This window comes from Euphorbia lathyris, chromosome 9 (assembly GCF_963576675.1).
Source record: "Euphorbia lathyris chromosome 9, ddEupLath1.1, whole genome shotgun sequence".
Lineage (NCBI taxonomy): Eukaryota > Viridiplantae > Streptophyta > Magnoliopsida > Malpighiales > Euphorbiaceae > Euphorbia > Euphorbia lathyris.
The window spans coordinates 80,226,375-80,298,463 of record NC_088918.1 but is presented as its reverse complement, the minus strand read 5'-3'; positions in this window follow the sequence as shown (position 1 = coordinate 80,298,463).

Sequence of the window (72,089 nt, the reverse complement as noted above, 5' to 3'; positions counted from 1 at the left end):
TGCATGGGGTGCGTTACGTCTCATGGAGTATGACAAAGTAAAGATGCAAGGAATACATCATCCCATGACAGGTGGGACTCACGACGGGTGGACACGTGATGATATGACGCAGCAAGGATATAGGGGATACGTCACGAGAGAACAGTACGCCTCTTGACAGGGTAAGGACATATTGGAGGTGCCGTGACATACGAGGTATGCCAAAACAAAAGCGTATGGGACATGCCATGACATAAGGGTTGTACCTTCCGACTAGTGCCTACGACACTGAAGAAACATACGAGGTACGCTACCATGCATAAGGTATGCTAAGGCAAAGACGCATAGGATACGTCACGACATAATGGACATGCCTCCTAGCTAGCATACAAACGACACGGTGAAGACGCGCGAGACGTGCCAAGGACGCATAGGATGCGTCCCAACACATAGGTATGATAAGGCAAAGACGTATGGGATACGTCACGACATGACTAGTATGCCTCCTGAATGACACGCGACGCTGGGGTCGACTCTTTCTCACTTTCCTAATAAACACGTCCTAAATCTATGAAACCTAGAATGGCTGCACGCAATGCGGTTAGCATGCAATGCTCTATATGGTATGATTGCAATGATTCGTTAAGCAGAGAACACATTATAACTTAAATCTGACTCGACTGATGTACAACAAGACATAAATCTATACAAACAAACTAGTTAGCGAAAATCGTACATAATGCGTAAGTAGATCGCAATAAGAGAAAGAAAACATTAGATAACAATCACATTCATCACATCATCTCTCTTCCATCCTTATTCCTCCACACACTCGTTGGTCCAAGTCTCTTTCCTAGGATTTTGGTATGGGCTCACATCGTGGTCCAGGGGACGCGTGATGCCGTCGATTATTGTAGAAAAGTCAATCATCCATCAGACAATACAGTTCGTTTTGACGTATCCACGTTTAGTGACTAAGAAATCGACCAAGTTGGATTGTTCTTTCAGAATAACTTGTCTTTTGTCCTTTTGTGAGACGCATTAATTCGGGTTTTGACTCCCTTTGAGCGCATCTCAGTTTTTAGACACGGTTCGAGTTACTCTTCTAGTTCAATCGTTCGTTATTGTCAATGACTCGTTCCCTTTTATTCGCGTGGGTTCATGTCTCGATTTTTGGATTACAACGGGATCTTTTGGATCTATCGAGAGACGTAACCACGTGTTTATTTAGTGATGGAATCACTTTTGGATTTTATTTTAGGGAACGGACTCATCGCGTAACGCGTTTGTTCTTAGCGTCGAGGATTCGTTTGCTCATTTTGCTACGTGAAAGACGGTGAGTCTTATTTTGAGCGCACGGTAACCTTTCGGCTAGCAACAATTCGTTGTTTTTCCCAATCCATGGGATATATCATCTTAGTGTGGTTATAGAAAATCAACATTTCATTGAATCGCATGCTTATTCAAAGCGAGGACATCACCGTTCTCTTTCCTTTAGGCACGATTTAAGCAAACACGTACATCGGGCCATATTTCTTGTAGTTTTGGTAACGGTCGAAATGATCGAGTCGTTAGTCAAAACCCGCAGTCTCGTCCATATGGCGCAATTATATGGTTTGGCTTAATTCGGCTTCGAGATTTTAAACGGTGTATACACTCGTCCGAGGCACGTATTCAACGACATTGGTTTATTTTCTTTAACTACTCTCGGTATTGATATATATCGTAGATTCGGAATGATTTTGGTCGTTTAGTTCATTTTTTTCTTCTTTATTTCCTTAGTCATCTGTACGGACACATCCATTTCTCTTAAGGACGACACGAGGCATAACGTAAAAGCTCGTCTTTCATTCGGAAGGGACGGGCTACTTGTGCGAAACTTTTCACGTTACAACAAGGTCGTTCGAAACATAAATGTTCTTCATTTTCGTTTCGTCTTGATCTCGTTTTATCCTTCTTTATTTAAAGAATGTGAATAACGGCTATGGTTAATATAGTCTTTTGTATCGAAATGTAATTATCCTTAACACCGAACCGATTCATACTAATACGTGCTTACGTCATAACGCATTTCCTGAACACGTGCCTTCGTCGGGACACCGAAAGGGACAAAGCGGGCCGCACATGTTCATTCATATGAGATGACTAAGTCGTCTTTAGTTCAAATCGTTTCGATGTTTTAGGGTAATTAGTATGTCGATTCATGAGTATATATTAACGAATCGTCTCATTTTCTTTACATAATTTAGGATTAGACACATATCATGGCGGTTTGAAAACACGAACTGATTCATTTATCACATCAAAAATAGTAACGGGTAATCCTATGGGAACTTCTAAGGCTACTATATGCTGACACGGCTGACCGCGGGACCTCACAGGACCGCACAGATTCGCCCCTAACGAATGGATGGGGACCCTCTGGCGCCTTACTATAAGGGGGAACTTACGCTAGCCTCTTTCGAGCGACGAATGGACTCTCGCTAGAGGTTTCGCGGAAATTACCCAAAGGGTTTGCAATAATGCACATGTATGCATACGAGAAGAAGTAAAACGATTCGTCCCCGTTAAGGGCTTAGTGCATGCCTTCCGGAATCAAATTTCTCGCTTCCCCAACAGAGTCGCCACTTGTTAGACGAGGTGCCGCGACCTAATCTCCCAGGCGGACCGGGGGGTGGACAACCTCATGGCGACGTAAGCGGTGATTGGCGCCGAAAGCAACCAATCGTGGAATCAAGCTGCTCAGCAGGACCGGAGCTCGGAGATATGGAAGAGTCGCCACCCACGAATGGGAAAATGAACACCGATCCCTTGGGGGAGACCGGTGTGGGTTCGGGAAACTTAGGTACGAGCCGAGAAGGCTAGCTCCTTTCTGGAGAAAGGCTACTAGGCACCCCGACATCGCCCGGTTATGAACCACCGGCCTCCTACTCAGCATGTTAGGCGATAACGGACTAATCGTATACTTCTTTAAGTTTAAAATTCATTTGAAACCCTTTTCTTTCTCTTTTTGGAAACCATTTTGAGCATATGATATTGAAAAGCCACATCAGTAAAGAATCACCCATTTATGTTTATACATACACAGAGAGGGGGAAGAAAGAAGTGATTTATTTACAACCGTATTTAAATGTTTATGTTGTGTGTCTATTCTACATTAACTTATTTCCCCAAAACGATGTTTACATGGTTCGCACCTTAATCGTCGTTGGAACGATTTAGGTGCGTTTTAAAACCCCGTTTGATGAAGCTTACCCGAATCGCCGTTGGAACGACTCGAGTAATTGAAAACGTTAAAGTAAAAGCCTTTTAATAAGAAAACGTGGTTAAACATACAAGTCAATTTTATTTTGTACAAATTCATTAAGAAAGCGATTCAAAATCTCCATTATTAACAAAGAAAACGATTTTGATTACAACGTTCGCTTAATCCGTCGTTGGAACGGACTAAGGTTTTAAAACGTGGTGTTTTGAAGACGATTTGAAATATCAACCAAAATGACTCTATTTATCTACATTAGAGATCTAAGAAAGCTCATTAGCTTAAATAATTTAATTGAAAACTCTCTTTTTGTGACTTATTTTCCCCACTTATTTAATGGACTCTCTAACTATTATAATTACATCAATAAACACATTTAGGCCCAAAAATTAATTTTTCCAAGTGAAGCCCATTTGAAACATGGACTTATAAATGACCAAAAGAAATAAAGAAAATAATATAGATATATATTTACACATTTTAGCCCAAAAGACATAAAATAAGAGTAAAAGAAAATATACTATCTAATACATATATAAGAAAGAATAATGAAAATAATATATTTATACTTTAAACACAAGAAAATAGTGAATGAAATTCATAAATAAGAAAATAGCATTTATCACTCAAAATAATTTTATTTAACAATAATTAAGATAACCCAAATATACCCCAAAACTATATATATACATAACTAATATAATCCTAATGTCAAAAAGACTATATGTTCATCCCCCAATATCTACTAATTATCTCCCAAAATGCCCAAGTAAATAACATTTAAAGTAGAATTTAATGTAATTTAAATGAATAATAATAAAAAAGTAAGTAATATGTACATATATAAAAAATTAGAATAAAAATGGAATACCAATCTCCTAAAATAATATATATGTTAAAGTTTTAAAACAATTTGAAAAGAATATATTACATAATTATATATATATATACTAAGGATTAAAAGTCTAAAAGTTAAGAAAAGGGGACCAAAATGGCATTTTTTACATTTTGGCAGATTTACCGATGGAAATCCGTCGGTAAACAGCCTTTAGTGACAGAATTGGCAAACTACAGCAGCACTCCAATATTTTCCAGATTTGTTCAAAAGCATTAAATTAAATCTAATTCAATCGTTTTGGACTTCCGAACTACCAAAGATGGATCATAGTCGAAAACGGAAGTTCCTAAAACGATGTTTTTATTTTAAAACGTTATTTGGAAACCTCTTTTAAATAAAAAAACTTATAATTACAACATTTTCGATACCCGAACTACCTTTTTATCGGATCACGGTTCGCATTGGGATATCCAAAACGAGGTTTTTATTTTAAAACAAAACCGAATTTTATTTAACACGAAACGAAAATTAAATAAATACGCTAACTAAATAAAACGTGACAAAATAAATAAATGACTAAAGGAATAAAAAACTATAACATAAAAAAAATAAATAGAAGGAGAGAAATAAATTAAATAAAGAGTCTAGTCCTCGGATAATACCTTTAATTCGGTATCTGACAGTCGAAGCCGATTGATTCCACGAACCGCGAGCTCCCGATTTTAATAAAAATTTAGTAAAAATTGAACTTAGGAAATTTGGGAATTTTTGAGAAAAAAAATATTTTTCTCAAAAAAATCCACTCTCTCTCTCTAAAAATGTTTAGAGTGAGAAAGTTTTCCCCTAAAAAGGCCTCCTTTTCACCTTGGGATCCGTGCCCTTATATAGGGAAACGGATCCCGGAACAATGGGCAACGCCCAAAAAAAATTGGGCGTCGCCCATTGTGGTTGGGCGGCCGCCCAACCTAGTGTTGGGCGGCCGCCCAACAATGTTGGGCGATCGCCCAACTTTCGTTGGGCGATCGCCCAACGCGAGGTTGGGCGCCCGTGCCCAACCCTCGTCGGGCGTCCGCCCGACGCGTTGGGCGTTCGCCCGACGTGGTTGGGTGCCCGCCCGGCGACCCTCGGAGCGTGCCCCGCGCCGTCGGACGCGTGCACTCCGTGGCCGCCGAGCGCGCGTTCCGCGCAGCTGGACGCTCGCACGTCGCGGCCACCGAACGTGCGCCTCGCGCTGCCAGGCACGTGTGCTCAACGGCCCACGAGGGCGCGCACCGCCAGCGGTCCCAGGCATTGCTCGGGCGTCGAGAGCGTGCCACTCGCGGTGCGTCCGACGGACGCCGCGCGCACGTCTCGAGCCGTCAAGCGGGCGTTCGACCATCGTCGTCCGTGTGCGGGATTCCGTTGTGTGCCCGCGCCGTGCCGTTAATTTTCCTCAGCTTATTATTCTTTATATATTTTTCAAAACTTCCGGAATCAATCGCTTCGACCGCCTTGTTTCAGGTTTTCGTCACAGGTCCTCCGACTCGGTGTCTACAGTTGCCCCTACTTTTCTATTTTGACAGTGATGTGTGTGATTCGAAAATGTTTTTGCTAACGTAACACATGCAATGTAAAACATATAAAAGTAAAAGACACGTAACGAGTAGGAGGAAACATACCTGACCTTTGCGCTGCAGGCTCTGGCGTTGCTCTCTGACTGCATCAGACTCTGCTTCGGGCTGCACCCTAGTTCACGATCGTGGGGATAATGGCTAAATAGCTACCCTAGTTTATGACCGCGGGGATAATGGCTAAACAGCTACCCTATTTCAAGATTACGGGGATAATGGCTAAACAGCTACCCTGATTTACGACTGTGGGGATAATGGCTAAACCGCTACCCTATTTCAAGATCGCGGGGATAATGGCTAAACAGCTACCCTATTTCAAGATCACGGGGATAATGGCTAAAAAGCTACCCTATTTCAAGATTACGGGGATAATGGCTAAACTGCTACCCTATTTCAAGATTACGGGGATAATGGCTAAACAGCTACCCTGATTTACGACTGTGGGGATAATGGCTAAACCGCTACCCTAGTCTACGATCTTAGGTAAATATGGCTCAAAAGCAACTCCGGTCTGCGACCATGAGTCAGATGGCTCAAAAGCAACTCCGATCTGCGACCGTGAGTCAGATGGCTCAAAAGCAACTCCGGTCTGCGACCGTGAGTCAGATGGCTCAAAAGCAACTCCGATCTGCGACCGTGAGTCAGATGGCTCAAAAGCAACTCCGGTCTGCGACCGTGATTCAGATGGCTCAAAAGCAACTCCGGTCTGCGACCGTGAGTCAAATGGCTCAAAAGCAACTCCGGTCTGCGACCGTGAGTCAGATGGCTCAAAAACAACTCCGATCTGCGACCGTGAGTCAGATGGCTCAAAAGCAACTCCGGTCTGCGACCGTGAGTCAGATGGCTCAACAGCAACTCCGGTCTGCGACCGTGAGTCAGATGGCTCAAAAGCAACTCCGGTCTGCGACCGTGAGTCAAATGGCTCAAAAGCAACTCCGGTCTGCGACCGTGAGTCACATGGCTCAAAAGCAACTCCGATTTGCGACCGCGAGTCAGATGGCTCAAAAGCAACTCCGGTCTGCGACCGTGAGTCAAAATGGCTCAAAAGCAACTCCGATCTGCGACCGTGAGTCAGATGGCTCAAAAGCAACTCCGGTCTGCGACCGTGAGTCAAAATGGCTCAAAAGCAACCCTGGTCTCTAAATCGACCTCTGGTGTGTAGTGATGCATATAGATGGATGAATGTAGCCTAGTCTATGGATGCATGTAAACACCTATGTGTGTGTGTAGGTGACTGTGCGTGTGTTTGAATGTGCATAAGTGTGGCTTATGCGTTTTGCTTTATGCGGATGTATGGACATGTGTGTATGCAAACTATGTACATGTGGATGAAATGCTCGGATGGATTCCCTTTTCATAGGCTTGGAGGATTTTTGTAACTTAAGATCGAGAAATGATGTTTCGGGCCGTCCCCCAGGAGTGCGAGGATGAGGGCGAGGTTAAGTTTGAAACTAAGGGTTGTAAGGATGAGGATTTGGTCTTGATGAGCTCGTGTCAAAAGGGCTCCCGCATTTAACCAGAGTTTGACGTATTCATTTTCTCCCTAATTTTTGCCTGAGCTGCCCTTTTCGGGTTTTCAACTCAACGGGATCTCTCCGATGTTCTCTATCTCTCCTTTTGCATGAACTGCCCCTAGGGGTTTTCAATTCATCTTTTCTATATCTCACTGATTTTCTCTATCTCTCCTTTTGCTTGGATCGCCTCTTTGGAGGTTTTCAATCCAACCTTTTTGTTCAATTTTTCTTCTCTTTTTCTTTCTTTCTTGATTGTGAATGATACCGGATAGCACAGGGGGTTTATATTCACGGGCCATTTCTATGCTAATCATTTGATGATGAGTTCATGTCCGATGCCTTCGTTAATAGAGAAGCTTCCGGAGTGAGATGGATGTTGATCTGATTGTAGGGTCGTGCCCCCGATTAAAGTTACCGTCTTGGTGTAGGTTAGAAGTTGATACGGGCGTATGCCCCTGCCAACTCGAGGTGAGATTTCGTGTGCGCCAAACTAGGGATACTGCCGTTGGGAGTAGCTATGGAGGAGAGACGCTTCGGTCGAAGTTTGACCCTTGAGAGGACCACATAGGAGCAGAGGAACCAGACTTCATGGAGCATGAGAGAGAGGAATAGTCTTTTTTTTTTTTAGTTTTTCTTTTTTATAGATTTTGGATCGGTTTATGGGTGTTGGGGTGATTTCAGTTGAGATGGGGTGCCTATTGATGCGGGTGTTTTTATGGCAAATGCAACCGTCTAGCTTAAGTAAAGCACTTGGCAAACATACATTGAGTTGATTACTGCTCAGTTTATTAACCACTGTCACCGAAGTATGCCCTTTCGGGTTTTCACACTTCAGTTATTTTAACTCTCTCCTTCTATCCCCGGAATTTTCAAATAAGCGCCCCACGAGGTTTTCACTTATTGGGGTGTCCCTTATTGTTGCATAGGCCGTCCTTTGCGGATTTTCAACCTATCGGGATTTTCTTTCTTTCTTTTTTTTTATTTTTATGAGAAGGATTCCTCGGTTCCCTCGAGATTGATTAAAGTTCTGAACTTTGTTGCCGCCTTCAGCTTCCCTTGACTACGCATTTGATCTTTCTTCGTTACAGTGAGCTTTTCTCGTACATTTGATTACACATTTGTTGGACAATGTCAACCGTTCTTGCCACCTTGACGCCTCTTGGCTGATCACGTCAGCTTTTGATTTATTTTCTTTTACTTCCGATTGACTTGACTTTGCCCCAGGGCCTTTTTAGCATCATTTTTTTTCTTCTTCCTTTGTTTAACTTTGAGTCATCATAGGTCTAACCCTTTCGTTGATCCTGGAACAAAATACTTTATCGCTGATAGGTTAGTTGCCCCCGCCTCGTTCTAAATGGCGTACTCCTGTACTTGTGTCCCCCCTTGGGGGGAGAAATCTTTGTCGGTGCCTCAATGTAAGTATGGCTCTGAGGGCTTGTTGCTTGCTCCATATTTTCTTTTGTTTTTCTCTCTTTTGGACTTTGTTGATTGTCGCTCAATCTTCTTCTTGGCAAAAGCCGGTGAGAACCCTTCGTTTTATGGATCTACGTCCGACTTATCATTGTAGAGTCAGGGAATCGCTTCTCATGATTTATTTTGCTTTTTTTTTATTCTCTTAATTTTCTCTCTTCAGTGGTTAAGTACTGAGCAATAAGTATATTCTAGAGCTTATGTCCGTGCCATGATAGAAGCGGGAATATCTCAATTAAGTGGATATCAAATGTAAGTACGTATGTTTAGGATAAACTTGCGGAAACGAAATTTCATTGAATTCAAAAGGAGGTTAATAACATCTTGTGGAATAGAAGATAAAATAAAAGACAAGGATAAAGACTACAAGTGCAATCCTCTCTCTCATACTACTTCAGGAAGCTTCAAGTTCTCCTGCTTCATAAGCGTCCTCAATCTAGAGAACCTCTTCTTTCGTTTATCCTGATCCGTGGTAGACCTCACCGTTCAAGGAACAAGTCGAAGACTTCATCCGCTGAGAAGGATCTGGGTCACTTATCTTCCTAGCTTCGATGAGATCTTGGATTTCATGCTTCAACTTCATGCAGGTGTTTGTTTCGTGACCATATTTCTGGTGGAAGTGGCAGTAGCCCCTGCGTTTGACTAATTCAGTGGTTGGACCTCCCGTGGCTGGTAGAGGATGAAGTATATCATGCATTTGTAGACCCTCCAACACTTCTAATAAGGGTTGAGTGAAAGTGGAGAATTCCCTTCCCTCCCTTCTATACTGAGTGGGCGACGGAGGGCGAACAACCCTGGTAATCTCATGTCCCCGATGGTGTGGATCTTGTTGTGTTCGTGAAATATGGTGTGAGACTACCCTTGGTGGAGTGAACGTTTGTGGATTAACTTGTGACGTGAGCTGGAACATAGGTTTCTCCATAGCAGCTTTCGGGATCTCCGCGACTAGTGACTCGCTCAGGACCTCCCTGACCAACCTTTTCAGCTCTATCTTGAATTCATCTGAAGCAAGGATATCAGGAAGAACTCGCTCGATTTCTACTCTGAGATTGAAATCTCCTATCATCTCCTGGGAATTTTCAACCCCCTTATGCTTAACATTCTCCGGATCATTAAGAGCACGTTTGAACTCATTAGAAAAGATGTATTTGGCTAAAGCCCCTTGCACACGGCTCTCAAGATTGTGGTTTGAATTGCTGGACTGGGCCATGAGTTGGATTTCTAAAAAGGAAAGAGAAAGGATCGGTGAGTGGAGCTTTTTAGGCATTATGAATTTTGATGATGCACGTGCGATGCGAATGCTAAAGCTATCTACTTGTGCCTCCTATAGATGGATGTATGATTTATGCATGATTCGTGGTCTGCGCTTTATTTCTTACAACATAAACACGATTTGACTGGAGCTAAACCCCTTCTTCTTTTTTCTTTTCTTTTTTTTTTTTTTTTTTTTTACCAGAGCCGTCGGCAGTACTTTGGTCGTTTGTGCTAACTTACCTGTTTGGAAGTGCCGATGCCTAAAACCATTTCAACTGTTATACACACATTAGTACGAACCCTACAAGTTCACCTTGCAATGCTTTACAAGATGTACAATGTTGAATGACGCTCGACACGACTGACACTTGTGAGATTGAGATGACCCTCATGATACGTAAAATCCCCTATGACACTAGGTAAATGAGAGTGTACCCCGATGATATCCGTGACGTGTAGATACATTGGAGGGGTAGCGATATGAGTGGTGGGAATGGCATATTTGGTACATCGATACGACTCACGATCTAAAAAGAACAACCTAAGTGATCATGCCTGAGGTGTATGTGAGGGATTGCCATCCTTGGTAGTAATGACGTACTTCGAAGATACGCGGTGTTACATGGACTGATATGATGCTCATGGTATGTCCGAGACTCAAACAGACCGTGACGGAGACATGCGGGGCACTTGTCCATAGTTTACTTGGTATTGATACTGATAATAGGGAACCGTCTTTCTGGGAAACACAAGTTTCCTGAAACAGGTCGACATAGAGGATGTGTCCTAAATTAGAAGCAAGCGGGACGAGACCACCGCATATGGGGTGTGGGTCAATGGTTAGTTTAAACCCAAGACACGAATACGTAGGCATACCAACGGAACCTTGGCGTGTTATGCAGAAAGTGGTGATGCACGGGACATGCCCTACATAGGTTAAGGCATAGGGGAGACTCGAGTGACATATGTCATGTGCGCCAATCGTCAGCTTCTCCTGGAAAGCAACTATTACGATGATGGGTATTATCTGATGGGATAACGAACACGGAATTCCCGACACTCGAGGTACGAATAGGATGCATATGTCAACATACGAGGTACGTGCCAATTATTAACTCCTACTTGGCTCACTAGCATCTTGATATAGTGGTTTGAAACGTGGTGCGTTCAGGAAATACGATGACGTACGTGGTATGCCTTAGAGGTAGCCAAAAGGCATGATGGGAGTCCCACTTGATGTGCCCCCACGATTGACTTATACGTAACTCACGAACGATGTGATGGCTTGATTTTGGGATTTCGACCATTGTGGGGGAAATCCAACATGCTAGGTACGAGACACGAATAGGGTACGCATATGACACACGTATTATCTGACCAACTTTTGGTATAGATGAAGCACAAAGATGACTCGAGAGGTACCTTCTAACAACATTGGAGGTGTAAGCTCGACACGATACCGACACGCAGGGTGTGGTTCAAGGATTAACTTAAGCTAGGGACCCAAATCCCTCGATGGATTTGCGGACATCAGTGCGTCCGGTAGAATGAGAGGTGTCCTAATCCGATCGAGGTATCAACGAGACGGAAATGAAGACTTACCTGGTGCGTGTCGAAGGTCAATTTGTTTCATAGCGCAAACCCGACGAAGATATGTTTTTATGAGAATCACTAAAGATCTTACGCGGATATGTCTGACGTATTCGGTCCATCATTGATATTTGAGATACCAACGATGACACACAGGGTGGACATCCATAGTTCGACGGGAGCCTATTACTATGAGCAACTCGAGGAACAACGAGGACGCGAACCAAGACCTTCGAGGTAAGTGCCAAATGTTGGACTTAGCCGCGGTATGAACAACTCGATACTACTGATACGAGTGAGACTCAAATAGCGACACATAAGGCATGTGTCTCAGACTCGTGGATAAGGCAATTCGGAGTTTGGGGGCACATGGACAGCGGTACCAATGATGTAGGGAGAGCGTGTCGAGGATTTGACGATAGAAACAAACCGATGTTTGAGACGTACTCCAGATATGAGTGACAATTTACAGGGCGTACGTCAAGAGTTTGATAGGAACCTCATGACATGAACGACTCAGTGTGTCAAGGTATGGGCGGGATGCCCGAGATGTCCCATAGGGTACGTGCCTAAGGGTGTGACTTGGACTCGATGACATGAATCACTCTATATGACAGGTACGGGCCAAAAGTTCAATTTGAACTTGTCGATACAAATGACTCGACATTGGGGGTGTAAGCAAGATGCACGTGATGACATATATGAACTTGCCCTAGATTCGACTGGAACTCAATGACATGAGTGACTCGACATTTGACATGCGAACAAGACGTACCGAACCGCGTATGTGGGTGTGTGCCACAAGCTTAACCCTGACTGGATGGTATAAACGACTCAGTCTTTGATATGTGAGTAAGGTGCGAGGGATGACATATGGAACACGCGTCAAAGGTCGGTCCAGAATTGGATAGCCTAAGGACATATTCGTTGGCTACAAATATTGTCAATGACAAGGCGACATGTGGGGCACATTTTGACAAGGCCCAACGTATGACTAAGGCACAAGCGGTGACATACGGGATATGCACCGAAAGCTGATACACTTGGCATGTCTTAGCGTGGGATATGCACCTGAGGTTTCGATCTTACAACCACGTAACTTTGGAGTATAGGTGCACGGCGCGCCGACACATGTGGCATGTCTTAGCGTGCGAAGGTCATGATGGCAACCTACGAGGTGAGGGGCATGGATAATACCACAACATAATTTGGAATCACCTAGGAATGGTGTATAGCGTGGCGACATCCGTGGGTATGTCTTGAGATACGAAAGGGCGGTGACGACGACCTGTGAGATTATGGTTCTATTTGAGATCAAGGTACCAGTCATAATCTTGAGATGTGTTGGCTAAGGCGTAGCGACATACATGGTATGTCTTGAGGCGTAAGTAGGACGTGTGTGAGACATGTGATGAATGGTTAATTCGAGTCTCGAGGGAACCGACGTCGTGATAATTTTTTTCTCTTTTTTTTTTTGAACAACCGATATGTTGTCGGTGACATGGCGACACACCTAGTACGTCTTGAGTTGACCATGCAGACAGTGTACCGGATTTGCCCCAAGATGCGAATGTCAGGATAAGCGGGGTATGACCACCAAACAAGCCTAACCACGATAGAGGGATACAGGATACATTACGACATATGGGATATGTCTCCGGATGATGTAAACACCACGGTGAAGGCGCATGTGACATGTCACGATGCACCAGGTACACTCTCTAATGGTATGAACAGGATGATAAAGACATGTGCGGTGTATCCCCCACAAAGTATAACATGGCGAAGACGTAGGGAATACCTAAAGGTCTAAAGGTGCTCCTCCGGACTAATATATGAGACACATCACAACATGCGGGGTATGTCTTCTGTTACACGGGATATGGCTCTGGACTAGTGTATCTGATATGGAAGCTGCATATGCGACCTATCGTGATGTACGACCTTGACAATACCCGAACGTACATGATGCACAGTTGTGCATCGAGCACACGTCTTGATTGGTCTATAACTGACGTGATGGAGACGCATGGGACCTTTCACGATATGGAAGATGGGACGAGGTAAGGACGTATGGGATATGTCACGGCCCAAATGGTATGCCTTTCATCTAACGTACATAGTATGGTGAACAAGCACCTGACATGCCCTGACATATGGGGCATGCAACTCATGCCCATCGCTTGGCACAAGGAATGAGGTGAAGATGTACAGGATGCGTTATGACACATATAGTACACCTTCTGACCGGTGTGTAATGACATGGTAGAGACACAAGGAATGGGTCATAATATACGAGGCACAACATGGAAAAGACATATGGGATATGTCACGACATAACGGGTACGCCTCTTGATCGGTGTCTGAATGATTAATGGAAGATGCATGGGGTGCGTTACGTCTCATGGAGTATGACAAAGTAAAGATGCAAGGAATACATCATCCCATGACAGGTGGGACTCACGACGGGTGGACACGTGATGATATGACGCAGCAAGGATATAGGGGATACGTCACGAGAGAACAGTACGCCTCTTGACAGGGTAAGGACATATTGGAGGTGCCGTGACATACGAGGTATGCCAAAACAAAAGCGTATGGGACATGCCATGACATAAGGGTTGTACCTTCCGACTAGTGCCTACGACACTGAAGAAACATACGAGGTACGCTACCACGCATAAGGTATGCTAAGGCAAAGACGCATAGGATACGTCACGACATAATGGACATGCCTCCTAGCTAGCATACAAACGACACGGTGAAGACGCGCGAGACGTGCCAAGGACGCATAGGATGCGTCCCAACATATAGGTATGATAAGGCAAAGACGTATGGGATACGTCACGACATAACTAGTATGCCTCCTGAATGACACGCGACGCTGGGGTCGACTCTTTCTCACTTTCCTAATAAACATGTCCTAAATCTATGAAACCTAGAATGGCTGCACGCAATGCGGTTAGCATGCAATGCTCTATATGGTATGATTGCAATGATTCGTTAAGCAGAGAACACATTATAACTTAAATCTGACTCGACTGATGTACAACAAGACATAAATCTATACAAACAAACTAGTTAGCGAAAATCGTACATAATGCGTAAGTAGATCGCAATAAGAGAAAGAAAACGTTAGATAACAATCACATTCATCACATCATCTCTCTTCCATCCTTATTCCTCCACACACTCGTTGGTCCAAGTCTCTTTCCTAGGATTTTGGTATGGGCTCACATCGTGGTCCAGGGGACGCGTGATGCCGTCGATTATTGTAGAAAAGTCAATCATCCATCAGACAATACAGTTCGTTTTGACGTATCCACGTTTAGTGACTAAGAAATCGACCAAGTTGGATTGTTCTTTCAGAATAACTTGTCTTTTGTCCTTTTGTGAGACGCATTAATTCGGGTTTTGACTCCCTTTGAGCGCATCTCAGTTTTTAGACACGGTTCGAGTTACTCTTCTAGTTCAATCGTTCGTTATTGTCAATGACTCGTTCCCTTTTATTCGCGTGGGTTCATGTCTCGATTTTTGGATTACAACGGGATCTTTTGGATCTATCGAGAGACGTAACCACGTGTTTATTTAGTGATGGAATCACTTTTGGATTTTATTTTAGGGACCGGACTCATCGCGTAACGCGTTTGTTCTTAGCGTCGAGGATTCGTTTGCTCATTTTGCTACGTGAAAGACGGTGAGTCTTATTTTGAGCGCACGGTAACCTTTCGGCTAGCAACAATTCGTTGTTTTTCCCAATCCATGGGATATATCATCTTAGTGTGGTTATAGAAAATCAACATTTCGTTGAATCGCATGCTTATTCAAAGCGAGGACATCACCGTTCTCTTTCCTTTAGGCACGATTTAAGCAAACACGTACATCAGGCCATATTTCTTGTAGTTTTGGTAACGGTCGAAATGATCGAGTCGTTAGTCAAAACCCGCAGTCTCGTCCATATGGCGCAATTATATGGTTTGGCTTAATTCGGCTTCGAGATTTTAAACGGTGTATACACTCGTCCGAGGCACGTATTCAACGACATTGGTTTATTTTCTTTAACTACTCTCGGTATTGATATATATCGTAGATTCGGAATGATTTTGGTCGTTTAGTTCATTTTTTTCTTCTTTATTTCCTTAGTCATCTGTACGGACACATCCATTTCTCTTAAGGACGACACGAGGCATAACGTAAAAGCTCGTCTTTCATTCGGAAGGGACGGGCTACTTGTGCGAAACTTTTCACGTTACAACAAGGTCGTTCGAAACAGAAATGTTCTTCATTTTCGTTTCGTCTTGATCTCGTTTTATCCTAATTTATTTAAAGAATGTGAATAACGGCTATGGTTAATATAGTCTTTTGTATCGAAATGTAATTATCCTTAACACCGAACCGATTCATACTAATACGTGCTTACGTCATAACGCATTTCCTGAACACGTGCCTTCGTCGGGACACCGAAAGGGACAAGGCGGGCCGCACATGTTCATTCATATGAGATGACTAAGTCGTCTTTAGTTCAAATCGTTTCGATGTTTTAGGGTAATTAGTATGTCGATTCATGAGTATATATTAACGAATCGTCTCATTTTCTTTACATAATTTAGGATTAGACACGTATCATGGCGGTTTGAAAACACGAACTGATTCATTTATCACATCAAAAATAGTAACGGGTAATCCTATGGGAACTTTTAAGGCTACTATATGCTGACACGGCTGACCGCGGGACCTCACAGGACCGCACAGATTCGCCCCTAACGAATGGATGGGGACCCTCTGGCGCCTTACTATAAGGGGGAACTTACGCTAGCCTCTTTCGAGCGACGAATGGACTCTCGCTAGAGGTTTCGCGGAAATTACCCAAAGGGTTTGCAATAATGCACATGTATGCATACGAGAAGAAGTAAAACGATCCGTCCCCGTTAAGGGCTTAGTGCATGCCTTCCGGAATCAAATTTCTCGCTTCCCCAACAGAGTCGCCACTTGTTAGACGAGGTGCCGCGGCCTAATCTCCCAGGCGGACCGGGGGGTGGAAAACCTCATGGCGACGTAAGCGGTGATTGGCGCCGAAAGCAACCAATCGTGGAATCAAGCTGCTCGGCAGGACCGGAGCTCGGAGATATGGAAGAGTCGCCACCCACGAATGGGAAAATGAACACCGATCCCTTGGGGGAGACCGGTGTGGGTTCGGGAAACTTAGGTACGAGCCGAGAAGGCTAGCTCCTTTCCGGAGAAAGGCTACTAGGCACCCCGACATCGCCCGGTTATGAACCACCGGCCTCCTACTCAGCATGTTAGGCGATAACGGACTAATCGTATACTTCTTTAAGTTTAAAATTCATTTGAAACCCTTTTCTTTCTCTTTTTGGAAACCATTTTGAGCATATGATATTGAAAAGCCACATCAGTAAAGAATCACCCATTTATGTTTATACATACACAGAGAGGGGGAAGAAAGAAGTGATTTATTTACAACCGTATTTAAATGTTTATGTTGTGTGTCTATTCTACATTAACTTATTTCCCCAAAATGATGTTTACATGGTTCGCACCTTAATCGCCGTTGGAACGATTTAGGTGCGTTTTAAAACCCCGTTTGATGAAGCTTACCCGAATCGCCGTTGGAACGACTCGAGTAATTGAAAACGTTAAAGTAAAAGCCTTTTAATAAGAAAACATGGTTAAACATACAAGTCAATTTTATTTTGTACAAATTCATTAAGAAAGCGATTCAAAATCTCCATTATTAACAAAGAAAACGATTTTGATTACAACGTTCGCTTAATCCGTCGTTGGAACGGACTAAGGTTTTAAAACGTGGTGTTTTGAAGACGATTTGAAATATCAACCAAAATGACTCTATTTATCTACATTAGAGATCTAAGAAAGCTCATTAGCTTAAATAATTTAATTGAAAACTCTCTTTTTGTGACTTATTTTCCCCACTTATTTAATGGACTCTCTAACTATTATAATTACATCAATAAACACATTTAGGCCCAAAAATTAATTTTTCCAAGTGAAGCCCATTTGAAACATGGACTTATAAATGACCAAAAGAAATAAAGAAAATAATATAGATATATATTTACACATTTTAGCCCAAAAGACATAAAATAAGAGTAAAAGAAAATATACTATCTAATACATATATAAGAAAGAATAATGAAAATAATATATTTATACTTTAAACACAAGAAAATAGTGAATGAAATTCATAAATAAGAAAATAGCATTTATCACTCAAAATAATTTTATTTAACAATAATTAAGATAACCCAAATATACCCCAAAACTATATATATACATAACTAATATAATCCTAATGTCAAAAAGACTATATGTTCATCCCCCAATATCTACTAATTATCTCCCAAAATGCCCAAGTAAATAACATTTAAAGTAGAATTTAATGTAATTTAAATGAATAATAATAAAAAAGAAAGTAATATGTACATATATAAAAAATTAGAATAAAAATGGAATACCAATCTCCTAAAATAATTATATATGTTAAAGTTTTAAAACAATTTGAAAAGAATATATTACATAATTATATATATATATACTAAGGATTAAAAGTCTAAAAGTTAAGAAAAGGGGACCAAAATGGCATTTTTTACATTTTGGCAGATTTACCGACGGAAAATCCGTCCGTAAACAGCCTTTAGTGACAGAATTGGCAAATTACAGCAGCACTCCAACATTTTCCAGATTTGTTCAAAAGCATTAAATTAAATCTAATTCAATCGTTTTGGACTTCCGAACTACCAAAGATGGATCATAGTCGAAAACGGAAGTTCCTAAAACGATGTTTTTATTTTAAAACGTTATTTGGAAACCTCTTTTAAATAAAAAAAACTTATAATTACAACATTTTCGATACCCGAACTACCCTTTTATCGGATCACGGTTCGTATTGGGATATCCAAAACGAGGTTTTTATTTTAAAACAAAATCGAATTTTATTTAACACGAAACGAAAATTAAATAAATACGCTAACTAAATAAAACGTGACCAAATAAATAAATGACTAAAGGAATAAAAAACTATAACATAAAAAAAAATAGAAGGAGAGAAATAAATTAAATAAAGAGTCTAGTCCTCGGATAATACTTTTAATTCGGTATCTGACAGTCGAAGCCGATTGATTCCACGAACCGCGAGCTCCCGATTTTAATAAAAATTTAGTAAAAATTGAACTTAGGAAATTTGGGAATTTTTGAGAAAAAAAATATTTTTCTCAAAAAAATCCACTCTCTCTCTCTAAAAATGTTTAGAGTGAGAAAGTTTTCCCCTAAAAAGGCCTCCTTTTCACCTTGGGATCCGTGCCCTTATATAGGGAAACGGATCCCGGAACAATGGGCGACGCCCAAAAAAAATTGGGCGTCGCCCATTGTGGTTAGGCGGCCGCCCAACCTAGTGTTGGGCTACCGCCAAACATGAGTTGGGCTGCCGCCCAACATGAGTTGGGCGATCGCCCAACGGCGTTGGGCGAGCGCCCAACGCGAGGTTGGGCGCCCGCGCCCAACCCTCGTCGGGCGTTCGCCCGACGCGTTGGGCGTTCGCCCGACGTGGTTGGGTGCCCGCTAGGCGACCCTCGGGGCGTGCCCCGCGCCGTCGGACGCATGCACTCCGTGGTCGCCGAGCGCGCGTTCCGCGTAGCTAGACGCTCGCACGTCGCGGCCGCCGAACGAGCGCCTCGCGCTGCCAGGCACGTGTGCTCAACGGCCCACGAGGGCGCGCACCGCCAGCGGTCCCAGGCATTGCTCGGGCGTCGAGAGCGTGCCACTCACGGTGCGTCCGACGGACGCCGCGCGCACGTCTCGAGCCGTCAAGCCGGCGTTCGACCATCGTCGTCCGCGTGCGGGATTCCGTTGTGTGCCCGCGCCGTGCCGTTAATTTTCCTCAGCTTATTATTCTTTATATATTTTTCAAAACTTCCGGAATCAATCGCTTCGACCGCCTTGTTTCAGGTTTTCGTCACAGGTCCTCCGACTCGGTGTCTACAGACGCGGTACGAACAACTCGATACTACTGATACGAGCGAGACCCAAATAGCGACACATAAGGCATGTGTCTCTGACTCGTAAATAAGGCAATTCGGAGTTTGAGGCGCATGGACGAAGGTAGAAATGATGTAGGGGGAGCGTGTCGAGGATTTGACAATATAAACAAACCGCTGTTTGAGGCGTACTCAAGACATGAGTGACGACCTACGGGGCGTACATCAAAAGTTTGACAGGAGCCTCACGACATGAACGACTCAGTGTGTCAAGGAGTGAGCGGGACGCCCGAGACGGCCCATAGGGTACATGCCTAATGGTATTACTTGGACTCGGCGACATGAATCACTCTATATAACAGGTACGTGACAAAAGTTCGACTCGAACTTGACGGTACCAATGACTCGACATTGGAGATGTAAGCGAGATGTACGTGATGAGATATATAGACTTGCCCCAGATTCGACTTGAACTCAATGACATGAATGACTCGACATTTGACATGCGAACAGGATGTACCAAATCGCGTATGGGGGTGTGTGCCATAAGCTTAACCCTGACTGGATGGTATAAACGACTCAGTCTTTGATATGTGATTAAGGTGCGAGGGATGACATACGGAATGCGTGCCAAAGGTCGGTCTAGAATTGGATAGCCTAATGATATATTCGTGGACTACAAATATTGTCGATGACAAGGCGACATGTGGGGCACGTTTTGACAAGGCCCAACGTATGACTAAAGCGCAAGCGGTGACATACGGGATATGCACCGAAAGCTGATACGTGTTCGAAGCACTAGTGTCACATGTTTGGAATACTGACATGTTACGATATATGATGACACACCTGGTATGTCTCATATTGATTTTCCCATTTTGAAGATGCGACGGGGTGTCTCAAAAAGGCCAAGGATGCACAGGTTACCAATTGATGACAAGTAGAGAAATTCTGATTAGCTTCCGTCCCTGTGGGGGCGTCGTTGGGTTCGACGGGGGGAAGCTCCGATGCCAAAGTCAGTAAGATGAATCGGGAAAGCAAACTGAATTGACAAGGGATGTGTGAATGTGTACATTGATAGCTTAGAGATGTAGGCTGTATATAGCTTGGAAGTTGTAACCTTCGGCAACTAGAGAGTCTCCATTAATGCTTCATTAATTGGCGGTTACAAGTTATCTTTAATCTGGCGGTTAGCTAATTGATAGCTCATTTAATGATCTTTATGGCCGAGTCGGTGTCCAGCCGTTACAGTGGCGAATCAGGCGAAAGAGGAGATTCGCCCTCACAGGTTCGCCAGCAGATCTCCCTGGGTTGGACCGTGGAGATCCGCCTTCTAGCTCTCCTTTGGAGATTAATACGCGACGGCCTCAAGGATAATATCCCTTTCAGTCCTCGGGATAATATCACTATGTTATCAGAAGCCCCCCCCCCCCCAAAATGCCCTTAAAGTCCTTTAGGGCTTTTGAGCTTCTTCGCGCCGTCATAAACATTGGCATTAATGAGCACTCTGTTCGATGCCAATCGATGAGTGACACGTGTAACGGACACACTGTCCTAGATGAGGAAAGACTTCTTTCTTCCTTCCTCTTCTTCTCTCTTCATCATTTCGTCTTCCTTTTCATTCTCCTGCGCGAAGCTTTCTTCCGAATTTTTCAGAGTTTTGAAGCTTTCGATTTCACATGTAAGTGTACCTTCTTCTCTTTAATTTTCTCTGAATGTTTAGGAGTTCGTTCTCGTCCTCTAGATCAACTTCGAAACTTTTTAATTTGGCTTCTCCCCCGGAAATTGTAGTCGATTTTAGTTGGACCACATCTTCATCGGAGAATTCATCTTCCTTCGAGGAGACAGTTAGCGCTGATTTAACCGGGTTGAGTAACTCGGCACGTAATCCCTATCAAACTCGTTCCACTAGGAACCCGTTTCTTTCTACTTCTGTCTCTGGCGCCGCTCCGGCCGGTGCGTCTAGGTGGTTTCTGGGGACAATGGCCTCTTCCTCAATCCTTCCTAGGAAAAAGAATCCCCGAGCGGAGTCTACTCCGTCTCGTATGAGCGCCGCGGATCTAGTGGATCTGGCGAATCTCTTTCCATGGATCAAGAACTATGAGACTCTGCTTGTCGCAACTCATTAACGTCCTTCCTGTCCGCCTAGTGGTTTTCTTACTGTATACTGTAGTCATGTGGAGAGGGGGTTCCGACTTCCTCTTCCAAAAATGATGGCGGACATCCTCTCCTACTTTGACATCACAGTCACCAATTACACCGTAACTGTTGGTTAGATATCGCTTTAGACTGCTACCTCGCCTCAAATTTAGGAGTGGTATATACGGGTCGTATCTTTAGAGCTTTTCACAAACCATCGAAACGAAAGTCTGAATCCTATCTTACGTTCGCCAAATTCGGAGTATACTCGCCCTTTTGTGACAAAATGTCCAACGTCCATTGCTGGGATGACAGATTCTTCTACGTGAAGATAAAAGATGACGAGCCACTAGGTTTCCCTTCGTTTTGGAATCCTAGGCCGTTACATATGGCGGGCGATATGAGAATTTTGACTGATAGTGATGAGAAGGTGGCGGAGCTCATGAAGCAGATTAAGGCGGATGCATGGACATATGCAGATGCTTTAGCTTTCATGATGAGCGATATCCCGCTGATTCACCGAGAAGGGGATCAATTCATTTACTCAAAGATTACACAATTTGACCAAGGTACCTTTCATTTCTTCGTAATCGTTGATTACTTTAATATTTTCTTTGGCAGGGGTTTATCTAAGGCCAATCACGCTATTGCAGAGAAGCGTAGGAAGTTTTTAGAGGCGGAGGCACGTAAGAAAGATCAAACGGCGAATCCTCCAATGGATTCCGGAAAACGCCCTGCGGGAATAGCAGCTGATCTGCCACTAAAGAGAAGGAAGCCTACAACTACTGGAGGTCCTAAGCTTATGGCGGATGCCATGAGGTCCGCCAGGCCTGTTGGGGAGATAGCACAGGTAGATTACCTTTTACTTTTATCCGTTTATCGAGTTTTGAACTTGAGTTTTGACCATTGAACGTTTGTGTAGACGGCGAAGTCCGATATTGGTGGATACCGGTCCACCAAATTTGGAGCCCAAGGATCTTTCGAAAATGAATCCATCCTAAACGATTTGGATGAGGCCCTAGGTCAGGTGGGCGAAGTGCAGAGAAGCCAGAACCAAATTCCTGGTTCCATTCACGCGCAAAAGGGGAAAACGGAGCTCCTCATGGTAAGTTCCTTTAGTAAGGATTTCATTTCGCAAAAAATATTGGTCTTTTGCTCCTTTTGACTGAACTATTTGTTTTTTACAGTTGTACACTCGCATACGTGCTATGGAGGCCGAGCTCCTTCAAAATGTGGCTGACAAGGCAACCATTGAAAAGCTAGAAAAAGATGTGGCGGATGCCAATGCGCACATTGCCTCCGCTAATGCGAACCTTGCCTCTGCCACTGCCGCCTTAGTCCTCAGAGATGCGGAGATTGGGAAGCTGAAGGAAAAGATTGCGACAGATGCCAAGAATCATGAGGACGCTTTAAGCAAAGCTGAATATATGGCCGGTGAGCAAGCCTTCTATTATGGCGAACTGCTCATGGCGTACTTTTCCTTGGCGCATCCTGAGATTGATTTCACAGACCCTCAGTTCGCCATTCCCGAACCAGAAGACGTGGCCAAATATAACAAGATGGCGGACGCCAAGGAATACATCCGCGGATATGTTTGGAGATGGATGAAGGGACCTATGGAAGAAACCAAGCCGTCCACCACTGTCACGATTGAGGAGCTCAAGGAGGTGCCCCCGAAGGCGGATGAAGAGCCGGTTCCTAACCATACCCTTCCCTTTGATCCCACATCTTCTGTGGAGAAGGAAGTATCTCTGGCTGGCGTATCTGGGGATGTGGAGAAGGAGGCTTCCCAGGCAAGCGTCGTAAGCAAGGATGGTGCAAAGGAGGATGCTCCTATTGTTGTTTAGTTTGTTTTACTTATGATTTTTGTAAAAAATCTTTTAAGTACAATTTGGTTGATCCTTTTATGGCAGCTATTTTACTTTACCATTACGTTTGCGTAAGGAAACATATAGGCATATTTAGGATTTATGTTGGAGTAGGTGGCCAGCCATACTCCATTGTGTGAACCTTTGTGAAGGTTTTGAGGCTGTTCCATTCCTTCTTAGAGGAAGTAAAGCTGCCCAGGGGATCCATTTGCTACCTATCTTTGAGGTGAAATGATCCGCCCGTAGGACTTGTGAATCCTTCTTTGGGAAGGACGTATAAGAGAGTGTAAAGACCTTGCGTCCAAGGATCGTTTTAACTCTATTGGAGATTGGGATCTGCTCAAAGACGGATCTGCCCATAAGATTGATTCTCTTATGTCTGACGGCGAAAAAAGTAGCTATGAGATAGCGATATGTGGAGCGTTGGATGCCCCCCTTCTTTTTGAGATGGTAATATTGATATTACTGCAATAAACTTTAAAAAGAAATAGATAATAAAACAAATGATGTTTATTAATGGGAGAAATGTTTTATTACAGCAAGCAGGTCTTATAAGTGAGCCTCATTAAAACCTTTAATAAGAAAAACCACATGGGAAAAAAGCTTATTAAAGGAAAAAGAGTACTCAAGACCGTGTGTATACTTCATTTTCTGACAAAATATTTGCGGAGATTTTGGAGGTTCCATGTGCGCGGCAATGTATTACCCTCCATGTCCTGAATTTTAAACGTGGCGAATCCAATTTTCTCCACTATCTGATATGGACCCGTCCAATTGAGCCCTAACTTGCCCTTGCCTTCTCGAGACTGGATTTTGTCGGCCTTTCGGAGCACAAGGTCACCCACGTTCAGATGCACAAGCTTAGCATTTTTATCATGGTAAGCGGCGATCCGCTGTTTATACGCCGCCATGCGTGCATAGGCTTGGTCTCTTCGATCGCCTACTTGATCCAGACTTTCCTTTAGTCTTTTGCCATTATCCTCTTCACAATAAAAGGCCACTCTATCACTTGGGGCCTGTATTTCTACCGGGATCACAGCCTCAACCCCATGTGATAGGGCGAACGGTGTTTCTCCTGTGGCCGTCCTAAGAGTGGTGCGATAAGCCCATAGAATGCTTGTCAGCTGGTCTGCCCACTTCTTATCATGTTCTCCCAGTCTCTTTTTTATCCCCTTCACGATCGTCTGATTCGTAACTTCGGTCATTCCGTTGGATTGGGGATAATAAACGGAGGCAAATCTGTTTAGGATGCCCAACCCTTCACAGAAAGCTTTGAATTCGCCACAGTTGAACTGTGTTCCATTATCAGTGATGATGGTATGTGGAACACTGTATCTCCCCACAATATTGTCTTTGACGAACTCCACCATTCGTTCGGCAGTGATGGAGGAAACAGCTTCAGCTTCTACCCACTTGGTGAAATGGTCCACTGCCACTACCACGTACCTCCTTTGTCGGCGAGTCGGAGGAAATGGGCCAACAATGTCAATTCCCCATAGGGCGAATGGCCGTCCTTCTATGATGGGCCTCTGGATATGTTTGGCAGTATGCGATTCATTCACATGAATCTGGCAACTATGACAAGATTCTACCAATTTTTGGGCATCCAATTCGGCTGTGGGCCAGTAGAAACCCGCTAACCTTGTTTTCTTCAAGATTGTGGCGGATGCTTCATGTGCCCCACATGATCCCTCATATAGCTCCTTGAGGATTTGTTGTCCCTCTTCCAGCAGAATGCACTTCAGCCAGGGGTGGCTAAAAGATTTTCTGTAAAGGCCGTCATTGATCACGGAGAAATAAGCTGCTCTCCTCACTATCTGCCGTGCCTCTTCTTTGTCCTCAGGTAAAGTTCCATTTAACAGATATTGGCGGATGACCGATCTCCAATCCTCTTCTACCGTTGTGAGTAGGGATATTTCCTCTAAAGTGAAGGCTGGAGCTATTTTAACTTCGAAGGGACAATCTGGATCTGTCCAGTTCTCTTCACTAGAGGCCATTTTGGCCAAATGATCCGCTTCGGTGTTTGACCCACGGGGTACATGAACCAGCTCCCATTTGGTTTCTTTTGCTTCGAGGTGATCTAACAACTTTTTGACTTCTGCTACATATTTGGCCAAAACATCATCTTTCACCTCGTAATTCTTGATCACCTGATTGACCATTAATTTGGAGTCACTGTAGATCACGATCCGCTCAGGAGTGATCTCCTTGAGTAGGCGCAGTCCCAATACTAAAGCTTCATATTCCGCGGCATTGTTAGTTGCATGAAAATTCAATTTTGCGGCATACCGTAACTTTATGTATTGAGGACCTTTAATCACAACGCCTATGCCTGCTCCATCCGCCGAAGAAGCACCATCGGTATACATCATCCACTCTTCCATTGGAGGCTTGGGATGATCTATCCCCTCTTCAGTGAATTCATTCACGAAGTTTGCCAAGACCTGACTCTTCAAAGCCGACCTGCTTTCATACCTTACATCGAATTCACCAAGACGGATTGCCCATTCCATCAACCGTCCAGAAGTGTCTGGCTTCTGCAACACTTTTCTCATGGGTATATTCGTTCGAACCACCACAGTATGAGCCTGAAAATATGGCCTAAGGCGAATAGCTGTGGTGACTACGGCCAACGCCATTTTATCCAACTTGGAATATCTGGTTTCAGCATCTTTCAGAACCTTGCTCACATAATAAATCAGAAACTGCTGGCCATCCTACTCTCGTATCATGACCGTGCACACAGCTTTATCCGTGACCGATATATACATATAGAGATCCTCTCCCTTTTCCGACCGACTCATCATAGGCGGCTCCGTGAGAAACCGTTTGATCCCTTCAAAAGCTTTTTCACAATCCTCGTTCCATTCGAACGCCTTTTGCTTCTTGATAACCTCGTAAAAGGGTTGACATTGGCGAGCTGAACAGGAGATAAACCTGCCCAAGGCAACGATCCACCCGTTAAGGCGCTGAACCTCTCTGATGTTTCGCGGCGCTTGCATTTCTAGGACGGCCTTAACCTTATCAGGATTCGGGCTAACTCCTTTTTCGCTAATCATGAACCCCAAGAATTTTCCATAAGTTGCACCAAAAGTACACTTCTCCGGGTTCAGCTTGATATTGTGGCGTCGGAGTACGTCCAGTACCTCCTTTACATCATCTGCATGCTTTTCCACAGTTGTACTTTTAATGATCATATCATCCACATAGACTGAGTAGTTATCACCTCTGCTTTCGGCGAATATTTTGTTCATCATTCGCTGATAGGTGGCTCCTGCGTTCTTAAGCCCAAAGGGCATGACTTTGAAGCAGTAAGTAGCTTGGTGAGTCACGAACGAGGTTTTGATTCTATCTGAGGGCTCCATGGGGATCTGATGATAACTTGACTTCACATCCATAAAGGAGTACATGGCATGTCCAGCGGTTCCGTCCACAAGTATGTCAATACATGGCAGAGGATAGTTGTCTTTGGGACAAGCCTTATTGAGGTCTGTGAAGTCAATACACATGCGGTAGGATCCGCCCGCCTTCTTTACCAGAACGACGTTCGCCAACCATTGAGTATAGAGCACTTCCTCAATGGCGTCCGCCCTTTGGAGTTTAGCGATCTCTTCCTCTATCACCTTCTGCCGCTCAAGGCCATGGTTTCTTCGTTTTTGAGCTATAGGAATTGCATCTTTATCAGTGTTAAGTTTGTGAGTGATCACGTCTGGACTGATCCCAGAGAGGATCTCGTCCTTCCAAGCAAAGACGTCCTCCGCTTTATGGAGAACTTTGGTGATTGCTTCTTTAACTTCGCCTTTGAGCCCTTTAGCCATTCGCACCTGCTTCTCATCTGCCATAAGGTACATTTCTGTCTCGCCCAAAGCCATTGTGACGAGATCTTCCTCATCCTCTTCCTTAGATTGGGGGCGAATCATTAGAGATGCCGAATACGTCTCCTGAGCCACCTTTTGGTTCCCTCTGATCATTACACCTCCTTTGGTCGTGGGGATGTAAAGCGTCAAGTGGCGTATGGAGATAAGGGCTGCTGCCTCAGAGATAAATGGCCGTCCGAGGATGATATTGTAGGCTAACTGATTGTCCAGGATAGAAAATTCCAGATCACCCTTCCAAACTTGATCATCATCCATTAGCTCGCAATCCAAAGTGATTTGGCCTTTTGTTTGGATGGTGTGCCCTGTTACCCCTAGGATATCCACCACAGTAGGCTCTACTTGGACTGGATCAATCATTAGCTTGGCGAAGGCCCCTCGTGTGATGACATTGCACGAGCTCCCCGTATCGATCATTACTCTCTTCATCTCCCAGCCTTCCACCATCATAGTAACAACTAATGCATTCGCATGAGGAGAGATTACCGGACCCACATCGGCGAAGGGGCGATTCAACGATGCCCTGTCAAGAGCAGAGGTTTTTGCTCTTTTCAGTACGGGTTGATATCCAGGTCCGCCTGCTATGACATTAATGGTACCCTTTCCTTTCTTCTTTGGGTCCTCCTTGGATCTATCACCATCTCCCCTCTTGTCTTCAGTTTGGATGAACCGATCCAATTTGCCCCTCTCAATGAGACGCTCGATTTCCCGAGCTAACTCCCAGCATACATCAGTGTCATGGCCATTTTTCCTGTGATATTTACAATAGTTTTTAGGATTTTTACCATTATTGGTGTACTCCCGCCCTTTGGTTCGGGGTATGAAATGCTCTGTTTGTGTTGGCTGTTCTCGATCCACATAAGGACTTCACTTTTAGAAGCATTGAGAGGTGTGAAGGAGGTGACAAACGTTGATTTGTTCTTAGAATCTCTCCGCCTGTTTCTAGAGGAAGAATCCTGACGCTTGTCTCTATCTCGATCTCGAGGATGAGATTCGCCCTTGTCCCTTTTTGGCGATGATGGTGAACCTCGGCGAATGTCATCTACCTCTATAAAGTCTTTACAACGCTCCATCAACTCTGCCATGCTGGTGGGTTTCTTTCGGATGAGATCTTCCTGCAAACTCTTACAGGTGGTGTTTCTTACGAAACATTCCACAGCTACGGAGATATCCACATCAACGATTTGTATGCATAACTGGTTGAAAGTGTCCACATACTCCCGAAGGGATTCATTCGCCTTCTGTTTTAACTCAAAAAGCTTCCCAGATTTCACTACTGCAGGAATACAACCGGCGAATTTAGCGCAAAATTCCCTACTCAATTGATCAAAGCTGTTTATCGAGCCTGGAGGTAGAGATTGAAACCACAAGTAGGCTGGGCCCCCCAGCATGGTGACAAACATTTTGCAGAGCACGGGCTCGGTGGCACGGTTGAGCCTGGCCAGTATTCGATATTTTCGGACGTGAGCTTCTGGATTGTCCCTGCCTGTGTATATTGCGAGATTGGGAATCTTAAAAGCTCTTTCTGTTTCCTCCGCCTCAATCCAAGCTGCGAAAGGCGAATCCCTATTGGCGAACGGGTTATGCCTGGCATTTTCTTCATTCATACGGAGCACCAGGGCCCTAACTCTATCATCAAAATTTTCCGACTACGCCCTGGGACGACCTCTTCGTGGCGATCTGCTTGGAGAAGAAGAAGAAGAACTTAAGTCAGACGATGGATCTGATGGCGAACGCCCTCCTCCATTATCGCGTCCGCCTCCTCCTCCGCTTCCTCCTCCCCCGCCACCTCCTCCTCCGTTCCCTCCGCCTGGGGGAGTTGGCCCATTACCTCCTCCCTGGCTTCCTGATGGAATGTGTACAACAGTTCCTGGAGGTGGCGGTGGCGGCGGTCCACTTGAATGGGGTGTCTTGTTTGGCCTTTTACTCCGTCTACGACCAGTAGATGGGGGTGATATGCCACGATGGGAGGATCTCGCTCATCGAGGCGAAGGTGACCTTGACCGCCTACCTTTCTCCTTTCTATGCTTTTTGTGCGTTCGCCCTTTGGATCCGCCAAGGGATAAATTCGTCCATGGACGCCTTGGGACATCGGATCCACCACCAAGATTTAACCCAAGACCCGTAGATCCGCTAGGAAGGGTTGAATCATTTCTTTGACTTCCCTCTGTGCCACCAGGAAATAACTCCTGATTGATTGGTCGTTCGCCAATCGGTGCCGTGGTGGTTACCATAGAATCCGTGTTGTGAGCTTGGAGAAACGAGGAACTTTGGGCACCCGGTCCGAAATTTAACAACGGCCAAGATGAAACGACCGATGTGGACCTCATGCTCCAATGTGGAGGGAGGGTCATAAATGAGCGGAGGCGATTCCCCATCTCAGGTCCATATCGCTCTCCAATATCTTGAGCACACATGTTGATGAAAGCATCTGGGGGCATGCTACTGTCGACGTGCATTATAGGGGCAGTTGAATCGGTGCGGCCAGCACTAGATGGTGTAACTAATGGTGTTTCAATCCCTGAGGAGGGATTTTGATCTCCGTTTGTCATAGTTTTTTAATGTGAACGAAAAACCCTTTGTTTGATTAAGGGTTCCATGATCACCGCACCAATTGATGACAAGTAGAGAAATTCTGATTAGATTCCGTCCCTGTGGGGGCGTCATTGAGTTCGACGGGGGGAAGCTCCGATGCCAAAGTCAGTAAGATGAATCGGGAAAGCAAACTGAATTGACAAGGTATGTGTGAATGTGTACCTTGATAGCTTAGAGATGTAGGCTATATATAGCTTGGAAGTTGTAACCTTTAGCAACTAGAGAGTCTCCATTAATGCTTCATTAATTGGCGGTTACAAGTTATCTTTAATCTGGCGGTTAGCTAATTGATAGCTCATTTAATGATCTTTATGGCCGAGTCAGCGTCCAGCCATTACAGTGGCGAATCAGGCGAAAGAGGAGATTCGCCCTCACAGGTTCGCCAGCGGATCTCCCTGGGTTGGACCATGGAGATCCGCCTTTTAGCTCTCCTTTGGAGATTGATACGCGGCGGCCTCAAGGATAATATCCCTTTCAGTCCTCGGGATAATATCACTATGTTATCACCTTAGTACAATGACGTGTCGATATACAAGGTACGGCTGAGAGTACCAATGGGGCATGAGGATGACCTATTAGCTAAGAGGTTAGTGCAATGACGCATGGATTTATTAGATGTGACGAGGTGACATATAAGGCGCCAGTCAAAGTGCGAATGTGACGCGATGACTTCATATGAAACGTGCGTCCGAGGGTCAACGTGACCCTGTGGTCCGGACAGTGGGATGATGTAAGTACGAAGGGGCACCATGACGACCCATGGGGCACACCTAAAGGTACAAATGGGAGGTGTGGACAACACACGAGTTAAGGGTTCGTTTTGGAGCTCAGGGCATTGTCCACAACTCTGAAATACGGAGGTGCTATGTATAGACTACATCCCCCGGATGCGAATGACGACAAGTAAGTGAGATTCGTGTGAAACAGTTCACTCAACCCTAAGGTTTCGATCTTACAACCACGTAACTTTAGAGTATAGTTGCGCAGAGCGCCGACATACGTGGCATGTCTTAGCGTACGAAAGTCATGATGGAAACCTACGAGGTGAGGGGAATGGATAATAAAACAACGTAATTTGGAATCACCTGGGCATTGTGTATAGCGTGGCGACATCCGTGGGTATGTCTTGAGATACGAAAGGGAGGTGACGACGACCCGTGAGATTATGGTTCTATTTGAGATCAAGGCACCAGTCATAATCTTGAGATGTGTTGGCTAAGGCGTAGCGACATACACGGTATGTCTTGAGGCGTAAATAGGACGTGTATGAGACATGTGACGAATGGTTAATTCGAGTCTCGGGGGAACCGATGCCGTGACATTTTTCTTTTTCTTGAACTATCGATAAGTTGTCAGCGACGTGGTGACACACATAGTATGTCTCGAGTCGACCATGCAGAAAGTGAACGGAATTTTCCCCACGATGCAAAAGTTATAAAAAACGAAGTATGACCACCCAGCAGTTTAGATCCGGCAAAGATGCATATCTAACAAACAGTATTCCTAACCATGATAGAAGGAGGCGAAGTACGTCATGACACCTGGACATGCCTCCGAGTAGCTCAAACACGGTGGCAAAGATGCATGTGATATGTCACGATGCACCGGGTATACCCTCTAACGGTATAAACAGGACGATAAAGATATGTGCGACGTATCCCGCACAAAGTATGACATGGTGAAGACATAGGGAACACCTCAGGGTCTAAAGGTAGGCCACTTGACGGGTATGCGAGACATGGTAAAGACGTGCAAGCTGCATTGTGATATACGGGGCATGTCTTCTGTTAGGCACCTAGCAAGGAGAGAACTCAGGTTATGACATACGGGGTATGGCTCTAGACTAGTGTACCTGATATGGAAGGCGGATATATGACCTATCGTGATGTATGACCTCGACAATTCCTGGATGTACATAATGCGCGGCGGCGCATCGGGTACATGTCCTGACTAGTGTATAGCTGATGTGATAGAGACGCATGGGACACTTCATGATATGGAAGGCGGGACGTGGCAATGATGTATGGGATACGTCACGACCCAACTGGTATGCCTCTCGTCAAACGTATATAATATGGTGAAAAAGCGCATGATACGCCATGACATACAGGATGAGGCGAAGATGTACAAGATGCGTTATGACACATATAGTATACCTTCTGAACGGTGTGTAATGACGCGATAGAGACACCAGGAATGGGTCCCAATAAGCAAGGTGCAACAGGGAAAAGACATATGGAATACGTCGCGACATAACAGGTATGCCTCTTGATTGGTGCCTGGATGATTAATGGAATATGCACGGGGCGCATTACGTCCTACGGGGTACAACAAAGTGAAGACACAAGGAATATATCACCACATGATAGGTGGGACTCCTGACGGGTGGACCACGATGATACGACCGGTAAGGAAATATGGGATACGTCACGAGAGAACAGTACGCCTCTTGACAGGGTAAGGACATATTGGAGGTGTCGTGACATACGGGGTATGCCAAAACAAAGGCGTATGGGATACGCCATGACATAAGGGTTGTACCTTCTGACTAGTGCCTGGGATACGAGAGAAATATACGAGGTAAGCTACCATACATACAGCATGCTAAGGCGAAGACGGATAGGATACGTCACAACATAATGGACATGCCTCCTAGCTAGCATACAAATGACACGGTGAAGATGCACGAGACGTGCCAAGGACGCATAGGATGCGTCCCAACACCTAGGTATGACAAGGCAAAGACGTATGGGATACGTCACGACATGACTAGTATGCCTCCAGAATGACACGCGACGCTGGGGTCGACTCTTTCTCACATTCCTAATAAATACGTCCTAAGTCTACGAAACCTAGAATGGCTGCACGTAATTTGGTTAGCATGCAGCGCTCTATATGGTATGACTGCAATGATTCGTTAAGCATAGAATGCATTATAACTTAAATCTAACTTGATTGATGTATAACAAGATATAAATCTATACAAACAAACTAGTTAGCGAAAATCGTACATAACGCGTAATCAGATCGCAACAAGAGAAAGAAAATGTTAGATATCAATCACAATTATCACATCATCTCTCTTCCATCCTTATTCCTCCACACACTCATTGGTCCAAGTCTCTTTCCTAGGATTTTGGTATGGGCTCACATCATGGTCCAGAGGACGCGTGATACCGTCGATTATTGAGGAAAAAGTAAATCATCCATTAGACAATACAGTTCGTTTTGACGTATCAACATCCAGTGACTAAGATATCGACCAAATGGATTGTCCTTTGGAATAACTCATCTTTCGTTATTTCGCGAGACGCATTAGTTCGGGTTTTGACTCCCTTTGAGCGCATCTCGGTTTTTAGATGTGATACGAGCTATTCTTTCAGTTCAATCGTTCGTTATTGACCATGACTCGTTCCTTTTTATTCGCATGGGTTCGTGTCTCGATTTTTGGACTATAACGGGATCTTTTGGATCTATCGAGAGACGTAACCACGTGTTTATTTAGTGATAGAATCACTTTTGAATTTAAGGAACGGACTCATCGCATAACGTGTTTGTTTTTTAGAGTTAAGAATCCGTTTGCTCGTTTTAGCTACGTGAAAAGATGGCGAGTCTTATTCGAGCACACGATGATCTTTCGGCTATCAACAACTCTTTATGTCTTCCAATTTACGAGATATACCATCCTAGTGTTGTTATAGAAAATCAACGTTTCGTTGAATTGCATGCTTATTCGAAGCAGGGATATCACCGTTTATTTTCATTTAGGCACGAGTTAAGAAAACATGCACATCGGGCCATATTTCTTGTAGTTTTGGTAACGGTCGAAATGATCGAGTCGTTAGTCAAACCCACAGTCTCGTCCATATGGTGCAATTATGTGGTTTAGCTTAATTCGGCTTCGTGATTTTAAACGGGGTATACACTCGTTCGAGGCACGTATTCAACGGTATTGGTTTATTTTCTTTAACTACTCTCGGGATTGACATATATCGTAGATAAAGAATGATTTTGGTCGTTTAGTTCATTTTTGCTTTTCTTTTATTTTCTTAGTCACTTTTGCGGACACGTCCATTTCTCTTAAGAACAACACAAGGCATAACGCAAGAGCTCGTCTTTTATTCGGAAGGGACAGGCCACGTTTGCGAAACTCTTTACGTTACAGCGGGGTCATTCGAAACAGAAATGTTCTCTGTTTTCGTTTCATCATAATTTCATTTTATCCCAACCTATTTAAAGAATGTGAATAACGGCTAGCGTTAATATAGTCTTTTGAATCGTAGTATAACTATCCTTAATACCAAACCGATCCGTACTAATACGTGCTTACGTCATAACGTATTTCCTGAACATGTGCCTTCTTCGGGACACGGAAATGGACCAGGCGGGTCGCACAAGTTCATTCATACGAGATGACTAAGTCGTTTTTAGTTTGAATTGTTTCGATATTTTGGGTAGTTTGTACATCGGTTTGAGAGTATATATTTAACGTATCGTTTCATTTTCTTTATCTATTTTAGAATTAGACACGTATTATGGCGATTTGAAAACACGAACTGATTCATTTATCACATCAAAAATAGTAACGGGCAATCCTATGGCAACTTCTAAGGCTACTATATGCTGACACGGCTGATCGCGGGACCTCACTGGACTGCACAAATTCGCCCCTAACGAATGGATGGGGACCCTTTGGCGCCTTACTGTAAGGGGGAACTTACACTAGCCTCTTTCGAGCGACGAATGGACTCTCACTAGAGGTTTCGCGGAAATTACCCAAAAGATTTGCAATAATGCACATGAATTCATACGAAAAGAAATAATACGATCCGTCCCCGTTAAGGGCTTAATACACACCTTCCGGAATCAAATTTCTCGCTTCCCCAGCAGAGTCGCCACTTGTTAGACGAGGTGCCGCAGACTAATCTCCCGGGCGGACTGGGGGGTGGACACCTCATGGCGACGTAAGCGGTGATTGGCGTCGAAAGCAACCAATCGTGGAATCAAGCTGCTCGGTAGGACCGGAGCTCGGAGTATGGAAGAGTCGCCACCCACGAATGGGAAAATGAACACTGATCCCTTGCGGGAGACCGGTGAGGGTTCGGGAAACTTAGGTACGAGCCGAGAAGGCTAGCTCCTTTCCGGAGAAAGGCTACTAGGCACCCCGACATCGCCCGGTTATGAACCACCGGCCTCATACTCAGCATGTTAGGCGATAACGGACTAATCGCATATTTCTTTAAGTTTAAAATTCATTTGAAACCTTTTCTTTCTCGTTTTGAAAAACCGTTTTGAGCATATATTATTGAAAGGCACTTTGGTAAAGAATCACCCATTTACATTGATGCTAAATACATAAAAGAGAGAGGGGGAGAAGGGAGAATTAATCTATTTACAGCGTGTCTTATGCTTTGATTCGTATGTTAACTTTACACTAAACTCACTCTCCGAAAACGAGTTTATTTACATGGTTCGTACCTTAATCGCCGTTGGAATGATTTAGGTACGTTTCAAAACCCCGTTGATTTTCATGACATCTACTCGAATTGCCGTTGGAACGATTCGAGCGTTTGAAAATGTGGAATAAAGAATTTCAATCCAAAAACGTGGTTAAGCATACAAGTCAATTTATTTTGTACAAACCGTTTAAGAAAACGATTCAAAACTCTATTATTTACAATTAAAAACGATTTTAACTACAAGGTTCGCCTAACCCTTCGTTGGAACGGATTAAGGTTTTAACACGTGATATTTTAGAAATGACTTAAAAAGACAAGAAAACGTTTTATTTACATTAGAAACCTCTAAAAATTAAGTTTAAATAAACAAATTAAATTCTCTTTTTTGTGGTTTTACTTTCCCCTTTTTCACTCAATTAACCTTTAACATTATCATAATCACAATAATAAACCAACTAAACCAAAATTCCCCAAGTAAAATCTTTTTGGAATATATACATATATACAAGAATAAAATAGAAATACATATATGTATAATTTTATCTAACAATAGGGATATATCTATAGATGAAAATAAGTAAGAGATATTATACAATATAACAAAGAAAGTGAAAAAGGAATACTAAATATAATATCTTTTTATTCTAATTCAAAACACGTAAAATTAGTGAACCAAGTTCATAAATGGGAAGAATAACATTTAATATCTAAAATAGTTTTACCCAATGGTAACCAACATAATTCAAAGGAGTCAAAAACTATGTATATATACATATAAACTACCTTATAATATTAAATCCAAATGAATTAAATTTCAACATGAAATAAATAACTATATTGTACATAATAAGCAAACAATGGGCATGATTTTTTAAGTTAAAATTTTGGATATTAATTAATGTAGGTGTCAGAGACCCTAATATCGCGAAAACCGCCGTCTCTCTCGTACCAGCACCGCTCACGGCCACCGCTCGCCTGCGCTACCTGGGCTGCGTCGCCGCCATCCGTTCTGCTGCCGGTGAGAGTGTCCTTCCGCGCCGGTGAAGGTATGTCTCACCTCTGTGTGGGTTTAGTTCGTAGTATACTGTGATTGTGTTGGTTTCTTATATCCGGATCTTGAAATTTCCCGATTGCATTTTGTATTACTGGTTTGTCTGGAGTTGCTGAGTTTTATGCTGTTGTCGTTTTGTGTGATTGGAGAAAGGCGTCGGTTTTGGGGCTTGGGTGTGTCTGATCAGAATTGGTTTTTGAATCTCTATTTCTTGCTTCTGTTTTGATTTCTATGGAGTAGAGGCTGGCTGGGGGTTCGCTTTTGGTTTCGGTAATCTGCTGTGTTGATTTCTATGGACCTTTGCCTACTTTTGTTGCTGTTTTGGTTGTTCTGGGCCGCTGTGATTATTGTCTGCATTTTCTTGAAGCAAAATTGGGGATTCTGAAAGCTCTTTGCACTGTGCTTTGCTTTGTTGTTTAATTGGAACAGGTGCTGTGTCACTGTGGTTGAGGGTGCTCTTGGTTGTATTTTTGTGGCTTTCTGTTTGCTATTCCAATTGGAATAGGTGTAGTTGGAAAGATCACCAAAAATGGAAGGGGAATTAGAGAGGCTCAGAATTGAAGGAGATGAAGGAGGGCTGATTGATTTGCTCACACCGGCCGCTCCAGAAGAAGTGATTGGTACGGGTCTTCGTTACTTAGGGTGTGGCAGATAGACCGCTCAATTTTGTGAGCATGAAAAACCGGATGGCGGCCCTATGGAGACCAATGAGAGGGGTCGAAATTCAAGAGGTGAATCCTAACCTTTACTCCTTCGAATTCTTTCATCAGTTGGATAGAGATAGGGTAATTGCCGGGGGCCCTTGGTCTTTTGACAACTACGTATTGATTATGAATATCTGGAATTGGGGTGTGCATATAGATGATGTGAACTTATTGAAGTACTCTATTTGGGTGCAAATTTATGGACTTCCTGTGGGGACCATGTCTGAAGTAGTTGGCAAACAACTAGGTAATTTCCTAGGAACCTTCGAGGAATATGATATAAATAATAATTCTGGGTTTCACAGACAATTTATGCGTATCAGGGTCAACCTAGACAGTGAACGCCCGCTGAAAAGGTTTAAAAAACTGAGAAGCACTGGAAATGTTTGGTCTCTAGCTACTTTCAAATATGAATGCTTGGGTATTTTCTGCTATGTGTGTGGTTGCCTGGGTCATACAGAACGCTTTTGCGAGAGAGTTTTCAATATGCAGGGGGGCGAGATTCTGAGGGAGTGGGGGGATTGGCTTAAAGCCCCAGTAAGAAGAGGGGGAGACAGTAGTGGGGCAAAATGGCTAGTAGATAGCAATGGGGGAGGAGGGAGGAGGGGATTCGGAGGAGGTAGGGGAGGGAGTTCGGGTGCTATGAGGGATATAACTAATACAGGGAGAGGGTTGGATGTGAGGGGGAGGAACAAACAAGTGAGGGAGGGGGAGAGAGAAGTAATGATCTGTCCATATACAGGGCCTTTCTTTAAGCCTTTAGTGGAAGATGAGGATCAAGGGATGGGGGGTGAGGAGAGGGGGGATAAGGGGGAAGATACTGAGATGGAATTAAATGATGTCAGGAAAAGAAGAAGGGAGGAAAAGGGAAAGGGAAGGGAGGGGGAGGGAGAGGTTAGGCAGGAGGGGGAAGTCTCTGTTCTTGGAAAGGATAAGGGGAGTTCAACAGAAATTAGTTCGGCGAGCCCTAAAGATCAGGGCCGCCGGGGGGAATGAGTTGCTTAAGTTGGAACTGTCGTGGCCTGGGAAACCACCGGGCAGTTCGCTCCCTAAAGGAGCTGGTTTCGTCCCAAAGCCCTAATATTGTATTTTTGATGGAAACATTAGTAGAGGATCAGAGATTAAGCGTGCTAAAACAACAGTTAAAGTTTGAGGGAGCATTCCCAGTCAGTAGAAGAGGCCGTAGTGGAGGGCTAGCCTTGTTGTGGAAAGTAGGGACTCGGGTGGTGATCAAAAGTTTTTCTGACCATCATATTGAGGCAATTATCACCAATTCTTCTCAGGGGGACTGGAGATTGGTGGGCTTTTATGGTTTTGCTGATCGTAGTAGGCATGGAGAGTCTTGGGAATTACTGAGAAGTTTAGCCAGAGATGATTCTATCCCATGGGTAGTGATTGGAGACTTTAATTGTATCCTGAATTCTGATGATAAGATGGGTGGAGCGGCTTACCCAAACCCATTAATGCAGGAGTTTGCCAAAACTATTGAGGAGTGTGGGCTGAGCGAACTGATTCTGAATGGTAACCGCTTTACTTAGGAAAGAGGTTGAGGATCCGAGCTCTGGGTTAGAGAAAAACTGGATAGGGGTTTTGCTTCGGCTGAGTGGCTGAATCGATTTGATAATCATCATCTCAAAACTTGTATGACTGGGTATTCAGACCACCTCCCGCTTTTTCTTCAACTGGAAAGGGAGAGAAGTAGAAGTAGAGGAAGGAGATTTCATTTTGAAGAGGTTTGGCTTAAGGAGCAGGAGTTCAATAATCTGGTTAGAGGTCATTGGAGAGACCAGAGGGGCAAACCAGTCCAGGAAAAGTTGGAGGAGTGTGTGCAGAAAATGTCAGTGTGGGGGAAGAGTTTCAATATGCGTTTCAAAAGCCAAATTAGGAAATGGAGGTCCCAAATGGAAAGATTACATGGTAGTAGAAGCAGGGATTCCATTGCCGCTTATTTCTTAGCCAAAAGAAAACTTAATGATACCCTGGAAGCTGAGGAGAGTTATTGGAAGCAGAGGGCTAAGGTTTTCTGGCTGACAGAAGGGGACAAAAACACACAGTTTTTCCATGCTAGTGTCAAAACTAGACGTCAACAGAATTCAATCAGTTCTTTGACAGATGAGAATGGGGAGGTGTTTGATAACCAAGCAGACTTATTGGATCTTGCACATAGTTACTTTCAGGATGTCTTTTCGGGTCCGAATTCGAGTAGGGGTGCCACTGTGCAGGCAATTGACACGTGCATCAGTCCCGACATGAACGAAGCACTTGTGGCTCCTTTTGACCAGGAAGAGTTTAAACAAGCCCTATTCTCTATGAGTCCTAACAAATCCCCTGGCCCTGACGGGCTAAATCCAGGCTTCTTTCAAGCCTTTTGGGACACATTGGGGGCAGATGTAGGAGCTGCCTGCGCAAAGTGGCTTAGTGAGGGGGAATTCCCAAGCGGTATTAATGACACCACAATTGTCCTGGTTCCAAAGGTTGACAATCCTAGAATGCTGAAGGATTTCGCCCTATCGCCCTGTGCAATGTCATTTACAAGATAATTGCTAAGGCCTTAGCAAATCGCCTGAAAAGGGTTCTCCCTAAGATTATTGGGGAAACTCAATCTGCTTTTGTTCCTGGAAGGTCTATAATTGACAATGTGCAGGTGGCTTTTGAAAGCATACATTATATGAAGAGATTGAATAGAGGGAAGAATGGGCAGGTTGCCTTAAAAATTGATATCAGCAAGGCCTATGACAGAGTTGATTGGGATTTCCTTAAAGCAGTTTTGGGAAGAATGGGATTTCATGAAACCTGGATTGGCTGGATGATGCTATGCATAACAACTGTGAAATACAAGGTAGCAATAAATGGGGAGTGCTCTGACCAAGTTGTCCCTGGAAGAGGATTGAGGCAAGGGGATCCCCTATCTCCCTACCTTTTTATCCTGTGTGCTGAAGTCTTATCTAAACTTATCAGAAAGGCTGAAGAAGAAGGGCTTATTTCAGGGTGTAAAATCTGCAGAAGGGCACCTGCAGTCACACACCTTTTCTTTGCTGATGACAGCTTTTTGTTTTTTGGGGCAACTATTGATGAGACTAGAAAGGTCATGAACATCCTATCAGAATATGAAGTGGCGTCGGGTCAGGCAGTAAACTTGAACAAATCAGGGGTTTTCTTCAGTCTTAATGTGTCTGAACCTTTGCGATTGCAGATCAAAGCATTACTGGGGGTCTGCACTCCCCTTGACACAGGCAGATATCTGGGTTTACCATCACTCATTGGCCGATCCAAACGCAGAATTTTTGCTTTCCTGATTGATAGGCTTCGCAAGAAGTTTGGTGTGTGGGGACTCAAATTCCTGTCGCAAGCTGGGAAAGAGGTGCTTCTTAAGTCTGTGGCTCAAGCCTTGCCAACCTTTTGTATGAGTACGTTCCTCTTACCTTTATCTATCTGTGATGAGCTGGAAAAATTAATGAATTCTTTTTGGTGGGGTATGAAACCTGAGGGAAGAAGAAACATTCATTGGTTTGATTGGGGTAGATTGTGTAGACCAAAAGATTCAGGCGGGATGGGTTTCAAGGACCTACATGTGTTTAATCTAGCAATGTTAGGTAAACAGGGCTGGAAATTACTAAAATTCCCAAATACTTTAGTGAGTCAAATGTTCAAAGCTAAATATTACCCTAGGGAGGACTTACTTCTCTCCAAATTAGGCAATAATCCTAGTATGGTTTGGAGAAGCATATGGGAAGGCATCAGTATATTGAAAGCAGGGGTTAGATGGAGAGTGGAAGATGGTAGATCAATCAGAGTTTGGGAGGATGAGTGGGTTCCTAATCTAGAGGGTTTTCGCATAAATTCCTTTTTGGTCCCTGGAATGGAGAATTTGATGGTAGCAGATCTGTTCCTTGAAAACGGGAGAGGGTGGGACATGCAGAGACTCAATGGCTGTTTTAGCGAAGTGGAAGTGCAGGCTATTAGTGATATTATCTTGCCATACAATGCAGGGGAAGATATGAGGATCTGGCATTGGTCAAGGGATGGACACTACAACGTTCACTCAGGCTACTTAACAGGTATGGGGCTAGTAGAAGCTAGCAGAGCCCAAGAGGGCTGGAAGAGGTTGTGGAAGTTGATGATTCCCCCTAAACTAAAACAGTTTATTTGGCATCTGTGTTCAAAGTGTTTACCCACTAGAGCTCGGTTGGCCCAGAGAAGAGTCCCCATTTCAACTGAATGCCCAGTATGTGTGGAGTAAGAAGAGACGGATAACCATTTATTTGTTGATTGTTGTTTCGCAGGTGACATTTGGAGTGTAGCAGGTGTTCCTGTGCCAAGAGTGGATAACAGTCACCTTGACGAGTGGCTTCTCCAAGCCTTAAACAACTCAAATCTGGAAGAAATAGTCAGAATCTGTTGTGCACTCAAAGCAATCTGGGATCACAGAAATAGAGTCCTGTGGCACATGAGATGGTGGCCGGCAGACACGGCTTGGCGAATCAGCCTGGAGATTGTTCAGGATTGGAAGGCCTACCAACAGAAGGCACCAGCGTTGGGCAATCAGTACACGAACGCAATGTACATACAGACGGCCCTGCCAATGGCCGCCCAGCCACTCCCGCATGCACAGGGCACGCAGATGAGAGGTAACCACCCTTTGCCAAATCCTCTTCATAGATGGAACACGCCTTACCCAGGCTTTATCAAATGCAATATAGATGGGGCCATGTTCAATGAACTGGAGAGCAGTGGCATGGGAGCGGTTATTAGGGACGAAAGGGGAGCATTTCTTTTTTGTAGTAGCAGTCTTATCCCAAGCATTAAAGAGCCACGTGTCATTGAAGCTCTTGCAATCCGCACAAGTTTGTTATGGATTGCTAATTTGGGTTATTCTGCTGTTATATTTGAATCTGATGCTAAGGCTGTGGTAGATGCTATTCACTCTGAAAAGCAGGACATTTCTGAATTTGGCATGATTGTAGAAGATTGTCGAGCCCTGCTAAGATCCACCCCTTCTTTTAAATTAGTTTTTATTTCTCGCCTAGCGAACAGTGCGGCTCATTTGGTAGCTAGGCTTGCCTGTTCCAATGCTAGCGATTTTGTTTCAACTGTTGTGCCAGAGTGGCTTGTGAACATTATTTACATGGATGCAAATCCATCATCTATTTAAGCGTCTCTTTCAGGTTCAAAAAAATATTGTACATAATAAATAGTTATAGGACTTTAAAAATAATTTTTATCAACATATTACATAATAATATACATATACATACAAGTAGAAATGTCAAAAAGTTGAGAAAGAAGGGTAAAAATGGTGATTTTAGGTTTCTAGCAGATTACCGACGGAAAATCCGTCGCCAATCTGCTGTTAGTGACAGAAAAGACAGAATTACAGCAGCACTCCAAAACTTTCCAGATTTGTTCAAAAGCTTTAAATTAAGTCTAATTCGATCGTTTTGGTTCTCCGAACTACCAAAAATGGATCATAGTCTATAACGGAGTTTCCTAAAACGATGTTTTTATCTTAAAACGTTATTCGGAAATATCTTTTCAAAACTTATAATTACAAAGTTTTTTAATACCCGAACTACCTTTTAATCGGATCACGGTTCGTATTGGGATATTAAAACGAGGTTTTTATTTTAAAACAAAATCGAATCTTTATTTAATACGGGATAAAAATAAATACGAAGAATAAAATAAAACGTGATAAATAAATGAATAACTAGATAAATAAAATTATAACATAAAAATAAATAAATAAAATAAAATAAATAAAACGAGTCTAGTCCTCGGATAATACCTCAAGATCGGTATCTAACAATCGAAGTCGGTCGATTCCACGAGTTGTGATTTTCCGGTGTTTTTTATGTTTTTGATAAAATATTTAACTTTTTGGAGATTTTCAATTTTTAGGAAAAAAATGTCAACTTTCTCTCTCTAGAAAATGTTCTAGTGTGAGAAGCTCTCCAAAATCCCCCCCTCAAATGCATGGGGATCCGTGCCTTATATAGGCATGGATCCCCGGAAACTTTGGGCGACGCCCGATTAAAATTGGGCGTCGCCCAAAGTAGGTTGGGCGAACGCCCAACCTATGTTGGGCGAACGCCCAACTTTCGTTGGGCGTCCACGTTGCTGAGCATTCGCGAGCCGTCCACTCGGCGATCGCGACTCCTACTGACCTCTCGTTTTCGTTTTTTTCGCGTTAAAACTCCCGAAAGCAACCGCTTCAACCGTCTTGTTTCAGGTTTTCGTCACAGGTCCTCCGACTCGGTGTTTACACCCGGCCCAAGGGACACGGGCCTGGGCGGGCCAGACGGGTACCCGGGCCCGTGGACAGGTCTAATAATAGTTATTTAGTCTTTTCGTATTTTTGAAAAATAGGACCTGCATGTCCTGCTTTATCTACTTTCTATTGTAATTTCTCTTCTCATCCAAGTCCCTTCAAATTAGTTGAAGTATTCTTTAGTAGTATAGAAATTTATGTTGATGTAATTTCAAGGCGCCAAGGAAAAGACGGAGGACCTGGAGGATAAATATGTAATAGTTAGTGATTCGGAAAATGAATACGGCCCACTAGGCCCAAGCCAATCAAGCCCAAGACAAGCAAGGTCCTCTAAACCCATCACATTCAATATAAATATCCCTATAAGGGGAAGGTATATTCTTCTTCTTCTCTCTACACTCTACTTTACCTATATACTTATATACTCCTACTAACTTTAGCATCAGAGTGTACACCGGGGGCCTCCCCCGACGTAGGACCGGGGACCGAAGCGGCATCAACCTCGCTTCATATATCTAGACCTGTTCATGAGCCCATTGGCCCGTCCAACCCGCCCAAGCCCGTCATTCATGGGATGGGCTTGGACATTCATATTTGATGTTTGGTCCGGCCCGGTCCAAGCCCTCTCAAACCCGCACATAAAATGGGTTGCGCTTGAGATTCGTCTCAAAATCCCAAGTGAGCCCCACCCAGCCCGATTTTATAATATTTTTTAACTATATATATATATATATATATATATTAATTATGTGTAATATATTAGAGTAATAGATTAAAAAAATAGAAAATTACAAATTAAGAATAAATTAATAATGATGTATCTTAGTTAATAACATAATTAGGTGGTGCATTCTAAAAAAAATTAGTCCTCCTGCCCTGTACTCTAACAAAAGAAAAAATACTCTTACAAATTACATAATAAATACATTAGATTAAAAAAAAAATATCAATAAAGATTAATAATAAATACATTAGATTTTTTTTTAATAACAACATAATAGATGGGCGGGCCGGGCCGGACCGGGCTTGGGAATTACTTTTTATAGTCTAGCCCAGCCCGGCCCGAGCCTGATATAAATATAGGTGGGTTGGGTTGGGCTTGGACAAAGTAATTATATGTAAAGCCCGATTAGGCCCGGCCCGAGCCTGGCCCGGCCTAGCCCATGAACAGGTCTACATATATCCAGTCGCCTATGAAGATCTAAGGTCCTCATTATTTGGTACGGTGAGGGTGGATTACAAGTGAACCTTCGAATCTCTGTGTCCAAGCCCGATAAAACAGAACACATACACACCAGGTTTTGTCTTCTTCGACCTGTAAATATTACTAGCATACTTCACATTTGCCGGCTCTTACAATTTCATGCTTTTGAGGGTTCATATTTCACATTGAAGAAAACTCTCATGCTCCACATACCCTCATGTGCACAGAATATGCCACATTGATTCTTATTTTTTGGCAATGAACACGTAGCTTAGGGAAATAATATTTCAACCACCACATGGATGCATGAATTAGATGATTGTGATGGCTTTCATGTGTGCATCTGAATCCTCCAATGTGTCTGAATGGTAATATTCAACATCGTGATGTTGGCGAAAGTGTCGAGGTCAACAAATAGTGGGAAGAGCTCTTCCAATTCCCAGTTCAGGCACGAAGACAACACAACTCCACACTTTTAAAGTCGTCCTGCTTTGATCATTTTGTCATCCTGCAATCCCTGCCAAAGCATGCCAATGGTCTCAAAATGGGACATATTGCTGATTTTATGATGACATTTATACTCCCTCTCCCCAAAGAAAATAGAAAAGCAAAAAAGCAGAAATAGCGAGGTATAACTGACATTCGAGAAAAGAAAAAGAAGACACGGCTAGAACGAGCTCCACTAAACGGCATGAGAAGCACTAAGCTACCGGACACCTCAAATTACAAACGGACGAACTCCACAGCACGGCGAACCAACTTTCGCAGAGATGAAGTTCCAGGTGCAAGAGAAGTCACCAAGAAAAATCGCAAATAGGGGAGAAGAAGAAATCAACTCTCCAATATTTATAATAAGGCATAAAGTAAAGAAGCCGACAAAACACTCCCTCCAAGACATCTGGCGGCGCGTGTAGAAGGCAGTAAATATTGCATTTAATGTTACAACAGTAGCCCCTAAAGTAACAGGCGCGAAAGTTGAGGTGCCTCCTCAAATTCAAAACAGACCGCTTTCCGCTGCTTCCATTTCTCTAGTCGATCACGTTGATTTAGGGCACTCACTTTGCCACTCGCATGAAATACTCGTCATACCTGTTCGCAGGGGGACTACTTGATTCGGAATATCATAAGGCCCAAGAATCTAGGCCCATAAAGCCACCCCAGCTCACTATAAGTACCCTGAGCATGGGAAGGTAAAGGGGTCTCTCTCTTTCAATCACCACTAAACCGGGTACTCTCTAAGCTCCTCGATTATTTTTCTTTAGGAATCTTCTCGAACATCTGACTGTCTTGATCGTCGGAGTGTTCATAGGGACCTCCCCGCGCAGAGACGAGAACAAGGAACCGCGAAGATCCTCGAAGGCAACCCAAATCACTATAGGACATTCCCTAATTAGAAAGTATCTTGGAAAAACTTCAATGAAAATATAAAATTGGATAAGTAATGAAATCTAAACCTCGGGATGCTTTGAATCTCCACCTTAAGATTCTAATAAGCCTAGATCTAACGGTGAATGAGCAAATTCTACATGCTCATTAGGGTGCATGTGATCAACACTGATTGAGATATACATGAATTTTCATATGCACATTAATGAGCAAGTGAATTTGCTAATTCACTGTTAGATATAGGCTTATTAAATCTAAACATCATGATGCTTTGAATCTCCACCTTAAGATTCTAATAAGCCTAGATCTAACGGTGAATGAGCAAACTCTACATGCTCATTAAGGTGCATGTGATCAACACTGTTGAGATATAACACTCATTTGAATCTCTAGATTTTGATCCATGCATTTCACGCCATTTTTTACATTTTAGTTAATATATATTCTTTTCATGATATATATATATATATATATATATATATATATATATATATATATCAACTCAAATAATGTTATACTTATAAATTAAAAAATGTTAAATAAATTTATTTAAAAGTATAACTAACACGCTATCTAGTCCCTTATTTTAAAAAACACATTTTAAAATCTCTATCTTTTGTCAATATTAACCCTTTGGGTCATTCTATCTATTCTTTTTTAGATTTTTAACCATTATATTTGGCATAAACAGACAGACAGAACATAACGGAGTAATATAGTCATTTTGTATCATACTATAATCATATTGAAAACTAAAATATATTCGGTTAAAAATTAAAAAAAAATAGACAAAAAGACTAAATCGATAATATTGATAAAAAAATAGGAATCTTATAATGTATGTTTAAAAAGGTGAGGACTAATAAATTATTTACCCAAAATAAAATAAAAATATATTTTCAATCATTTATGTGCTTGTATATGTATTAAAAAAGAAAGTAGAAGTATTAAAGTAATTGATTACCTTAGGAATCTATCTTTCTGTTTTGCATCGTATGCAAAAGAGATTTTGAAACCCAAATGAATCTATCTTATAAATAGCAAATAATAGTTAGTTGTCTAGAATTAAAATCATATTGAGTTTGAAACTCTCGAAATAAAAATCGGTTCCACCTCTTCCACTTTTAACTATCCTCACATTTTGACTTAAATATGTCCCCATATCCCTCTTGAACTCTATATATTCTCCACCTTCTATTGAATTTTATCTACAAAAATAAAATAAAATTAGAATAGTTATCCGGTTTGTTAAAATAATATAAAAAAAACAAATAAAGTCATGTGAAAAAACAACTAATTTTATTCAATTAACAAAGAAATGAAAAAACAACAAATTTTTATTCAATTAACAAAGAAGCAAATTCTATGTTACCATTGCTAACATTAGGGATGGCAACGGGTGGTGTACCTGCGGGTACCCGGTACTACCCGACCCTAATGGGACTACCCATACCCTGTATAAAAGGGTATGGGAAGGGTATGAGATCAAAATAATTACCCATTAGGGTAATGTGACGAGTATGGGAATACACCCCAGGGTACCCGGTACCTGTTACCCGTCATAATTTTTTTATATATTAAAAAATTATTGTTTTTTAGATGTAATATTTGAGATTTTAAACCACAACCTTTTGTTTTTCGACCACTGAGTGATACTACTAAGCTACTTATTCTTATTGATTAAGGTTCAATTTGTTCAATTTTTAGATAAATGATTTATTAAATTTATACTTTGTTAAATTTGTAATATTTTTTATTTTATTTATTGATTTTTAACGGGTAAGAGTACCCGTGTGTACCCGCAAATTAAATGGGAAGGGTATGAGATGCAAAAATATATCCGTTAGGATAATGGAACGGGTACGGGTAATTAAAAAATAAACGGGTAAGGGTTTGAGATTGGCACTACCCGCGGATACCCTACCTATTGCCATCCCTAACTAACATTACAACAACTGCCATTATGAAACAACTAAATTGTAATTAAACAACTAAATTATAATTAAAGTTGTACCATTTTAATTAAAGTTTATGATAATATAATAAGCCATTAAGAATGAGACATTTGTTCAGCTTACAACTAAATATACATTTTAAGAGAGGTGACCAATAGCTGCTCTAAATTTTAAAGGCAATTTATTGAACAACATTTCAAAACAATTTCTGAAGTCTTTTTTATGGATTATTGTCACGTCCGTGTCCAATTTTTTTTTTTAAATATTTATAAGTTGTTGATGTTGGAGTATATAACATCTTTGATTTAATCCGTTTATATTTTTTTTACGTGTAATTTTAAAAATGCGCAGTTTTAACAAGAATTGAGATTGGTTATATGCGATGACTTTTGTGATCGAAGTTCAATTTGGAAACAGATTAATAATGACGTTTAGATAAAGGAACGGTTCACTAATAATGCACGAGTATAAACAATGAAAATTGAAGTATCGGAATTGTTAACGAGGTGTTTACGCATTGTAGTTAATTTACAACATGAGCTAAATTAATGATTAGAGGTATTAAAAGTGTTATTTGGTTATTAAGATTAATAATTATATATATATATATATATATATATATATATTCGTATGTACTAATATGAAATAAAATAAACCTTCCTAGCTAACATTTACATGAACCAATAAAATAATAAAATTCAAATTTTACTTATAACCCTTTGATGGAGATTGATTAACTACGGCCACTTGATTAAAATCAATCATACCTTACTCTTTTCAAGGTCTCTCCTTAGTCGGATCTCGACATGCAGGTAAGGAGGTGAGTATTTCTCACTTCGTTTGGGTTTCGGTTTCTTTAAACTTGTTGTCTTTTTAGTGTTTTGGTGGCTACCTTTGTGATTATTGGGGAATTAGAGTTTTAGAACTCTTATCTCTGCTCTGGAGTTCTTTTGTTTATGAAGTTTTTGGTGTTTTCGATTATTACTCTTCCTTGTGGTGGTTTCTGTGTTCATGGTTTCAGAATGAAAAATAAAAATAAAATAGAAATAATAAGAAGAAGAAGTTAGGGTACGTTCTGGTATTCATCTTATAGAAATAATAAGAAGAAGAAGTTAGGGTGGGTTCTGGTATTCATCTTTTGCTAGCTAGTGTTAAAGAGCTTGTCGGACGAGAGAAAATGAGACTATACCTATCGGAACTGGGATATATAGTTGACAGACGGCTAGTGGCTCCCTTAACTTAGACTCATATGAAATAGACCTTTGGTTTATTTGTAATAACGATAATTTACAGACTTCTATAGTTGGGGATTACTGAGATATTTTCCTGCACATTAGAGATAATTGTGAATTCTAAGATTTTCCTGTAGAGTACAGATAGTTGAGTCATTTAGTAAAAATTATCCGTTTAGTAAAAATACTCGTGTTAGACAATTGAGTAGGATTCGTTTGGCAAGAAAAGTCGTGTTAGAGTTGAGTCAAATTCGGTGCGGTAAAATGATCCGATTAGTAAAAGATAGTCATGTTAGACGTTTTATAATTTGATTCGTATGAATCTGACGTTTAAGTTGGATTCTATTGTAAAAAGGTCGCATTAGACCTTGAGTCGAATTGGTTCAGTAAAAAGAGTCTTTTATAATTGGAGTTCAGTTAATTGTTTGAAAATTAGTAACCACTATAATTAACGTACACAATTATGATTATACATATAAATTATTTGATAAATGTATAGTGTATATATGAAAGGTTAAAAGGTAAAATAAACCATCTATAAGGAGATGTGAGAATATGTATTGAGAACTACGGGGCTTTGATTTTCAATTTAGACTTGATAACTTATGGAAAAATCCTTGATCGGAGCACTTCCCTGTGAGGCGCCGTTGGGATCGGCCGGGGACACTCCGATGCCAAAGTCAGTAATATTTCTGAGAATAAACTGTAAGCACAAAAGTAGAGAATCAGTAAGTGTACCTTTGATCCTAAGAAGCTGGGGTATTTATATAGGTTTCTGTAACCTTCAGCATTAATGGGGAAGCAGGTAGAGAGTCATGTCATTACTCATCTTTAATTGCTATTAATTCTCCATTAATCCCAGCATTTAGCATTGAAACCCTCAGAGTTGAGGTATTTGAACAGTCAAGTCTTTATTCCCCTTTAATGGCTATTAATTGCCATTTAATTGTATTTATTCCCATGCATGGATGGTAATAAAGGCGCCTTTTCGTATTCTTTGATCCGTCAAGGCGTATGTACGCTCTCCTTGAGAGCTATGGCGGGTCTCCACTACTCGCTCTCATCGGGCGTATCTCGTTATGGCGTATCTCGCCATGGTCCACGTGATGTGGCATAATGCTCGAAACTCCTTCCTTTTCTTCGTTATTTATATATTCACCCCTGCATTAATCCTGCAATAAATATCTCTTTTAGAATGAATAATGGTTTGCCATTATTTCTATTTATTTTCCCTTATTCCTTATTCAAGAATAATTTGGGTTGTTATCAGAAGCCCCCCCTAAAGGTATAAAAAGCTCTTTAGGGCTATTTAAATGGTGTTTCATTTTTCTATCTTGGAGGAAAGTGGACCCGCCCTAGATGGGGGATCACATATGGATATGATACGCTTTTAGGGGATTTTGCTTCTTCGTGGATAGGTGGCCAACCGTATCCATTGTTAGCCTCTAGGGGCTTCTTGAGAATTATATTTCCTTTAGAAAGGAATAACCTGCCCTTTATGGGACCATTTGTTCCTACCGCATAGGATTATGATTCGCCTTTAGGGACTTATTTTCTTCAGTTCTGCCATATTGAGGAGAATGACCCGCACTTAGGGATCCGTAAGAATGATCAACCATTTAGGGACTTTTGTGCATTTTGTGGAGGCGAGACTTTGTTATTTCTATGATGAAGATGAGGATTCATTACTTTGATGAAAACGAGACTTCATTGTTTGGATAAAGACGAGACTTCATTAATTGGATGAAGACGAGGCTTCATTGATTCGATGAAGACGAGGCTTCATGAATTGGATGAAGATGAGGCTTCATGAATTGGATGAAGACGAGGCTTCATGAATTGGATGAAGACGAGACTTCATGAATTGAAAGAAGACGAGGCTTCATTAATTTGATGAAGACGAGGCTTCATTGTTTGGAGATGAAGATGAGGCTTCATTACTTGGAGATGAAGACGAGGCTTCATTATTTGGAGATGAAGATGAGGCTTCATTACTTGGAGATGAAGACGAGGCTTCATTATTTGGATGAAGACGAGGCTTCATTATCTTGGATGAACCCTTTGCTTTCCAGAACTATTTTTACTAATGCATTATATCTTTTAGCAAGTAATTTTCTAGAATCTGGTTTAGGATTTCTCTGATTGTTTAGGGTAGGTGGCCAGCCGTATCCCAATGTGTGAACCTTTGTGAAGGTTAGAAGCTTTTATTCCTGGTGAGGAAGTTAAGCTGCCTAGGCGATCGATTTGCTTCCTATCTTTGAGGTGAATCGATCTGCTGGCAGGTCTTGAGACTCTTCTTTGGGAAGAGTATTTGAGAGTGTAAAGTTCTCACGTTTGAGAAATGTTTTAACTCTGTCTCTGACGGCAATCAATTGTTTCCTATCTTTGAGGTAGATCGATCCGCCGCTGAGATTATTGTCCGATTGTTTGTAAAACTTAAGTACAATTGTTTTAATCCTTATGGTCGCCATTTACTTTTACGTTTGTGTAAGTAAATATATAAGTTTGTAGGATTTAATATGGAGTAGGTGGCCAGTGATACTCCGTTGTGCGAACCTTTGTGAAGGTTTGAAGCTGTTCTATTCCTTCTAGAGGAAGTAAAGCTGCCTAGGGGATCAACTTGCTACCTATCTTTGAGGTGAAGCGATCCGCCCGTAGGACTTGTGAACCCTTCTTTGGGAAGGGAGTGAGAGAGTGTAAAGTCCTTGCGTCCAAGGAATGTTTTAACTCTTTATCGAATGGTGATCATCTAAAGATGGATCCGCCCATGAGAGTGTTCTCCTATCTTTGAGGAGAAAGTTGAGGGTGTAATGATCTCATGTTTGAGACGATTTTAACCCGCTTTTGATGGTGATCAATCCTTTTCCTGTCTTTGAGGAGAGAGTTGAGCTCATTTGAAAGCTCCTGAGGGTCTGTGCTTCTTATCTTTGTGGAAAGGGGATCCGCCCGTGATAGGATCAATTGTCCTATCTTTGAGGTAATTGATCTGCATGTGGAACTTTTCAGCCACTGGGCGTATATCAGCACTAAAAGCTAGGCACATGAATATAAGAAGTATGGCGAGAAAGAATAAATTATAAAATATAGGATACTATAACAGTTTAATGCACATATAAGAATATGTAAAAATACTGATATTTAGGCCCATGGTTTCGTCTTTTCTGAGCAACTAGAACCGCATCCTCAATGATGTTTAACTTATGAGTAACCACATCTGGGCTTACTCCTGTGGGGATCTCATTCTCCTATGTAAATACGCTTTCAGACTCAATGAGAACTTTTTTAACATCCTCTTTGATCTCAAGTTTTAATCCTTTGGCGATCCGCATCCGCTTTCCATCAACAATAAGGAGCGTTTCTGTGTCGCCCAAAGCTGTAGTGACAAGTTAATATTTCTCACCTTCGTCCTCTTTGGATTGTGGGCGGATTGATAGTGACGCCGAGTATAAGTCTCTTTAGCCACCTTTTGGTTCCCGCTAATCATTACTCCTCCTTTGCTGGTGGGAATGTACATTGTCAAACAACGGATGGAAATTAGGGCTGCAACCTCTGGCCCTTGGTCTGGATAGTGTGACCCGTCACTCCAATGATGTCAACAATGGTTGTTTCTATTTGGATCGGATCAACCTTTAGTTTGGCAAATGCACCTTTAGTGATGACATTGCGAGAACTGCCCGTGTCTTTACTTGCTTTATTTTATCTCCCATCCTTGAATCGCCATTGTTACTACCAATGCATCTGCATGTGGAGAGATTACTGGACCTGTTTCTGCAAAAGTGGTAATTGAGGGATGTTTTATCCAGAGTGGTATTTTTGCTTTTTTCACGGGTGGCTGATACACTGGTCCATCTGCTATGACATTAATGACACTTTTGAATTTATTTTTGGGATCTGTCTTCTGCTTGTCATCTTGTTATTTGTTATTCTGGACAAAGTTATCTAGTTTGCCAGCTCCCAGCAAGCTTCAGTGTGGTGGCCAACCTGTAGTACGCTTTGGTGTTTCTTCAAACGGTTACATGCTCCCCTCCTTTGGGTTCGGGATATGTAATGTCCCGCTTATATTGAATCTTTTCTTTTATATTGTGGCAAGTTGGAAGCTTTAAACATTCTGTCCGCTTCGTACCCCAGGATCCGTTCTGTGAATGGCGAATTCATGTTAATTGATGGTGTACCTTTCTGCATTGTTCTCTTGTCTATATAGAGCGGCACGCACTCGCCTTTCAATCTCATCATTCGTGTGTTCAATGTTGAATCATGATGGTGAAGCCGGTTCTTGATCTTGATCTCGATCATGTTGAGGTTATGTTTGGAGATATGGTTTAACGCGGATGGATGTTGTCACAACCGTGGGAGCCATTTTATCTAGCTTCTGATATCTTGTCTCCGCATCCTTCAACATTTTGCTAACATAATAGATGGAGAACTGCTGACCTTCTTCTTCTTAAATAACCACGGTGCACATATCTTTATCCATGACAGATTGATACAAATGCAGGTCTCCCCTTCAGATTGGTCTGCTCATCAAGGGTGGTTCTGCTAGGAATTGTTTTATACCTTGATATGCTTGTTGACAATCTTTCTAGTACGATGATCCGCCCGTTCAACCTCTGGATCTTTCTCACCCATAGTGGGGCTTTCATTTAGGCGCTCTTTTCACCTTTTTCCTCGCATGGCTTTTATTTAGGCGCTCTTTTCACCTTTTTGGCCAATGACATAGTCAAGGAATTTTTCTGAAGTGGCTCTGCATATACACTTCTTTGGATTGAGCTTTATTTTTCATATCAGTGTTTGCACTGGTTGTAGTATTAGCAACTCCCTTGTACCTGTGGGTTAGCACTGAAAGAACTCCATAAGTGGGGCATACTCTATCCATTATTAAAAGATTGTGGTAAGGCATAAAAGCTATGTTCACTTACCTTGGGGATCAATAGCTTGATCCATGGAACATACTTCATAGCAAAAGAATGTTTGCATTGGCCTTGTTGGCAAATATCATGTATGATGCAATTCTCTTTATGGAATTTTTAGTTCATCTTGGAATCAACTTAATAATTCCTTCTCGTCGGTCCCTGACTCTAGAATGAACTTAGTCAAAGGATAAAACCGAGTAAATATTATATGTCAAACAAATTCATAATAGAATTTTAATCGTGCTTGTTTTAATAATAATATCACGTATAACGGTCATAACCATAAAGATTGCTACTGCACATGAATATCATAATGAATTCTTAATAAATAACCATAATGAGAATGGTTTAAGAATAATGTCCTTTTGTATTTCAATGCGCATTAATATCCAAGATAGCATATTTATTTTAAACGTCATAAAAGTTATGACATTCTATATTAGGCAAGATATCTTACATAGTTGCTATTTACTTGCAATTAATATTGTGCATCCATACATTAATGGCATTCAGATATCATTAAAGCCTCATTTGAATGAGGTGTAATTAAAGAAAGGTAAGTGATGATTTAATAATATAGTTATATATAAAATTACTCTTATATTATTTCATTTGTACGAATAAAATAAAAGAGAAAGGGTAATTTTGGAAGAAAAATATATGTACCATGATTCTCCTCCAATTTGGAGTGTAAGAAAAATTACTCAAAATCCACTCTCACCTACCTTCACATACAATCCTCCAATTTTTAAGGAATTCTCATGTATATCTTAAGAATTTCGCATAAATTAATGTTCTGATCCGAAACCGACACTTGCACTATTTTGTAGTTAGCTCAGGACATGAAAGTTTTGTTTATCCAATTTGGTAATTCATCAACCCATAATGGCCTTAATAGTTAGGGACAATTACAGGATAATTACAAATAGACTCAATATTTTCAAGTCTCTTGTGTTGGTAACAGAAATTCTAACAATGTCAAATAAACAGTTTTTATATGAATAGACACATCCTTGTAAAAAAAGGGAATGAAATAACTGTTTGACAAAACAATATTAAAAAATATGAATTTCTGATATTAAAAGTACTATATAGGAGAAAAGCCATATATAGATGGTGAATTGTACAAAAAACCAAATATGATTTTTTTGTAATTTCTTCTAATAGTTATATGCATGTTCATCCAAAAGACCGACCAGATCTAAATCATTTGTAATTACATGAGCCCTTTTATGATATTTTAATATCAAATGACAAAATCACATTGAATGGATGATTTTTTTTGTAAATCCCAAGATTACGGGTCTTATACATGCGTTGGTACTAATTCAATGATAATATCATATTACACTTGTCATGCATAAAAATATGAGGGCATAGTAAGCATGCAAGATTTAATGAAAGATTTGTGTTTATGACTTCATCTTTCACAGTTTATTAGATTTATCATAATAATATATAATGATATTCATAGCACTTTTAAGAGTGAAGGATCTCAATTTTCTTTAATTAAAAATGGAATAAGAAAGGGGAGGAAACTTATCTTTTTCATCATAAAATTTCAGATTTAATGTAGAAAACTCTTTCCCACCAATATATGGAGAACTCTATATTTGGATTGATTTGTTGTACTGATTGAGCCAAAGTTTGAGATTGTGATTTCTATTCTGTTGACTCCATTGTTTTGTTCTTTGTGAAACTCTATACAATCAAGATTTTGTGATCTTCGGTTTGTTAGAGATCCACGCTCACCGCACCAATTGATAACTTATGGAAAAATCCTTGATCGGAGCACTTCCCTGTGAGGCGCCGTTGGGATCGGCCGGGGACACTCCGATGCCAAAGTCAGTAATATTTCTGAGAATAAACTGTAAGCACAAAAGTAGAGAATCAGTAAGTGTACCTTTGATCCTAAGAAGCTGGGGTATTTATATAGGTTTCTGTAACCTTCAGCATTAATGGGGAAGCAGGTAGAGAGTCATGTCATTACTCATCTTTAATTGCTATTAATTCTCCATAAATCCCAGCATTTAGCATTGAAACCCTCAGAGTTGAGGTATTTGAACAGTCAAGTCTTTATTCCCCTTTAATGGCTATTAATTGCCATTTAATTGTATTTATTCCCATGCATGGATGGTAATAAAGGCGCCTTTTCGTATTCTTTGATCCGTCAAGGCGTATGTACGCTCTCCTTGAGAGCTATGGCGGGTCTCCACTACTCGCTCTCATCGGGCGTATCTCGTTATGGCGTATCTCGCCATGGTCCACGTGATGTAGCATAATGCTCGAAACTCATTCCTTTTCTTTGTTATTTATATATTCACCCCTGCATTAATCCTGCAATAAATATCTCTTTTAGAATGAATAATGGTTTGCCATTATTTCTATTTATTTTCCCTTATTCCTTATTCAAGAATAATTTGGGTTGTTATCAAGACTTATTGAGATACGTAGGAAGCTTGATATTATAATATTAACAAGTCCAAGCCAAATCAGTAATTATGTTAAGTTAATGGTGATTAAGTTGATAAATTCTTATGATATAAGTTAGAAGCCATTTTATTAGAATTAAGAATCGTAATTAGACTCATTGACGTCTGTTGTTTTGTTTAATCGTCGTACCCGATGTTGATTGAGGTCGTTTAGGATCGGGTATGACAATTATAGTTTTAGATTTTCAAACTATACAATCTGTTTGAATATGATAACATTGATTGAACTATATCATCTGATCAATAAATCCATTCACACTTATATATTTGACATGAAGCCATAAACTCAAGATAACTAGGGCTGCACAAAACTAACTGGAAAACCGAAAAATCGATTTCCGAAACCGAAACCAAACCGAAAAATAGGTTAACCGTAACCGATGGACTAGTTTACGGTTTTTATTTTAAAAACCGATGGTTAACCGAAACCGAAAAATAAACCGATTATGTATTAATACGCATAAAACTAGTATATATATATATAGAAATTTAATTATCAATCTATAAATATACATATTTGTATTTAATTTTTAAGTTAAAAATAGCATAATAACTTAAAACTTATTTATTTTGGCAATTTTGTTAATTAAATTTGAAGTTACATATTTTTATTTAATATTTAAATAATTATATATTTATCTTAAAGTGAATAATTATAGATGTAGAGTGATATTTGCTACGAAAAGTCACTAATGGTTAACCGACCGAAATATAGGTTAACCGACCGAAGTTTATATTAACCGAAATATGGTTAACCGAATTAAATGGACTAGTTAATGATTTTTATTAATGGACTGATTAACCGACCATGTGCACCCCTAAAGATAACTATACACCAAGCAAAAAAAAAAAAAAAACTCAAGATTGCACATATTACATCAAAATCACATGCTTAAACCCAAAATAGCTTGCAAAACAAAAGTCTTAGGTGTCCTATTTCACCCTCGAGAAGTATAACAAAAAGAAAAGACGACTAAGAAGAAAAAGAAATACTTACATATTTTTCACGTTCTCCTATCTTTTCTCCGTAGTTCATTCCTTAATTGGGTGTTCTCGTCTACCTGATAGTCAGCATAGAAAAATCTTACTCTACTCAAAGACATTGCATTAAACCTACATGATCCATGACCGCTAAAAAAGGACGAGTTGGAAATACATAGAGTAACTTACTGATAAGAATCAGATCCATGCCAAGAACGAGATTATATTTACGAATTTTAGTTCTTTATTCGATAATCCTTTGAAGCGTGCGAAGTTCAAAATGAAATAATTTAATCCCTTTCGAGCTACACGAATATCAAATTGAAAACAGATCAATTAGAGTTAATTCATTTTGAATTTGGATTTTAAGGAGATTTAATTAAGTTGGCTAATAAGTTTTGGATGGTGGGAAATTATTTGCAATTTAAAGAATTGCACAATTTTTCTTTGGTATGGGACTACATGATGAATTATGAGGAAGACTTTTACTTTGACTTTCTAGATAATAATTTTGACTAGCTTACTTTTTTACCCTTATATTTATTGTGTTTATTTTAGTTATGTAAGGGCAAAATAAGTCCAACATGATTTAGTTTTAGTCTTTAAATATTTCCAATTTTCTAAGTTTGATTTCAATAAAAATATTACTCTTTAAGAGTTTGTGAGTGATTTCTCTTGTATTTTTTGGGGCACTACTTTGAACAGTTCGGGATTAAATCCTTAATTATTGGAGACTGGGATTGGGTCTTTACAACCTAGTTTTGTAAGGGTTTTTTTCTGTCCGACCCTGATTCGTTAGCTTTCCTAGGAATCAAAACTAGTTGCCGGATTTTCGAGGCACTGTTCCTCGTGGATTCGCATCACTTACCATGGGTGTAGACACCGAGTCGGAGGACCTGTGACGAAAATCTGTAACAAGACGGTTGAAGCGGGTGGTTCTGGGAGTTTTTAAGTAAAAAAATATATAATAATAAAAAAAAGTTAGAAGGAGTTGCGGTCGTCGAGTGGACGGCTTGCGAGTGCTCAGCGACGTGGTGCGAGCGCCTTGCGGCAGTCGACGCACGCCCGACGACAGTCGGACGAGCGCCCGACAGCGCAGGGCGCACGCCTGACATCCGCTGGGCGCGCGCGCCCGACAGCCGTTGGGCGAGTGCCCAACGACGTGGGACAGACGCCCGACGTGGGTGGGTGCGAGGCCCGACGCCCGTTGGGCGGACGCCCAACCTGCGTTGGGCGGACGCCCAACGCTTGTTGGGCACGCGCCCAACAGAGGTTGGGCGTCCGCCCAACGAAAGTTAGGCATTCGCCCAACATAAGTTGGGTCCGCCCAACTAGGTTGGGCGTTCGCCCAACCTGTTTTGGGCGACGCCCAATTTTAGTTGGGCGTCGCCCAAAACTTCCGGGATCCGTTGCCTATTTAAGGCACGGATCCCCATGCAAGAAGAGAGGGAATTTTTGGAGCTTTCTCACTCTAGACATTTTTAGAGAGAGAAAGTCAAATTTTTGGAGAAAATATTTTTTTCCCAAAAAATCCAAATTTTCAAAAGTTGAATATTTTATCGAAAACACAAAAAGACATCGGAAAATCACAACTCGTGGAATCAACCGACTTCGACAGTCAGATACCGATCTTGAGGTATTATCCGAGGACTAGACTCGTTTTATTTATTTTATTTATTTCATTTATTCATTCATTTACTTTATTTTCTTATTTTATTTTTTTTTGAGGATATAGTTTTTATTTATTTAGTTATTTACTTATCAAGTCTTATTTAATCTCCCGTTTTTATTTAATTTCATCTCGTATTAAATAAAAGTTTGTTTTTGTTTTGAAATAAAAAAGCTCGTCTTAATATCCCAATACGAACCGTGATCCGATTCAAAGGTAGTTCGGGAATTAAGAACGTTGTAATTATAAGTTTTCAAAAATTTTCTAAATAACGTTTTAAATAAAAAACATCGTTTAGGAACCTCCGTTATAGACTATGATCCGTTTTTGGTAGTTCGGAGGTCCAAAACGATAGAATAGATCTAATTTAAAGCTTTTGAATAAATCTGGAAACTGTTGGATCAATTCTGTAATTCTCCCTTTTCTGTCAGTAACGGCAGATTAGCGACGGATTTTCCGTCGGTAATCTGCTGGAATCCGAAAATACCCTTTTAAACCCATTTTCTCATTTTTCTTGGTATTTAATCTCTTTTATATATATATATATATATATATATATATATATATATATAATTATGTAATATGTTGGTTAAAGTTATTTTTTAGTCCTATAACTACTAATTGTGTATTATGTATTTATATATCTCACATTTGAAACTTAATCTAGCTTTGTAAATTCTTTGTACATATATATGTATGGTTTTTACTTGTTTGCTTTTTCGGTAAATGATTTTTGAGTTATTAATGTCGGTTTAGTACATATTATGCAAAAACTATTTTGGTATGAAAATGATTTTCCTACTTATAAACTTTGTTCATTAGTTTCATATATTTTGATTATAATATAATATACTTAGTATTATTTTCATCATTATACCTATACTTAGTTATATTATATGGTACGTTTTATATATTTTTTTAAGCTATAGATATATCATTATTTTTAGTTAAAATGTATATATATATATATGTATATATTTCTTTTCTTATTCTTTTGACATTTATGGATATATATTTTAAATGGGTTTTGTTTGGTAATTGTGATTTAATGTGTTGTGATTATGATAAGTAAAGATTCAATTGAGTGAAAAAAATGGGAAATAAACCACAAAAAAGGAGACTTCAATTTGATTAAACTAAAGAGTTTTTTAGAGATCCTTAAATGTAAATAAAAAGGTTTTTTTTGTCGTTTTAAATCGCTTTCTAAAAACATCACGTTTTAAAGCCTTAATTCGTTCCAATGACTGATTAAACGAACATTGTAATTAAAATCGTTTTTCATTGTAAATAATTGAGTTTTTGAATCGTTTTAGGAATGGGTTTGTACAAAATAAATGGACTTGTATGCTTAATCACGTTTTCTCGTCAAAGCTTTTTATCTCACACTTTTAAACACTTGAACCGTTCCAACGGCGATTCGAGTCGATATCATGTTAATTAACGGGGTTTTGAAACGTACCTAAATCGTTCCAACGGCGATTAAGGTACGAACCATATAAATAAACTTGTTTTTGGGGAATGAGATTAGTTTAGAGTTAGTGTATAACGTAAAGCATAAATCACACTATAAATAAGTCAATTCTTTCTTCTCCCCCTCTCTCTCTTATGTATTTTGAATCGATGTAAATGGGTGATTCTTTACCGAAATGGCTTTCAATAATATATGCTCAAAACGGTTTTCAAAAACGAGAAAGAAAAGGTTTCAAATGAATTTTAAACTTAAAGAAATATGCGATTAGTCCGTTATCGCCTAACACGCTGAGTAGGAGGCCAGTGGTTCATAACCGGGCGATGTCGGGGTGCCTAGTAGCCTTTCTCCGGAAAGGAGCTAGCCTTCTCGGCTCGTACCTAAGTTTCCCGAACCCTCACCGGTCTTCCGCAAGGGATCGGTGTTCATTTTCCCATTCGTGGGTGGCGACTCTTCCATACTCCGAGCTCCGGTCCTGCCGAGCAGCTTGATTCCACGATTAGTTACTTTCGGCGCCAATCACCGTTTACGTCGCCATGAGGTGTCCACCCCCGGTCCGCCCGGGAGATTAGGCCGCGGCACCTCGTCTAACAATGGGATTCAAATCATTTGCAATATTTGCCTAGGAATTCCACTGCAGCATCAAGATCAACATTTGCTATTGCCAAAATAGAAATAGTGGATCAAATGGGGTTATAGCTCAATAAACATGAATCTTCCCAGTATATATTTAAAACAAAATAGGATAATATAATGAATAGTTAGAATTCACATTGTGATGAATTGTGCACAACACTGAAATCAGTAATTGAAATGGTTTGCGATTCAAAATTAGCATGAATAACAAACTAATGAATAACAACATCAAACATCTGCACAATTCAATATCAAGTTGTGCTGGAATCCAGACATCACCATAGAAGCGAGTCCTTATACGTCCTCAGCAGCAACCTTTAAATGATGAAATACAAACCAGAGCATCAGTTCAACAGAAACAAATTTGAATCAGTGATCATAAAATCGAAATGAATCTGGAAACTCAATAGAAAAAGAGGAAAGAAATACCAATAATTCACAAAACACCAAAATGGAAAACAACTCAGAAATGAACCCATGCAGTCGAACAAAGAAGAAAAATGAGAAAAAATCGTACACACTGCTAATCCTAGGGACGTGAATAGAAAATTGAATCTAAAAATAAGTGAAAAGTTAAAAAAAAATCAAATATGATCTAAAGTAAATATTCATATTTAAAGCACGAAAACTAAACATACATGAGAGAATTGGAAGTCTACAAAATATCCCACTTATTGTTGAAGACAGAGAGGAACACACCGTCTATGTAGGGGTGCACATACAAATCCGGAAAACCGAAAAACCGAAAATAAGGTTGACCGAAACCGATGGACTAGTGTACGGTTTTTAATTTTAAAAATAATGGTTAATGGTTACGGTTACGGTTTCTTTATTCCAAAAACCGCGGTTAACCGAAACCGACCGACACTCAATTAAATATTAAAAGAATATAAAAATAAATTTATTTATATGGATAAATAATTATTTAGTCCCTATAGTTTTTCATAATTCATTAATCAATCTACTATTTAATTATAAGATCTCTAATTTTTTTCACTTTTAATGGGTTAGTCCTTCTATCAAATATTATTATCAAATGAGATGAAAATATGTAAATAATTCTCAGTTAATTTTTTACTGTCTCTCTAATTTCAGTTTATGCAGGTTTTTTTTCTTTTATGTTTATGGATGTAGAAACAATGATAAAATTTTATTACTTATTTTTCAAAACTTTATAGCCGGAAGTTTTATTAGGGGCATTTTGCATTTTTTTTATCCGTTTAATTGTTTTTAACACATTTTTAGACGAAGATTTGATATAGGGACTAAACAATTTAACTGAATCAAAATTGAGGAATCAAAATGCATGCATATCTCCCTTTCCATAGTTAATCTCTTCAACTTGCCATTGATCTGTCGTTTCCCTCACAATAAAAATTAAAATTCTTTTATTATTTTTATTTTTATTTTTATTTACTAATGGTTAGAAACCGAAATAAAAAGTTAACCGACCAAAATAATTGGTTTACCGATTAGCGGTTAACCGAATTTAATGGACTAGTGTATGATTAGTGTTTTTAAAAAACTGATTAAATGGTTAACCAGCTGAATTAATCTTAATGGACTGGTTAACCGACCACGTGCACCCCTACGTCTATGGTTGTGAATAGTCTGAAACCAAATCATAGAAAAGAGTTGGATTAATAGTGAAAGAGAGAAGAAACCTAAAATGAGGAGACCTCTTAACCTAAAAAAACTCTTGTAATCAAAGACCACAAATAAAGATAAGATAGAAATCAGAAAGCATTGAACTGACTCCATAGCTGTAACTTTAAAAAGAAAATAGAATAATTCTAAATAATTGACAAAATTACATCTCAGCAAAAGTTCCCTTAGATATGCTGTTACAAAGAAGGTTATTCAACAATTGAAGACATTCCAATTTAATTTATAATATTAAAAACGATACAGCAAACAAACAGATAAGGGAGCTTCACGAAAAAACAGGGGAGATTAGGGTAGGCTGAAATTTTGAGATAATTTGAAAATGCAAATCAAATTTGAACCGATGCCTGCAATCCCTGTTTGAGATTTTTTTATTTATTTTCTAATTCTAAAAATCTATTAAAATGACACATCAACCCTGACTTTTCATACTGTGCCACGTTGATTAGAGGTGTCTTTATATCTTAACAAGTGGGCTTTTTGTTTGAGGACACTTTCTTATTGTGAGGACACTCAAAACTACGACGTTTTGAGTATAAAAATCAATAAAAAAACACTAAATGCTGCTAGTGGGAGTCAAACCTGGACACTCCACTCTACTTACCACTGAGACAATTGCTTCTTTTTTGCATTATATCACGCGCGCTGCTTAATATATCATTGTGCTAGTAGCTTCTATTGTTTAATATTTTGACGCATGAACTTATTAATATCAATTAAATATGCATAATAATGAATTATTAATAGAAAAAAAAGAAATGTGCATAATAATGAATTATTAATAGGAAAAAATAAAAGAACATGTTCCAATTTCTTATTTATTTAATTCTTTTATATTTTTGTAATTTATGTGTAACGTCCGGAAAAAAAAGAGATCAATATTATATTCATATATTCAAGTCTTTGAAATTGGGATTTTTAAATTAATTAATTAAAGTTTATTATTTTAATAACACAAATATTAATATTATATAATTATATTTGAAAATAATATTCTTATATATTTATATTTGAAAGAAATAATAATTTTCAAAATGAAATAGTCGTAGTCAATTAGTAGTAATGTGTTTTCACCCAAAAAAAATTAGTAGTAATGTGTTTGTATTAAAATGTTACATATATATATATCAAAAAGAGAAAGTAATAATTATTTAAAAAAAAAATTCTAACTAGGTTACAATTCTTCTTCCCTATGTGTGTATAGATATAAAATCTGATCTGGGAAAAGAGGAGCCGCAGAAACAAAGAAAAAAAAATAGGTTTATTCTACACTTGAGCATATATATATATATATATATATATATATATTAATTTGAAGATAGATGATCGTGGGTGATTTTAGCGTTCTGTTTTCGAAATAGAGGTAAGTGGTTAATTATATACCTAATTATATTTATTTGTATGTTCTTTGTACTTGATCGTTCAATGGATAGTTGGTGTGGTACGTTGATTGATGTGTTAAGTTTGTAAATATATAACGATTAATGACGTCTGTGTTTTTATTTATTATCGGTGATAATATTGATGATAGCCGAAACTATGTGACTGTTGGGACTTGCTTGATGAATATGGCTAGTGTCATACATATTAGTCTGGTATTAAATATTATGAAATAATTGAGAAAACCGAATATTGGATGTGTTTGGTAAAGAAAGAAATTGAGAATAATTAATAGCTTGTCTTGATGAAGTTATATTCAATGGTTCATTCGCGTACGTGTTGATGGTAAATATGGTTAAGTTAATATATGATTTGCTAGGCACTTGTCCATGAGACTAGTGTCGGAGTATCTCGGGATGCAGGAGATACTCTGTGCTGTTTTTGCTACGTACCGGGGTGGTGCGGGGATACCTACAGGCGGGGAATGGTATCATATGCTGTTGATATATATAGTATGATGAGATTGAGATTGTGATAATTTGAATCGACCGGTGAACCATTGAGTATACTTTTACTTGGCAAGTGGGGCCTTAAAACATATATTAATAGATAAATAAATAGTAAAAGTCGTGTTTTGATGCTTGGTCTCCTAATCATTATTAAATGCTTGTAAACTGAATTATATGCGTGTGTGGTTGTGTGGTTGTGTTACCCCCTCTCCACCAGTTTTCTTTTCAGGTTAAAGGTACTAATTGAATAGCGGTTCAACTGTCAGGATGATCAGTATGTTAAACTACGTTGCAGTCTAATATAGACTTATTGTTAAGTTTCGAGATGTAAAACTTGATCAATTAATAAGTCGGTGTGTTCATAACAGCTGCTTATTTTAATGACGTTTTAATTATCTATTATAGTTAAATATTAATTAAATAAAACAGAATTTGATACGGGTGTTACATTATATTATATAAGACAATATACGTTATGTTTTTTTAGAACATACGTTATGTTTTTTTAGAACATGTGTTATGTTTTTTCGAACATGAATTATAAATTATATTATAGAACAAATAAAAAAACGATCCAGATATCTACTGATTTTTTTAGAACATTATACTAAATTTTTAGAACACAAACTATAAACTTTAGAACATACATTATGTTTTTTAGAACATGCGTTACGTTTTTTCGAACATGAGTTATAAATTATATTATAGAACAAACACGAACTATGAAGTTTAGAACGTACGACATATTTTTTAGAACATATGTTATGTTTTTTTAGAACACGTGTTATGTTTTTTCGAACATGAGTTATAAATTATTATAGAAAAAATGAAAAAACGATCCAGATATCTACTGATTTTTTTAGAACATTATACTTAATTTTTGGAACACAAACTATAAACTTTAGAATATATGAACATGCGTTATAAATTATATTATAGAATAAATGCAAAAATATCGAGATATTTACTGATTTTTAAATATTATACTTAATTTTTAAAACACAAATTATAAAATTTAGAACATATGTAACATTATTTAGAACATCGTCCTTAACATTTTAAAATATAAATTACAAAAAATATAGAGGAATTAAATAAATAAAAAATTAGAGCATATTTTTGGATTTTTTGTTCTAGTAATAATTTATTATTATGCACATTTTTTTCGATTAATAATTTATTATTATGTATATTTAATCGATATTAATAAGTGTATTTGTCAAATATTAATAAGTGTATTTGTCAAATATTAATTTTTTCTCTCTTCTCTCTCTCTTCTCTCTCTTCTAGGGTTTTATGGTGAAAAGGGTTAGGGATAGATCTAGGGAGAGGGGGAGGCGGGGGGAGGAGTAGGGGTGGTGCCGACTACGTCTTGGGCAGATCGGGAGGAGGAGGGCGCCGGGGATAGGGTGTGCAGGCTGGAGAGTTGGGGCATTGGGAAGGATGGGGGCAAGGAGCTGCGGGGCCGAGAGGGTGCAAGGGGTTCGGGGGATGGTTTGGGCGGCGCGGCAGGCTCGTTGGGGATCAACGGGCAGGGGAGCGTGCGCGAGCAAGCGGCTGGGGCAGGGGTAATCTCCGATGCGGGGGGGAAGGCGCCTCTTGGGCAGGCTGGATCTGCTGCGGAAGAGGCAGGGCGGGCTTGTGTGGGTGCCGGCACTATCGCCGGCAGTGCGGTTAGGGTTGGCATAGGGAGCGTCGGTGCTCCTACTGGGCTGTGTGCAGGGGATACCGGCGAAGCGGCTAGGAGCTGTGCAGGGAGCACCGGCGCTTCTGCAGGGCCGTGCGCAGGGGTTGTCGGCAATCCTACTGGGCAGTCAAGGGAGGGGGCTGGCGCAATTTCGAGAAGGGTGGGGGTTGGTCAGAATGGGGCGGCAGCTCTTGTGCAGGCTGCCTTAGGTCATATCAAGTAGATAAAAGGAATGTCGGATAGGTTTAGTGAGGAGTGCGGGATTCAGAGTCAGGGAAACTCGGTTTCTCCCAAATCGAGGGTGGTGACGAATGGCCTAGGGCAAATTTCATGGAAAGATACAGTTATGGGGGTGGTGGAGGAGGAGCCTTGTATGGAGGAGGTTAGGATGGAAGGGGATTATGAAGATGTGTTCTCCGACTCAGATGTAGAAGATGGTGAACATGATGACCCGCTTTGTTCGGTGATTAGGCTTTCGTCAGCAGAAAAGCGAGAACTCAGGAAGAAGTGGAAGCTCTCCCTAATAGTTACACTTCTTAGGAAGAGAATTAGTTTTCACTATTTTGCCCAGAGGATACAAGCACAGTGGGCTAAGAAAGGTAAAGTTACTATTACTGATTTAGAGAGTGACTACTATGTCGTTAAATTTACTCGTGTGGAAGATTATAATGTTGTGGTCAATGGAGGTCTGTATATTATTTCCAACAAGGTTCTGGCTTTGAGGCCTTAGGTTCCTAATTTTAACCCTCATGATTACTCGGTAAGCAGAATTTTGACTTGGGTTAGGTTTTCGGACCTGCCTATTGAGTATTATAGTGAAAGTTTCCTCAATAAAATAGGAGGTCTGGTTGGGAAGGTGCATCATGTGGATAAAACTATGGTTGGAGCAATTAGAGGTAAATTTGCTAGGGTTTGTATTGATGTTGATCTTGCTAAACCCCTGTTATCAAAATTATGTGTTCAAGACAAGGTATTCTTTATTGAATATGAAGGGTTACATAACATTTGTTATGATTCTGGTATGTATGGACATACTAGGGAGGCATGCCCGAAGAGGGAGAGGGTGGTGGAAATGGAAGCTGAGGGTAATACTGGTAGAACTGAAGGGATCCAAGGTGATGGGGGGAATTTTGGCCCCTGGATGGTCGCGAAGAGGCCTGCTAGACGTAAGACTCAGCCTTTAGTTGCTCAGAATCGTCCCCCTGATATAAACCCCAAGATAAAGGCTATCATTCAAAATACTACTGATAAGCCTAGTATCAAAGAGAAACCTAACCCCAAAGTCATTGAGAATCCCAGGGCTGGGGCAGGGATCAATTCAGGTTCCAGGTTTGGGGCCCTGGCTATTGAGGAAGAACTGGATTCTGGCATGGTTGACGAACAGATTGATCAAAGCATGCCAGGATTAGAATCTATAGAGCCATCAACTAAGGTGACTGAAACTGTTAACCCCCTTTTGTCTCCAAAGGTGAATCCCATGGGGGTTCCCAGACTTCGGGTTATCAAAGGAAGAAAAAGTTGAATGAGGTTAGTGTTCCTAGTCAGGGTGGGGATCCGGGGATCGGGAAAAGTATGGGAGTTAATAAAACTAGTATGAAAAAGCTAAAAGGCAAGCAGAAAGGTAGCCATAATTCTTTGGTTTTACTTGAGAAGAGAGGGCTTGCGGGTACCTCGGCAAGGCTCTCAGGAGCCCCTAATAAATACCTGTCTTAGGTTTGTGGGTACGGTTAGTTGTCCTCCTTTCTATGGATTTGTTGTGTTGGAATGTTAGAGGTGCGGCTAGCAAGGCTACCCGTATCCATGTTAATGATCTCATTAAACAGTTTAATCCTTCTTGTTTTGCTTTAATGGAAACTAAGATTAGTGGTGATAAAGCAGATGAGGTGGTTAAAAAGTTTAGGAGCTGGAACTGTGTTAGATCGGAGGCTACTGGCCGGGCTGGTGGGATTTGGCTTTTCTGGAAGCCAGATCGGATTCATTTCGACATTACTTGCATGGATAAGCAGTTTATTCATTGCAAAGTGTGTGTTTCGGGTAATAAATCATTTTTTGTTACCCTGGTTTATGCCGACCCCATTTTGGCTAACCGTAAACGACTTTGGGAGGTTCTTTACTCTTTGAGTGTCAACATATCTGAGCCTTGGTTTGTGGTTGGGGACTTCAATGATATTGCTTTTATGTGTGATCGGAGAGGGGGTTCGCATCATTATGTCAATCGCTGCCTTCATCATAAGAATAGTATGGATTTATGTGGGCTTTCGGACTTGGGGCCTCTGGGCATAAGTTCACTTGGAAGCGTAATAGTACCTTTGTTCGTTTGGATAAGGTTTATACTAATATTTTAACACAGACTACCTTCCCTGAGTGTTATGTGTTAAACATGTCGTTCCGTCACTCGGACCACTGTCCTATTTTGTTTAAACTGATGAGAGGCAATCGTCCTAAGGGTGAGAGACCTTTCCGTTATCAGTTGGCTTGGGAGTCTCATCCAAATTTTAAGGAGTTCGTCCATGATAACTGGAAACCTCATTCGAATGTCCTTCAAGCTGCTGATGTTTTCAGGACTAATGTGCTGGGGTGGAATAAGAATGTCTTTAGGCATATTATTAGGAGGAAAACTAAGTTACTGAATAGAATTAAGGGCATTCAGCGTAGATTGGAGGTTAGGTTTGATCACGGTTTGAATGGCCTGCTTAGAACCCTTCAGAAGGAGCTGGAAGTGGTGCTCAGGCAGGAGGAGCTTCTTTGGTTTCAGAAGTCTAGGAAATCCTGGATCAAAGATGGGGATCGTAATACCAGGTATTTTCATCTCTCTACCATCATTAGAAGGCAGAGGAATAGAATTGATGCTATTAAGAATTCCAAATTGTGAATGGGTCTATGAGGATGATGATATTCGGAAATTGGCCCTGGATTTCTATAAGGATATGTTTAAAGAGGAACCTGTTCAGCTGGAGAGGGCTCATTCTGTGGCTACCTTTCCTATGGTGGAGGAGGATGGTATTCGGGATGCCTTCCAACCTATTCCCTTGAAGGAAATTGATCAAGCTATTTTTAGTATTGGGGCTACTAAAGCTCCTGGGATTGATGGCCTGCATGCTGGTTTTTACCATAAGCACTAGGAGGTTGTGAATGAGGGTATCTATAACTTTATCATAGGTATTTTTAATGGCTCTCAAGATATAGGGCTAGTGAATAGAACCCTTCTGGTTCTGATTCCTAAAATTGAGAAGCCTTCCTCCTTTTTGCATATGAGGCCTATTAGTCTTTGTAATGTTCTTTATAAGACTGTTACAAAGATTGTGGCTAATAGAATCCATTGCATTCTCCCGGAGATCATTTGTCAGAACCAGGGTAGTTTTGTGACTGGTAGACAAATGATGGATAATGTGGTTATTGCCCAAGAGATGGTCCACACTATGAAGATTAGGAAGGGGAAGAATGGCATTGTGGCTCTTAAGTTGGATCTAGAGAAAGCCTATGATCGCATCAACTGGAGTTTCCTGATGGAGAGTCTGGAGAGAGCTAGGATCCCTGAAAGTTGGAGGAGTCTTATTAATGTTTGCATCTCTTCTCCTGTTTTTCAAGTTATGATTAATGGGGATATGTCAGAGGAATTCTCTCCGGGCAGGGGTATCCATCAAGGTGATCCTATGAGCCCCTTCCTTTTTGTTATTGCAATGGAAAGGTTGTCTTATCTGATCCAAGATGCTGTTGATAGTGGGATATTCCACCCGGTGGCTATCAATTGCTTCTGCCCCCAGGTTACTCACTTATTCTTTGCAGATGATGTTCTGATCTTTCTGGAAGGCAATGAGGAGCAGTTGAGTTTGATTATGGACATTCTTGAGTGTTTCTGTTCGGCCTCTGGTCAAAAGCTTAATATCCAAAAATCTAGGATGATATGCTCTAACAATATGGATAAAAGAGTCTGTAAGAGGTTGAGTGATATTTTAGGTATTCCTCTGACCAACTCTCTCGGGAAGTATCTGGGTGGCCCCCTTCATAGTGCTAGAGTATCTAAAATGTCGTTTAAAGATACTTTGGATAAGGCTAATATGAGATGTGCCACGTGGAAAGCTAAGACTCTCTCTCTCGCTGGCCGTCTTACGTTAATCCAATCAGTTAATTGTGTGGCTCCCAACCACATTATGCAGGCTTGTCATCTTCCTGGCCCTGTGCTTAAAGATCTTGATAAAATTAATCGTAGGTTCCTGTGGGGCGAAGCTGAGGAGGGAAGGAAAATTCACCTTGTTCCTTGGAGGGAGGTTTGTCAGCCTAAAGCTATGGGAGGTCTGGGCATTAGGAGAGCCGAAGACAATAATAAAGTCTTATTAATGAAACTCCTGTGGCGGATGTGGCAGTCTCTTTTGGCTCTGTGGGTCCAGCTTCTCTATGGGAAGTATCGAAAAGATAAAGTGTTTGGGGGTCCTAAGGATAGAGTGCTTAATTGTTCCTTTCTTTAGAAAGGCATCAATGCTATTTTTGCTGAATTTTGTTCTGGAATTGGGTGGAATGTGGGTAATGGCAGGTCCATCAGCTTCTGGAAGGATACTTGGATAAGGAAGAAGCCTTTATTGGAAGTATGTACTTCCTTGCCTTCGTTGGACGTTCAAGACTGGAGGATTGCTGACATTTTGAACTTTGAGGGTGAGTGGATGTGGGATAAATTTGAGTCTTGCCTCAATCTGGAAACGCTCCTAACTATTAGAGGGATTCAGATCAATAATCATTTGGAAGACAAGGATAGTTACTATTGGGCCCTGACGAACAATGGAACCTATTCGTGTAAATCTACTTTTCAGGCGTTTTATCAGGGTTTGGAGTCTTCTTCCCCGGGGGTGTGGGAGACAATTTGGGCCTTAAAGGTGCCGTACCGCATGAGGAGCTTCCTATGGCTTGGGGCTAGGAATAGGTTGCTTACTAATGCGGATAGAAAAAGAAGGCATCTGGTGGATTCTGGAGCCTGTGGAAGATGTAGAGGTTTTGAGGAAACCTTGTGCCATGCTCTCAGGGATTGTGAGAAAAGTAAAGAGGTGTGGAGGAAAATTCTCCCTAGGGATGTGCTATCTTCCTTTCTTGCCCATTCTGAGAACGATTGGTTTGTAGATGGAATCAAAGGGGTTCTTTTGCCTGGGGAGAAGGGGGTTCTTCTGTTTGTGGTGGTTTGCCATCAGCTTTGGAAAATTGCGTAATGAGGAGATCTTTGGAGGTGGGGTGTTTTCTTAGCCTAATGTCCTTGATTTCTTTTCTAAAAAACTTAATACCTTAGTTGAAAGTTTTGTTGATGACCCCTTGGCTAGGGCTGTTCAGAGGAAGGAGGTTAGTCTTTTAGGCTGGTGTAGGCCGAGGGAAGGGGTGGTTAAGCTCAACACAGATGGGTCTTGTCTTAGAGACGGGAGAATTGCTAGAGACGGGAGAATTGCC